This window comes from Pinus tabuliformis, chromosome 8 (genome assembly GCF_031772625.1).
Source record: "Pinus tabuliformis cultivar Carrire ecotype Pingquan chromosome 8, CPIR1, whole genome shotgun sequence".
In the NCBI taxonomy this organism is placed as follows: domain Eukaryota; kingdom Viridiplantae; phylum Streptophyta; class Pinopsida; order Pinales; family Pinaceae; genus Pinus; species Pinus tabuliformis.
The window spans coordinates 1,037,915,194-1,037,987,282 of NC_142294.1; the positions used below are offsets into that span (position 1 = coordinate 1,037,915,194).

Below are 72,089 nucleotides of genomic sequence, written 5' to 3' on the forward strand. Positions count from 1 at the left end.
GAAGTTTCTAATAAATCTCGTATAATATTCTACCAATCCCATGAATGATCAAACCTCCTCCACATTCCTTGGGCTTGACAACACCATTATGGCCTTGATCTTTTTAGGATTAATTGAGATCCCTTCCTAGAGACAATATGCCCCAAATAGTGTATCTGTGTGTTGTAGTGGCTACAACACCCTCCAAAATTTTGGCCTGCATCCAAATGTCGCAGCCTTCTTTGGTGTTTCCCCTTAATGGTCATAAACACTCGAGCTAATCCCATGAGCTCTTGTCAATTATTCACACCCTTTTGCTTGATTCACCATTGGTCATATTTTGGCATGTTGATTGCTATTTCATGCTTGCAGTATTGTTCTGGCGATTTTGAAGGTTTGTATTTGTGTGCATGAGTTGTTTTCGCTTTGTCGACATCCATCACACTCACACACAAAGGTGTAAATATTTTCATGCAAGTATCGTCAAAGTCATTCAAAGCGATATCTCAATTATCACATTGGTCTCTCTTAACCTTTGAGTTAGTCTCATTGAGTACATGTTTGTCTTGTTGGTTTGATGTGTCTTGTCTTCGAGTCGTGCTAAGTGTGTGATCACAATGTCATGAATGCACAAGTTCACTTTCTTTCACACTTAGACATTTTTCCTGAATTTTTTTTCGACCGGGCAACCCTCCTTCAATCGGACCTCGATCTCAGTGGCCTTGTACTACTGCCCAAAATTGCACAGATCTTGAGGCTATCCTTCAAGTAGCCTACACTGCACAATTATGGAAATGAGCCAGTTGACTATCTCCTACAACTGCGTAGAAGTTGTCTCAGAACCCGATCCAGACTGTGCTTCCCACAAGATCACCCATCAAGCCTCCCTTTGGTCAATTGAAAAAACTGACTTGAGTTGTGACCTATGGATGCACTGATCTCCAAAACTGTGCAGAACATGTCCAGCTTGACTGCCTTGCACTACTTGTAGAATCTATGCAAACATGTGGGATAGGCCTCTGCTGCCTGTCACTCCATTGTCCCAGGAAAGTGCGTAGACCTAACAGGTAGGCTTCCCTGGTGGCCTGCTCTATTCTCCCTCAAAAAATAGATTTTTCTGTCACCTGCCCTTCTGCCTTGCTCTACACTCAGCCCAGAAATTTCACAGTTATTTCCAAGAGCCCCACTGCCTATCCCGGACTTTCTCCAAGAATTGCACAATGTTGACTAGCAGCTCTTGGAGCCTGATCCTATCATCCTCCAGAAAATTGTGTAGATTTCCCATTGCCTCTTGCTTCCTGCGCTGTCTTCCCTGGATAAACTTTGTAGATCCTAGCTGGATGACCTGTCCAGTGCTCCCCTTGAAAATTACGCAGATTGGCCCAGCAGTTCATTGACACCCTACCTAGTCTTCCTCCCAAAAACTATACAATTCTTTCTCCTAGCTGGGATTTTACCCACAATTGTCACTATTGCCCCAGATTGAAAAAATCTACCTCGTAGTGACATATATGCAATTTTTCTTGATAATTCTTTGGAGCCTCGCATCTTGGCCTGAGATGTGCTCTGCGCAGTTTCAGCGCCTTGTCCCTCTCCCAGTCGCCTACACCGAAACATAAAACAACACATCATGTTAGACTAGGAGATTTCTAGATTTGATGTCATCTCGTCATGAGTGATTGCAAGAAAATGTACATTGATGAAACACGATAAAGAATGGGATGAATAAGAGGTGCATGCTAGAATACTTGCTTACAATCGAAAAAATGCATGAAGCACATCAAACATCAAGTGAAAGGTACACATACACATGCACCATGAAGAAAAGTCCAAGGCCATCGAAGAACCTACGCACTTTTTCATGCAGAGGTTAAGACATGTTACAATGAGAGAATACCATCACGTAGCAACACATCAGCTCGACACAGACACCACAGTCAGCCAGTACATGTCAGCAGTGTCATGTTGAGTTGTGTCATGAGTTGTCTCGGCCACATCACTAATATGGGCCATACTTTTTGTAATCAATGTAATGTAAAGTGGAAGTCCAAGAGACTCACATATGAAGTTGAAGATTTATGTAGAGTCGAAAAGTCATAGGAAGTCAAACAGTCATGAGGGAATTCAAAGCGTCACAAGGGTCAGTTATTTTCCCTTGGCTATATATACCCCCTCATTTTATGAGCAAAGGAATTTTCACCTTGGATCCTCCCACATAGCCTTGAGAGTCTGTAGTTTGTCCTTTGAGGAGCGAGGAGTGGCTCCAATGTCCCACTACTGGGACTAGTGGTGTATGGTGTACAGATGTGTCTTGGAACTTTTTCTTAATTCAGAAGCCTATCTCAGGCCAACACATTTTCACACATGTTTAATATCCATTTGTAAGACTATTCTTTAAACATTTGTACTGCATGTTTTCTTAACATGTACTAAGCTAGTTGAACTACTTCGGTTATTTTAGTACTCATACTGTTGCATATGTGTTGTATTGTTTATCATTGTTGTCATGTCGATGTGGACTACTCTGCCAGACATTATACATACCATATTTGTGTTTTCTTGGTTTTAACAATTGTCACCCTTGTGTGGACTACTCCGCTGGATGGTGTACGTGTTCTCCCTTGAACTTTGGTTTTCACAACTACAACATTTGTTGTGGACTATTCCGCTAGATGCTGGGTATACCCTTATTGTTGTTCATGTGTGTTTATTCCTAGGTTGGGACTATTCCCTCTCATCAATATGCTCACTTCACTTCCCCCTTTTGACAGTAAGAGAGCCCAAACACAGAGTTACATTACGCACTCACCAGGAATACTCACCTCGCTTTCTTGATCTCTTTCTTGCAAAACATACTATGACAACTAAACCAAATCACAATAAATCAACGTACCTTAGCATAATTTGGGAAGGATATCTCATCTACAAGATCAACCAATCAACATAATACATGTATAACATAATCATAACAACATATAGACATATAACACATAAGCATATAACCATGTAACCATCAGTCTAGCTAGAGTCCAGTCAACAATGCATGATCATACCAACTACACATACCATGACCTCATGCATGAAAAAAAAAGCACACCAATTTACAATGGCAACAAACAAGCATAACAATATGCAACTAATCATACACTCATGATGACACACTTCACAACAACAATAACGTCCTCTTCCACATGGCGACACCACTACAACCATGACCGAGACCATGCATATGAAACAAGCATATAAACCACAAGGATGATTAACATAGGTGCAACTGACATGAATGCATGACCAACACACACCACCCATCCAGTACAAGGGGTGAACCATACTCTGATACCACTCTGTAACATCCTCCTCCCACATCTACCAAAGTAACCAGCCAACTGGGGTAAACATGTGATGAGAGGCTACTATGATGGGATTCAACCTCTTATGTGACCTTAAGGAAGTGGAATACAAACCTTCCATGCCTGCATGAGGAATCCCAGGAACCATCCCAACCTTTCTGGCAATCATCCCCTGGGTCCCACTGAGTTTCTAGACCAATTAACCCCCAAACTCTGCCATGATATGGGCATGCCTACGTCCAGAGGGCTCTGGACACTCCCACAACATGGTATGCCAGCGTCCAAGGACTATATTGCTTAGTCTTGTGCCAACGCCCCCAAGATTTGAGCCATTTTTTCAAGCCCAGAGCCCAGGTCACTGCCCATAACTAAATGACACCTTCAAAACAGAAAGGTAATAAGGTAATGATGATACAAATGCAATTACTTGAATAAGGGATTGACTGGACCCCTACTAGCCATGATAGGAATTTCGTCAAATATATCACAAATATGTAATCTACCGGTGTAAACAACATATTTAAGCATAGGGATCTCATACTTATTTGAGAATATTAAGAAGCATCGTTCCCTTATATCATTAGTTGCATTATCATCTATTAGGTCATAGATACATTGTTTATTCATTTACAAATCAAAACATGAGGAGAGCCACACATCATCATTGTCATAATACATGCTTATAACTAACATAATAACAACATAAATACCAAGGATATATCAACCATAAAATCCACATCTAAACCATTACATTTATACATAAGATATCAAGGAGAGAACCTCTTATTAATGAATACAAATGCAACCTGGGATGGGACTACCATGTTCCACCTGATCATAGAATGACTGAGCCAAATATATCTTCAACCATTCACCCCCGTGCCATATTCCAAACATGAACTTGGGAACCAAACCAAAAGAACCAACCAGGGCATCCCGAGGCTAAACCACCTCACCCTTATCAATAGAAACCAGGCTTTAAGTTTATTTTAATCCATCCCAGATCATTAGGCCAAAACAAGCATGGATGCCACCAGATTTCTCCACCTACACTATGAGGAATTTTTCTATCTCCTAGTCTCTCAGGCTTTATCGCAATCCACAGTCTGATCCAGGGATCACTAGGCCCAAAAGCAAGACACCACCCTCTAATATTTATTTTATATCATGTGATTCACTGGCAAGGATTCATAGGCTTAATCAAGGGAAAACACCTCTTGAATTTACCGTATATCTCACCATTCACCGACAAGGATTCCTAGGCCCACCGAGGCAAAACAAAATCTGGCTTTATCGTAACCCACAATCCCATTCATGGGTTACTAGGCCATGTGTTCTATCATTCAGAGATCCACCTCACTCAGTTTCAAATCCATCCGACAATCCAGCTCAACCAAAACATGAGAACCCCATCACACCATGGCTATCCAAAAATGGAAAGGTTAGGCTGAAAACATTGTCACACTTGGGAAAACCCATGCCATAACAACAAAATAACCACATTAAATACCATGCATCCCAAATCCAGCAAGAAAAACACACATGAAAATCAACACTTGCAAAAAATTGATGGAAATATTGGGGGGGTGAATCAATATTTCTTTTTAATTGTTACTTTTACCAGTCATATCACTTATACTTATAACAAAAAATGAACAATAAGAATAGATGTTTTTTATTAATTTCTTCTTTACAATAAATCAAGTACAATATATGTAGGGCTCCAACCCTAGATAAGACACCGATCTTCAATATCACGAGCTCCAACCTGTATTTTCCAAGCACCGACTTGGACTTCCAAGGCTCCAACCTTATCAATTTTGAGGCATCAACCTCAAGCGCTCCAACCCTATATCTGGTTCAAGCTTTGACCTGGTTTCTTGAGGATTTCGATCCTCTAGGGCTCCAACCCTATCCTCCAAGGCATCAACCGTCTTTTCGAGGCTCCAACCTCTTGGGCTCCAACCTTTACTTTACTTCATCAATATATATTTGGTTATACTTCACAACTCCCAATGTCTTCTTCAACAAGTCTTGTCAATCTCTAGCTATGCCTTCCCTTAGTCTCCATGTCACGTCATCAATGACAACCTTGTCTTCTTAGAAGGTATCGCCACTGCTCTTCATGTCACCCAAACAAAATATCCAAGGTAGCCTCATTATGGCTTCAATGCATCATGGTATTCAATGATCTCCAAAAATCTTCAATATGCTATTTCACAAAGTTCTCCAACTCTGCCCTATTCTGTTCTTAAGAGAAGACTTCAACAAGCTTTAATTGTCCAATCCCAATAAATCAACACTTCAACTATGACAACTTCGACCATGGAAGCTTCAACCACGACAATTATGGTGGCTTCGACCACGACAACTATGACATCTTCGACCATAGAAACTTTGGCAGCTTCGACCACGACAACTACGACAACTTCGACTATGGTAGCTTCAACCAAGACAACTCCAACTATGGCAGCTACAACAACTTCGACCACGAAAACTACAGAAACTTCGACCATGGTAGCTTCAACCAGAACAACTACGACAACTTCAACTATGACAGTTGTGACCACGACAACTACAACAATTTCAACCATGACAACTATGACAACTTTGACCATGGCAACTACGGAAACTTCTCTAATCCTAGCTCGAACATGTGGGAGACTATTTAACCCAAGAACAATTCCACAAACTTGTCTTCCTTGATTTTCTAGGTTGCGACTGCTTCTCTACCTCTTGTCTTGTCTCCACCAAAAAATATGAGCTTGAATAGACGAATTTAGGTTTATATTTATAGTGCTTTTTCCATATTCTGAAGGGACACGTCTCTTTGCTAAGGGTTATGAGTCTACTCAAGCCGACTTGGACAATTTGACAATTTTTGACATATGTTGATTTCAAAATTGATTTCTCTTCAACATTAACGAATTTGGGGGTCTGTAATAGCTCGTTAGGAAGAGGAAAAAATCCTTTACACTCATATGCCAATCCCATCCTTAAATAGGGTCATTTTACCACCAATAAAATTATTTTTGTGAGACTGCCATTATTATTTTATTTATGGCAACCATTGGGATTTTAGTTTTAGGCATCCAATGTTTAGGACTCCTTATTTATATAATTAGGTCATCAAGATGATTAGGATTAGGGATTCTTTAAAGGTATCATGGGCATCAACAATATTAGGTTGCCTTTTCAATATGTATTCATGGGTATCTTCATTTAAGGCTTTATCATCAATGCTAAGGCTTTTCATGGACATTAGGACAAGGGCTTCTTCATTAGGATTAGGGATTCATACACATAGGATTCCATTCATGTATCTTAAGGGCATCATAAGTATTAGGACTTGCATCAATGTGTTAGGGCTAAGGAAACTTCTAAAGTATTATGGGCATTTAGATCATGCATCACCAATCTAGGGCATAAATGTACTTAGGGTTTTCTCATGTAGTTAGGGCAACATCATGAAAGGGTTTAAGGCATGTATCACAAGAATATTTGTCATCTACAACAATGCCATATTGACATCAATAACAACCTTGACTAACAATCTCCCCCTTTATCATTGATGGCAATATTCTTTCCCTTCCAACATTTTCTCCCCCTTTGACATCAATGGCAAACGGGGTGCCCAAGTACTCCCCCTATTAAGTTGCTTCTCTTCATCATATTTTCTTCATCAATAATAGTTCTTCATAGGTATATTACTCCCCCTGTCATGATGCTCTTCCTTCTGGAAATGAGGTCCATGATAGATGTGTCTACATGTGATGAACCAACTCCCCCTATCTGCATAAACTCCTCTACCTCAAGAAATATTACTTGCTTAGTGATCAAATGGAAGAAATCTTCAACAATAGTCCATTGGATGAGTAAGGTATCATGTTCTTCAATGGAGTTTCTCCTGAGAGATGATCTATCAAAGGATGATTGTCCATGAGTGACTCATAGGACCCTTTCTTGGATAGCTTCTGCAAGAATGATCCCAAGCTCCCCCTAACCTTATGCATGGTCTCCCATTTGGAAGAGTCTCAACATCAAACACTTGGGATATCACGTCTTAATGTCTTCATCAGATCAACAACATATGTTTTTGGCTAGAGTGTCCAAGAGACTTTCGGATCCAATTTGCTTCTTTCTCCATATTTGTATAACTTTCTTTTCTGGCTTGGTTGTCATGATTCTAGCTTGTGTAGGGACCGAATTCAAGTTACAATCATGTGCCATATGTCCAATGTTATGGAAATTGAAGCACTCCATCTTGTTCATGAATGAGTTACAAAATTGATTCTAGGAGGTTGATGAGGACCATTATATTTGACTTTGTGATATGCCCTACAATATTTTGCCATGTGCCCAAAGTCTGTACAAGAATAACAATAACTAAGAAATATACTTTGGTACCTCGGAGATGAATATTTCTTTGATGTACTTCTGAAGTCTTTTTTCCTTGGGATTATTTGATGATATTCATTGCCTTTTGTATTCTTGACGCCATCTGGAAGTCTCCTTGGAGTAGGATTTCTTCCATAGTTGTTTTGACTCTTCTCCTTGCCTTTGCTAGAACTGGGAGCATCAAAATTTATTTATGGCTTCCTCACATCCTTGTTTTTTGAAGCATTATCATTCGTGCTTGAGGATTCATCGGCATAGCCAAGACCTAATTTATCAAGGGGATACCTTTGATGACTTAGGATTTCATCTAGGGTTTGAGAACTTTTCAAGTTCTTATTCAGCAAGTCAAGTTCCTTTTTAAGAAAGACAATTTCTTCCTTCATTTTCTTGCAATCTCCATCCATATTTGATAGAATGATCTCCATTTATTCCTTCATCTTGGTTGCTTCACATGATTGGGCCTTAAGAGAAGTGATTTCTAATCTTAACTTGGTGATGTCGTCATCCTTTTCTTCTAGTTGGCACATCATGGTGTTTATCTCCTTTTCTGCTTCATCAACTTGTCCTTCTATGAATGCCAAATCTTCCATCACCTTCTCAGCTCCTAGTGCTTGATTCATTGCTTCTTCTAGTTGAGATCTAAGAGAGGATACATCTTCCTTGTATCGACCAATCTCTGCTTCAAGTTTGTTCAAGTTCTTGAGTCTTTGTTCAAGGTGGCCTAACAAAGTTTCTTCCCTTTTCTTTGCCTTATCCAATTGATTTGTCATGGATATGACTTCTTCATGATGCTTTCTTTTGTTTTGATGAAATTCCTCCTTAAGTTTGGCGAGCTCCTCATCTCTTTCTTGTACGTGAAGCTTGAAAAGTTCAACTTCCTTCCTTGTCCTGTCTTGGTCACCATCTTGCGTCTTCTTAAGTTCCTCATTTTCCTTTTTTAAACTGTTAATCTCTTCCATAAGCTATAAGTTTAGTCAGGAGATCTTCTTCAAAGTCTTCTCTTCTTTCTTCTTCTTGTAGGTATTCTTTGGCCTTGATATCATCATTCTTATTTTCAACTTCATTGATGGGTTATGGATTTACTTTTTGCTTTCCATAATCTTCTTGAATAGCGGCCATGGTAAATGTCCCTTTTGAGTGAAGGTCATGAAGTTTGTCCCATATATCTTTTGTTGAGGAACATTTTTCCAAATTGACCTTTATAGAATTTGGTAGCCCATTCAAAATTGTCTTCATTGCTCTTGTATTGTACTCCTTGGATTCATTTTCCATCGTGTTATCAGTAATTGCTAATTCCCATACTCCAACACCTTGATCCATTAAGAAATTTCTCATTCTTACCTTCCATACATCAAAGTTTTCACTGAACACTGGAGCTTTCTCAATTTGATTTTCTTCAGTTTTCATGGTTGAGGAAGAGACATCTTTAGGAGGATTCGAGGATTTCTTCCTTGGCTTTGCCATTTGTGTTCTAAGGATCAACCTTCAATTTGTTAGGCTTTGAGTGAAGGTACTCGCTCTGATACCAATTGTTGGAAATGCTGCGGGGGAGGTGAATCAGTATTTCTTTTCAATTATTACTTTTACCAACTAGATCACTTATATTTAGAACACAAAATGAACAATAAGAATAAATGTTTTTATTAATTTATTCCTTACAATAAATCAAGTACAATATATGTAGGGCTCCAACCCTAGATGAAGACACTGATCTTCAATCTCACAGGCTCCAACCTATATTTTCTAAGCACTGACTTGGATTTCCAAGGCTTCAACCTTGTCAATTTTGTGGCACCAACCTCAAGGACTCCAACCCTATATCTGGTTCAGGCTCAAACCTGGTTTCTTGAGGACTCTGATCCTCTAAGGCTCCAACCCTATCCTCCAAGGCACCAACCTTGTCTTTTCGAGGCTCTAACCTCTTGGGCTCCAACCTTTAATTTACTTCGTCAAGATGTATTTGGTTATACTTACAGCTCCCAATGTCTTCTTCAACAAGCCTTGTTAATATTCAGCTATGCCTTCCCTTAGTCTCCACGTCACACCATCAATGACAACCTTGTATTATTAGAAGGTATCACCATTGCTCTTCATGTCACCCAAATAAAATCTCCAGGGTTACCTCATTATGGCTTCAATGCATCATGGTCTTCAATGATCTCCAAAAATCTTCAATATGCTGCTTCACAAAGTTCTCCAACTCTGCCCTATTATGTTCTCGAGGGAAGACTTCAACAAGCTCTATTTGTCAAATTCCAATAAATCAACACTTCGAATATGACAACTTTAACCATGATAGCTTCAACCATGACAACTATGACAGCTTCGACCACGACAACTATGACATATTTGACCATAAACTATGGCAACTTCGACCACAACAACTATGACAACTTTGACCATGGTAGCTTCAACTATAGCAACTACGACAGCTTCAACTATGGTAGCTATGACAACTTCGACCACGACAACTACGACAACTTCGACCACGGTAGCTTCAACCACGACAAGCACGACCACGGTAGCTTCAACCACGACAACTACGACCACGAAAACTACGACAATTTTGACTATGACAACTATGAAAACTTTGACCATGACAACTACAAAAACTTCTATGCTCCTAGCTCGAACCTATAGGAGACTATTTAGCCCAAGAACAATTCCACAAACTTGTCTTCCTTGCTTTTCTAGGTTGTAGCTGCTTCTCTACCTCTTGTCTTGTATCCACCAGAAAATATAAGTTTGAATGGATGAATTTAGGTTTACATTTATAGTTCTTTTTCCATATTCTAAAGGGACACGTCTCTTTGCCAAGGGTTATGAGCCTACTCAAGTTAACTTGGACAGTTTGACAATTTTTTGACATATGCTGATTTCAAAATTGATTTCTCTTCAACGGTAATGAATTTGGGGGGTGTAATAGCTCGTTAGGAAGAGGAAAAAATCCTCTACACTCCTATGCCAATCACATCCTTAAATAGGGTCATTTTATCACCAATAAAATTATTTTTGTGAGACTGCCATTATTATTTTATTTATGGCAACCATTAAGATTTTAGTTTTAGGCATCCAATGTTTCAGGTTCCTTATTTATAGAATTAGGTCATCAAGGTGATTAGGATTAGGGCTTCTTTAAAGGTATCATGGGCATCAACAATATTAGGGTGCCTTTTCAATATGTATTCATGGGCATCTTCATTTAAGGCTTCATCATCAATGATATAAGGCTTTTCATGGACATTAGGGCAAGGGCTTATTCATTAGGATTAGGGCTTCATACACATAGGGTTCCATTCATGTATCTTAAGGGCATCATCAGTATTAGGACTTGCATCAATGTGCTAGGGCTAAGGCATCTTCTAGAGTATTATAGGCATTTAGATCATGCGTCACCAATCTAGGGCATAAATGTACTTAAGGTTTTGTCATGTAGTTAGGGCAACATCATGAAAGGGTTTAAGGCATGTATCACAAGAATATTTTCCATCTCCAACAATGCCATATTGACATCAATGACAACCTTGACCAACAAGAATCCTGTTGTAGCTACTTGATCCTACTCTTCCTTGGTTACTCCTTCCTTCGTCTTGCCTTCTTTGCCTTTTTGATCCAATGCCAAAGTGCTCCAAGAAAAATCTAAGTGTCCAAGAGTGAGATAGAGAGAGAGAGAACAATGAGAGAGCTCCAAAACTGAATTGACAAAAGGTACCAATTGATCCTCAAAATCCTTTTTATCAACTAGGCTTCTATTTTCTTCATTTTCCATTATTTTCCTTCATTTTCCTCCGCACATGCAACCTGTGACCTTTCATCTTCCTTTTCTCCCAATTTCCATTATTTTCATAAATAAATGTGCCAAAAATGTTATTTTGCCTTTCCAAAGCCTTATCCACTGCCTTTGCTAATTTCCTTAGCCATAATAAGCCAAATGAACACCCACTAGGATGTTTTGCCCAACATTTAGCTTGGAATAAGTGTCCCATCAACCGTGGTTATTATTTTTGCCTTTATTAACTCTTATTACATGGAAATTTCACCAGGGTTGTTACACTCTTATTCATATGTGGTGAATAAACCTAGATTGCATTTTCACAAATGTGGACCAATTTTTCATACATGACTATCATGATCTCATGATTTGGAGCATACCAACCCTCAAAGGGTCTCGCTATCTAGTTTTAATATGGGTAGGCTACCTCCATGCATAAGTTTGAAAAGATGACACTACATTATAAAAACCTATGATCAACGAATCATGATAAACACATAATGTGTATATGTATATGATATGTGACCTTTTAAGAAGACAACTCATTGTTTTTGTGATTCAGAGTATCTTATACACACATCTTCAATTTAAAAAAAAACAAACTTCTCTATTTCTAGTCCTATAATTCTCATCATCAACATTGCCAGATTCTAATGGTGGAAAGGTTTAGTAGGTGGTACAAAACATAGTGAATTAATGGTTAAAACATGATATCAATATGAGTTTCAACCTATAGATGAATGTTTATATTAAGTTTGCATATCAAATTTCTTTCTTTTATATGTATATACATATTTTTGTTTTTTTATCTTATATATGATGATGTAAAGTTATCCATGTAACAATGTTTTGATCATATATTTTTACTATTTTAGTTATAATGATCTACGAGTTCGACACAAAGTTCAACTTTTGTGGCATATAAAAAACATCTATTAAAGATATAGTTCTTCTATAGATTGATTTTCTTAAACATGCAACATGATTCATGAAAAAATCTTAGCACACAAATGAACTGACATTAGCATCATTGAAACCCACACTATCATTTTAGAGCTAAAACCAAAGTAGATTCATTTAAATATGGATTTATCAAGTATCTTGAGGGATGAAATTTATTAGGTGTCAATTTTAATACACTTCAGTGTCAATTTTAATACACTTCAATATTAATTTTAATTTAAAACTATTTCTATAATTTCCAATAATATTTTTACTCGTCACTGATGTGCTATTATAAATTTGTTATTTTTTGGATTATTTTTGTTCTGCATAACACTTCTTCTCATGTTATCTTCAAACTTATATAACCCAAATAGAAAGAGGCAATAAAAAATTCGATTCTTCATATATTGAATACTCTAAATGTAATTGTGTGGATATATTGATTACAATGAGAAATAATACAAAGAATAGTCGAGAGATTGGGTGCTTCAATAGTCATCTCAACTAGAAGGTTTTTCCTCATCCTTTCAGGGATGTATTGCATATGCACTTTGGACAAAACTCCATTCTTAAGAACATGTCATTGGGAGACAACGAGTCAATATTATTGCAAATTGTTGAAGTGATGACTCTCTCATGCACTTTGGACAATGAAGCTCATCTGAATAGATGATTTTGAGCTTCTAATTGAATTGTAAAGCCCATTTGAATAAATGGTTCTAAACTTCTAATTAAATTGTATTAATGACCCTTAATACATAACGATCCTCTATTTCCCCTTACCCAAAAAATCCTTCAAAACTTCTCTTATATTTTCTTGAAAACTCCAATAGAAATACAAATTAGACTTAATTTCATTATGAATGAGCATCCAAAACATACATACATATAATCCTATTAAAAAAACTTTTAAAATATTAATTTTCATTCAAATACATCCCTCGATCTTTAAACAACATAGTCACCTCCATTCACTTCCCATTCCTTATATAGGTTTCTACATTCCCATTCCTTATATACACTTCTACATTCCCATTCCCATTCCCATTCCCTTTCTTATGTGCACTAGTGACATAAAAGCTCAAAATATTAAGGTTCAAACTTAAGTATCATAAAACCTTTGGAAGTGAGCGTTCATTTAAAAAATAAAATATTAAAATGAGCAGAGGCTAAGGACGGGACAACGGTTAAATTTTTGATATCAACGTGGGACCATACAATTAGTGTCCAACGGCTCTCTGGCCTCGGTTGAGAAATGAGAAAGGGGCTGGGGCTTCTCGACGAGACAATCCACGATAGAAAGGAGATCGAGAGCTTATCTCGGCCACAAAACAAAAGAAAGAGTATTGTTTACCAAAAATAAGAAGCTGCAGCAGGACCATCCCGTCCCATAATTCCCAATTAATTCTCCGCAAATCCAATATTCTTCTGGTAGATAGATTTTTTCAGTAAAATCCTCGACTGCTCTGTTCAGCTGGGCAAATTGTGGGCTATATTTGGGTTGGACAAGAAATATATTTTCTTTTCTTGAAATGTATGGTTCGGCAAGAGTAGAGTCGTGAAATTATGGGTTTTCCTTCGGAAGTGGAATTAGATGAATACGTTGAAGAGTGCATAGGTTACACAATAGGTCTTCCTTTGTGTGGGAAAGCATTGGAAGAGAGACTAGCTCAAGCGGAGGAAGGACAGAGAGAGCTTCGAGAGAAAGTGGTGTATCTGAATCAGCGTCTCCAGCAGACGCAACAGAAACTGGACCGTGCCAGGGTATGAATAACGTTAATGATGCTTTAGGGTTTTAATTACTAGCATAAATAATATAAATTATAGTTTTTGCCCTGCAGGCGGAGGCTAATTTGAATGCACAAGCAGTGAGGAAATGCGTGTGTGACAATGAGAAAGGCGCAGAGCGGTATAGAAAGCTGCGTGACGAATGCACTCGTCTCGAGAGCGAGTGTGCTCTTTATCTTCATGACAGAGAAGTGTTCATGGAGGCTGCTGATGAGGCAGAGGAAAGAGCCAATGAGGCAGAGGAACGTGTAGTACAAGCCGAAAATAAAGTACAAGAATTAGCCTCTCAAGTTCAACATCTGAAACAGGGGATGTCACACTCTACAGTATGCTTTTTTACCATCCTCTCTTTTAATTCTCCCCTCTTCTTTCAGTTTGCAAAAACCAGATTACAGGGTTCTATCTCTTCCCGTGAAAAGGAAATGGGTTTTGCATGCAGTATTATTTTACTATTTTCTTTTTCATCATATTTTGTTTTTCCCTTTACAGATCGTCGGTTTCCCCATTCTGTTGTCTGCTTTCGTTATGTAGGATGCATTTTTATGTTTTGATCTCTAATTGTATTATTCTCTATTATTCTATTGTATTGTCTGCTTCGATGGCATGACATTTGTTTATGATTGCAGCACTTGTTTCCGAACTTTCTATGGTCGAGTTTATTTTTCAACTGAAATTCCAGTCATTTTTGTTATTGGGTTGTTGCAGGTGAGCAAGTTAAAGATGGCCGAAGAATTGAATTCACTGAGATGTAGAATTAGAGAGCTCGAGTCTGGGAATCACAGGTATTAAAGCCACTGGTTTCCTTTCAGGTGCGTTGGTGGTGTGCATTTGTAGTAGAACCCAACTAAATCCCATATGCTGGATATGTCCATTATGAATAACTGGACCTTTAGAGACACCTGCTTCTATATAGCCTACTTATTTATACAGGTGAAAGGGTGATATTTTCAACAAATGGTGAGATGGTGAATTCGCGTGGATGCATCCCATTTACACACAACAAATGCCTCCAACTCTGATATCGATCATAGATACTTTAGAACTCCAGCGCCTTCCATCCTCTTTCTGTATTACTTTATAAGCAACACATAGAAATAAAATGAAACGACCATAAAATAGCTTTTTTCTTTTCCGATTATATCAGCAGAATTTGTAATGTTGCTGGAGGGTCTATGGACCTTCTTCTATGTTGTATGAGTTTTAGGACAATGTACATGCTTTTTCACAAAATGAAACCAACATTACATTTCTTCTCCCTATCTGGATTGGTTATGTCATTGAGCTTAGAGTTTCATTCTTGTCAGTTTGGTTCAGAATCATTTTCTGGTGTCTAACCCTCACTAGAAAACAGCTTGCAGGATGTGTCAACCATGACGAAAAAAAATCAAGATGATTGTTTCACACACCATCAGATTGAGCAACTGGAAAGAGAAAATAGAGAGCTACGAGCACTTTTAGATATTGCAACGTCTGTAAGTCTTCGTTTAATAGCCTTATATGGGAGATTGACACAAAATATATGGTTTCAATTTTTCTTAAATAGGCTCAAAACCATTTTTTGAGTTTTTCTTACCATGCAGTTTTCATATGATATCTTTCTTTGACATTTGGGAATCAAGTTTTATTTTACGTTTGCTTCTTGTGCATTTATGTTCATTTCTTGAATCATTGCAATGAGAAAGGCCAAGAGATATTTTTTGACTTCTAAAAATCAAACTGATTTCCATTCATGATCTGATTTATCTATTGTAGGATCAGAAAGTCCAGCTGCGTTATCAATTTAGTTTGCAGGAAATTTTCTTGGGGCATTAAACTCTCCTTAGGCAAATTGCAGTTTGATGCATGATTTTGAGCTTTTCACTAGATTTATTATAGGATGGATTTCTCGTTTAGCCTTTACGACAGGAAGTCCTAGCCTTGACAGTGCCTTAGAAAAATGCTATCAAGAGGTCATCATGTTTAACTGATTTCCATTGGTTATCTGATTTGTCCTATAAAATATGGTTTTCTCTTTTATGATAAAAAATCCCAACTGTATTATCAATTTAGTTTGTAGGAGATTTTCTTGGGGCATTAAATTGCCTTTAGGAAATTTGCAGCTTGATGCATGATTTTGAGCTTTTCACTATATTTATTATGGGATGAATTTCTCTTTTAGCCTCTAGGATAGGAAATCCTAGCCTTGTGCCTTGGAAAACCCTATCAAGAGGTCAGCATGTTTAACTCCTTGCCTGTTAAAAATCAAACGGATTTCCAGTTCCAAAAAAAAATCTAACTGGTTTCCATTCCTTATCTGATTTGTGCTATAGGATCAGAAAGTCTAGCTGTATTATCCATTTAGTTTGTAGGAAATTTTCTTGGGGCATTGAATTGCCCTTAGACAAATTGCAGCTTGATGCATTATTTTGAGCTTTTTGTTTAACTCTTCACTAGATTTATTACGGAATGGTTTTCTCTTTTACCCTTTAGGATTGGAAATCCTAGCTGTATAATCAATTTAGCTTGCATGATGTTCTGCCTCTGCCTAGAACCAAGGCTATCAAGTTGCCTTTTAGAACATACTTTTAGTAAACACTGAATCCTGATTACCTCAGCAGCTAGTAGTGCCAGAAGTGCAGTTGTAAAGCATCGAATAGAAACTATGTGAATATTTCTTCTCCGTCTTATATAGTTCAATTGTTTGTCGATGTAAAGACTCCATTTAAGCTGAATGATTAGTTCAGTTGTTTGTCAATGTGAAGACTCTGTTTAGGCTGAATGCATAATTACCACAAGAGTCGACATAGGTATATTGACATTCAAGCTGTTGGCATGACCACCTCTTAATGCTGCAACTTTAGAACAGTATCAACTCTGTTCAGTGTTATGCAATATACTGGGTAGAACTAAAATTAAATTTTTTGCAAAGAGAATTATCTTTCTTAATAACTAAAGATATAAAAATATGAAGTTTATAAGTTATCGAAATCTAATAATAATAATAATAAGTTATTTGGTAAAAGTAAATCCACTGAATAAAGATTTTATCAACAACACTAGTCTAATATATGCATTTGTGATAGGCAGTTTTAACTAAAAATGATGATTTTGTGAATTTTTTCTCCTAGAACCGGCCAAACGTGATGACATAGTAAGGTACCATTATGATATTATTGTGAGAGCACAACCCAACCGTGAGAATTGTTGTGGGTCCCTATTTGTATATCTATAAAATTTTTCCTTGTTCTACTCATAGAAATCAACAAAACAGACATAAACTAAACACACAATCAATGGGGTGTAATATTCCTAATGGAAATATAACAAAAAATACACAAAATTTACAACACATTTAAAAACCATAAATTTCCATGAACTGCGTTGATCTGAGCCATTTTATTAATAAATAAGAGGGTATAGTGTGGTGTTGGAAAGAGTGCACCCAGACTTGCTCAAGGCAAGCTAGATAAGCCCAAATGAACAATGAGAAATCCCATCCAAATTTGCTGCTGCTTTCTCCTGTCTCTGCACTAAAACTACCCAAAAAATATGTTTGCTGGCTACAAAGAATTGCTGTTAGGGCCTCCTCGGATGCTTAGAAAATTCCGGGAAATTAACCTCGGGCTCTCCACCAAATAACCCACAAAAACCCACGAGGGAATTGGCCAAATGTTGACCTTGGAATTTCGGCCCAATTTTCCCCAAGTGAATGTTGCTGTTAGCTGGGTTGGGGCCCCTGTTTGACCCCTCAAAATTGCCCAGAAAATTCTGTGAAATTAATCTTGGCCTCTCCTCAATAAACCCAGAAAAACCTAGAAAGGGTTTGTCCTAGTTTCGATGCTCCAAAATTGACCACCAAATGCTTGGCCCCCTCCTCCACAACCATAACATGTAACCTGTAGCAAATGATGCGTTTGTTGCTCCGCAAAAATGCTGGAAAAACCTCCACAACACTTCCTCGGACTCCACCTCAAGTTTCAACCCCTATCTCCTTTCACTCCTCAAACTCCAAGCGTGCCTCCTCCAAGAACTGCACAGTCCCTATGTTGTCGCTGTCAATCCTCTCCACAAAAAACCGCACTCCCTGCTGCTGGTATGAAATTATGAATTGGTATAGGTAGGACTCCCTCGGGCTGGCACTCGAATTCCACCGAAGCAAGGTTGAGATCTCCGCTCAGAGATACTCGTGTGCTAAACAACACTATAGACTTGGTTTCTGCTCAAGCGTGCTATGTCAAAGACAATTTCTGAGCGGATGATTGAATGACCAAAATGAGTGCCTCTTGCTCTATTTATAACTAGTGGCTCCTTTCTCTCCTTGTGGTCCCCACTCTCTCTCTCCTAATTCACACTCCCTTCTCTTTCCTCTCTCTTCCAAGCGTGCTAGTTCCCTCCTTGGGTCAAATTTCTCTTCCTTGTGGTCCCCAATTTCCACTAGAACCGCAATATCTTCTTTTCCTCGTAAGTCCCAGTGCTGGAATTGCGTCCTCTCCCCAAACTCATCTCTAGTGCTGAAAATCAAAATTGAGGATATTATAGTCCTCCCCTCCAAAAATTGCTTGTCCTCAAGCAATGCTTGAACTAGCGCGTCCTCTATTTGCTGATCACCCTTATGACCATCAGTAATACGAGGTCCCAAACATGCCACCGAGTCATCCCAGGTCTCTGCATTGTCCTGACATGAAAGAATCCCTCAATATCGGGATCCCAAGCCATCTTGTCCCACCTGAAGCGCCCCTCTCTCCACTCACTATCTTGCCCGGTATAAGTACCAGAAGTCCCCTCTATACCATCAATGAGTAGGGGATCATGATAATGTGGCACTATGCCCAACTCCTCGTGAAGCTGTCCCACCACGTTAGGCCATCCCATGCACTCCAGGAGTATACTCTCGAAGATACTACCCAATCCTTGCAGAGATAGCATCTTGCTCGCGTGAGCTTCTCCTGATATCATCCTATTGGCCCACCTGCCATGCTAATGAAGTCCCCCACGCCATCGGTGACTCGCTAAAGCCCAATGGAAGATTAGCATGATCTCCCCCTATAGTAGCCAGCTCATCCCTAAAGGTTATTGAGCTGTGAAGAGCGGTGATGATAAGGGCCTTGCTAATTTTAGAGTGGTGCCTGTTATTGCTCCAGGAAACTCTCCTAGGTTGCAGCTCGGAGATACCTGGTAACATATAATCTTCAATACTGTTTTCTGAACTATTGGAATAAATAATGGTTTGGATCAAGCCAGATAACCACTTTGACTTTGTTATTATTCAAGACATGCATGGACACCCTCAGCCTACAAGGCTTTAGACCACCAATGCTCAATAGTTTGTAGATTAGGTGGATGAATGGAGAATATTAACCATACCAGCAGATACACACATAAACATATGATGGCCAGCTACATCAACGTAGAGATAAGATGACAGTTATCTGGCATTAGGCATAAAAGAAACCTAAACGGCTTGTTCAAGTGCAAGCTTAGAACATAAAAGAAATTGGGATATTCAACATATGACAACAAAAGAAGCTTGTATTACTGATGAATGAAGATGAGAAGCTTGAGTAGCAGAGTCTCTATAGTCTCCAGAAGTTGAACCCTGATTACATCTTACTTTTAGCTATTTATAGCTCTTTACAATGCCTTCGAGCTTTTTAGGGCTTCCAGGTGTCTTAATCTATTCCTACTTTCTTTAATTGCCTGATTGCGTACAAGGACCCAAATTTCCTTCCATCACGAAAACGGTAATTAATTCTGGTACAATGCTGCCCTGTTAGGTGACTAGCTTGGTTGTGCTAGTGAGGCTCCACGACTGTTTAATTTTGTTTGCTTGTATCGTGCTGCGTCCTTCCTCTTTCGGCCATACTTTCTGTTAATTCAGTTCAACGGCCTGACTGTCATGATATTGACAGAGTCAACCACCTTCCTCCTCGGGTAACTGATAGGAAGTAGAGTATGAGGTGCATGGGCGGCTGGATGTGCTAATTAGGAAGAACAAAGTAATGGCAGGGTGGCGGAGGACAAGTGGGTAGTTGTTGGATGAATTAAATTAGACGGACATAGTAATGGCAGGGTGGCGAAGGACAAGCGGGAGCAGTCGTGGACGAGGGCCGCTGGATTGGGAGAAATGGATGGAGGAGATCGATTGCATGAGGCTTGCGGTCTTGGGCAAGAACGAAGAAGGTTCGAGCCGTTGGATCTCGGGTGGACAGATCGGGTGGCTATTGGGCGGAGGAGGTGCTCGGACGATAATGCCCGGGGGGGGTTTGGTTTGGGTGGTTATGGTTTTTATTGGGCGCTCATCGGGCGGTAAGCGGTAAAGGGTGGAGTCTGCCTGATGCCACTCATCGCACGCCATGTAGCGGAGGAGGAGAGAGAGAAATCGCCTTTATCGGGCGGGTAGTCCTCTTGCTAGTTGTCCACGCGATAAGAGTGACAACCATTAGATCTAGGGGGAGTGATCTAACGACGGAGATTGATCTCTCGATCGGGTGAAACGTGGGCCGTCAGATTGGCGGGAGAGATCGACGGTGGAGGGACACGGGGGTACAGGCGGTCCTCGAGAAATGTGTGGAGGTGCGTATGGATGGAGAGGTAAGGTTTTTTCGGCGGTTTGGGTTAATTTATTTAAGACTAAGGCAAAAGAGGGTTTCGTTATGAAGTGAGGGTCGGGTTAAGGTATGAGCGAAATAAAATGTAAGTGGAAGAGTGGGGAAAAGTGGAGTGATGGCCCGTGTGGGGCCCCTTCCAGGACAGCAAGGCAGACCATCTTCTTCCTTCAGACTTCAAACTAGCAACGCTATATCTCAGGGCTAACACTGGCTCCTTCTGGGGATGAAAGCCTCTCTGTGAGGTTTCAATAGCTGTAGACCACTGCTTTTCCAGTAAAACCGAAATCAAATCTTCCTCTTACTGTTCCATTAGGCATGGAGTCAATTTTGCATAAAAATAGAAACTGAAACAAAAACATATTTACAATGCTAAGGCCTTTACAACCTTAAACGAAATAAAGCTTGAGAAATCACCCATTAACTGGGCCATCGAAAACACTTTCTCCCTCCAAATTGTGAGGGACGAAGGTGTTGTTTGTGTGAGCTTGAGTAATGACAAAAGGTCCCGTCCACAAGGTGTCAAATTTGCCATGATTACCCTTCTTCTCCTTGAACGCATCCCACTTGAGGACCCAGTCACCAACCTGAAAATTGTCCAACTTTGCCTTTTTATCAAAGACTTCCTTGATCTTCTTTTGATGGATTGCTGACTTCTCAATTAGTTGTTCCCTCATCTGTTGGATTTCAACCAAGTCACTCATCCTCCTTGCCATGTCATCTCCTTCATCCAGCTCCTCTTGCAAGAACTTGGCCACAGGAAGGGTCAATTGGATGGGAAAAACAACATCCGTACCATACACCAGCTTGAATGGAGAGTTTCCTATAGATTTCTTGGTGGTAACTTTGTCGGCCCACAGTGCAAACTTCAGCTTGGAATCCCAACTCCTTTTGTTGTCTTCCAACAACTTTTTGATTATTCTTACCAGGCTCTTATTGGATGATTTTGCCAAGCCATTACCTCGAGGATAGTATGAGGTTGAATGCATTAACTGAATGCCCATTGATTCACACATGTCCACCAATTCCTTCGCTTTGAAAGCTGCTGCATTATCAGTGACTAGCTTGGTTGGGCAACCAAATCTAGTGAAAATATTCTCGGTTAGGAACTTCATGACAACCTGGTGATCAACCTTCTTAGTGGGTATAACTTCAATCCATTTGGTAAAATAGTCAGTGGCTACTAAAATCCACCTGTGCTGGCCACTGGAATGTGGATTGATCTCCCCTATGAAATCTAAACCCCACTGTTGGAAGGGACCATTAGTGTGTATTGGCTTCAAGGGCAGCGATTTCAGCTGTTGTCTTCCTGTAAACCTCTGGCATTTGTCACAAGATTTCACAAATGAAAACACATCAGAGAACAGAGCAGGCCAATAATACCTAGCCCTTAGGATCTTGTGGGCAGTGGTTTTCCAATAATGATGCCCTCCACAGACGCTAGAATGAAACTGGTGCATGAATTCCACTGATTGGTCTTTGTCTAGACATCTCAAGAGACTTCTAGAGGGGTCCTTCCAATATTAATACAAAACTTAGCTGATCTGAGCTTAATGGTCTTGGCCTGACCCGAGCTAAGCCTTGGAGGGACTTCTAGCTTTAATAAGAAATGAACTATACTGGAAGACCACTCACAAGTGGCCAAATTCTCAGCCAAAGTCTGGTTTTGTTCGTGCTTTCTTGTTGCTTCCTCTGTTTGTTCTCCATCTGAATTTAAGCCCATGCAATTTATGTCCAGCAGACTGCAATTTTCCTCGGCCATAAGCTTGGCCAAACCTTGGCCTTTGACAAGCTTGGTGGGCTTCACTTCTATATTGAATTCTATGAGTTTTGCAATTCATTTGGCTCTTCTTCCATCGACATTTGGGTGGGTTAGGACATCCTTTATTGAAGCTGAAGGCACGTAGGCAACCACCTTGGAGTGTAGAATGTAAATTCGGAATGCCTTTAAGGACTTTATAAGAGCATATGCCTACTTTTCCATAATAAGGTCATACCTTAATTCAGCATCCCTCAATGTTTTGCTGAAGAAGGCCATTAGGTGCTCTACATCTTCACCGTTTTTCTGCAACAAGACTGCTGCAAGTGTATCATAAGAGGCAAAGGAGAAGATATAAAACTCCTTCGTGTAGTCTGGGTTGATTAAAGTGGGAGCTTCCACGATAGCTCTTTTGATGGCTTCGAAAGATCTTCTTGCATCCTCTGCCCATTTCATCTTTGACCCCTTTTTTAGCATGGAAGTGATGTGCTTGACCAACTCTGCAAAGTTGGGAATAAACCTCCTTACAAAGTTAATTTTAGACATAAAGGATTGAATGTCCCTTTTTGACATTGGGATGGACAATGTCTGTATTGCTTGGACTCTTTCTGGATCAATTTTGACACCTGCAGCAAAAACAATATGCCCTAAAAGCTTGCCTTCTCCCAGAGCAAATTGTAACTTCTTTGGGTTTACTGAAATTCCAAACCTTCTACACTTTAGGAACACCTTCCTCAAATGCTGTAAATGATCCTCGTGACTACTGGAGAAAACTGTTATGTCATCAAGATAAATAAGGACAAATTTGTCCTTTTCTCCCACGAAGGCTATGTCCATGGCCCTCTGAAAAGTAGCCCCAACATTCATCAGTCCAAAAGGCATCTTAGAGTACATGAAAGTGCCCCAAGGAGTAGTGAATGCAGTCTTTTCTTGGTCTTCTGGGTGTACAACAATCTGATTGTAGCCTGAAAATCCATCCAAGAAAGACATGACTCTAGCCCCTGAAATTTTTTGCAACAAATGTTCCATCTTGGGTAGGGGGGTATTTGTCTTTCTTAGAGCACTTGTTCAGATTCCTGAAATCAACACAAAGCCTGATTTCTCCATTCTTCTTCCTCACTATCACAAGGTTAGCTATCCACTTCAAGTACCTTAGGGGAACTATGATCTCTTTTTCAATCAAAGGTAACAAGAGAGGGTTGATCGACCTCAATTTTTGCTTGAAGGGGATGGTGTTCTTCTCCAGTGGAATCTTATGTTGAATAATGCTGGTGTCATAGGTTTTAAGGTTGCTGTATTCCCAAGCGAGGACATTGGCAAATTGTTTCATCAAGGTGCAATACTTAGAGCCTTAGACAGAGGACAAGTGAGTGGACAAATTGACATATTTTGGATGGGCTGGACTCCCTATATTATGTTCATGAATTGCATACTCACTTTCCTTTTTGGCAGGTTTATAAGGTACATCATTATGGTCAAACAACCTCTCTAAGGACACCAAACCTTTGGGTATATGATTACTAGGAAATTGCATAATACTATTCTGGTCAATTTTGTCTCTCAGCTGGGTCTGGTTACATTCCTCAATGGCTTCATTCTCTTGGCCAATTTGCGTTTCAGAGAATTCATCAATGACTTGTAGAAACCTATTGACTTCATCATCGTCTTCAAAAACTTTCCAGTACTTGACATTGTCAGGCAAAGATGGTCTATATTTCACTTGGACTTCATAAAGTCAACTTAGGAGGTAAAAAGGAGGGAATAAAGTGCTGGCAGACATAGTAAGGTAATTAACAAGCTGATTCTTAGCTCTAGGGATATACAAAATACTAAAGCTATTGAAAGAATCCTTGAGCTTCCATACCTCATCTCTGTATGCCTTCAGCCTGGGGTGCTTTGCTTATAATGTCTTGTTCACCTTGTTGAATAATAAGGTCTGCGTCTCCAAACACTTTCAGATATTTGATGCCCATCTCTTAGCAGCGTTTAAGCCTAACATCAAGGCTTCGTATTCTGCTATGTTATTGGTGACTTGAAAAGTTAGCTTGAAAGGCAAATGTATGTATTCTTGTGTGGGAGACACAAGAACTATACACCGGCTCCTGCAGCTTCTTTAGAGCAAGCTCCATCAAAGAACATTTTCCAGAACTATACACCGGCTCCTGCAGCTTCTTTAGAGCAAGCTCCATCAAAGAACATTTTCCAGATTTGTGGGCCTTCCTCCTCTTTGCTATGGCAAACCAGCATTCTAAGCTGCATGGGGGCCAATTGTGATTTTCTACTTGAAGAATACAAGACCCAAAATCAGTATCCACAGCATAGATGGGATGATTAGTAGGATTCCTTTCATCGCTGATGATATAAGCTAACTAAGCCTCTCTGTATAATATCCTGCTTTCACCTCCAAAGACTGGGATGGTGGCATAAGACAGGTCATTCTGCAATGTCCCACCTAATCTTAGGGGGGGACATCGGCTACCACAATATCCATCATCATGCTCTTCATGGGTAGTTGAGACAAGGTGATGGCTAGATCTTTGATTAACCCCAAACATTTCACCTTTCTAGAGTCAAAAGAAAACAAGTCATGAGACGACTTAGTGATGTCCAAGCCCAACTCTTCCATGACAGTCTTGGGCATTAGATTATGGCGGGCACCTGTGTCCAGCAGACAATTGTGAAGGGTTTTGTCATGAATGATCAAGCAGACATAGAATGATGGGGAATTGTCATCAGAATGTTCGGTCATTGGGCTGAGGACAACAATTGGTTTGTCATCTTGCAAATTCACATAGACATGGGATGCTTGTGTGGCTTTAAGCTCAAGGGCCTCGAGGATGGGCCTCTTAAAGGATTCATTCTTCACTAGTTCTATCAGAGGTATAGATATTTTTAGCTTTTGGATTTCTGATTCAAAACTGAAGGCAGAAGGGAACTTGTCAGGACCTCTTACCTCTTGAGCTGGAGCTTTGAGGATGATGGGATCAGTTACTGGTCGTTTTTGCTTGTTAGTTTGCTGCATGGTAGGGACGTTGGCCCTCTGAACAGGGGTTTGCTGGGTAGTATTCACCTTGGACCTTAGATTGTATCTGTGTTGGTCATCAGTTTGCAGAACAACTCCACCATCCCACTCTTTGCTGTTTTGGTCCTCGGATAGTGACTCTTCATATGCAGCCATGGTCAAAAAAGAGGCACTGCCCTTGTCTTCCAGACAATGGATCTCATCGTCTTCCTCATACTGATCTTCATCCATGACTACATTTTGCAAGGGGGTCTTCATCCTTTGGTCTTCATTTACATCTTTGTTTCTTTGAGGAACCTGCAACTGCTCATTAGTTCTTTTGTATGGGTTTGGATTTCTAAAAGCAAAGGCATTAGGAGGAGCCCTTCCTTTCCCAGATTGCTGTTCCATTTTTAGCTTAGAGACTTCAGAGGCTAATGACTCTATTATCTTGGTCATCTTATCTAACTTGGGATCTGAAGATGATGAAGATTCACCCCTCTGTCTCCTTCGATCAACATGCCCCTTGAGTTTCTCTACAGCCATGATGTTGGATTCTATCTCCAAGGTTGCATCCTGCATCTCAGCCAGAGTGGCACATCTTCTTTCTCTCAATAGCAGACAGAAGTCAAAATCAAAAGCATTGGCATAGGTGAGTTTAGCAGAGGTAGGGTGGGTTTCACTTCGGCTGGTATCTTGCTGTACATGCGGTTAAACCTTTTATTGAAATCAGACAGTGACTCACCATTTTCCCTTTTTAGGTTCCCAAACTCAGTATGGTAGTAGAGAAGATCTTTATTATCCCCCTAGTGCTTTAAAAATACATCATCTAATGCTTCAGTATCTGTTATAGAACTCGGGGTCAATTCTCATAACCATTTCCTAGCCTACCCATCTAGGCTCTGAACAAATACTCTCATCCATACATCATCTTCACTAATGTCTAGATTATCAACATAGCTATAGAATGATTCAAGATGTTCTTCAGCTGTAACCCCTTTTGTCCCAGTGAACTTAGGCATGTATTTTTGATATTCTCTAGCGGGCATAACATTCAAAGGAGCGGGCAGTACTAGAGGTCCATACCTAGTAGCTATAACTCTCTCCATTTTTGTGGGTGCTTGTGGACCTGCCATAGCTATGGTGGCTCTAAGGGTGCTGGGAGTCTGAATGACAGAGGGTTGAGGAGTGATTGATAAGACTAAAGGGATATGATGGATAGGAGGTGGGGTTCCCTTTGGGCTTACAACCAAAGTAGAACCTAAAGAATCGGGAGCTTTATGTATCTCTAAGATTTGTCCTTCACTGCTAGTATTAGATACTATACTCTCAAAATGTATCTGTTCTATTGCTTGATTTTCTTGAAGATCTATAGAACATCGTTTAGGTTTACCTGAACCTGTTGCTCCCTTCCGCAATGACTTTCTTTCTTTGATGATCTTCTTAGGGTTAGGTACTGGGTCAGCTTGTGACTTCTGAGGATTTCTCCGAGTATGCCTTCCAAACTGAGCCAGAATTATGGAGTGGAGTCGCCAAAAGGTTCATCCTCCAGTAGAGTCGCCAGATAGATGATTACAACCAGAATAGTGCCCAGACTTTGTCTATCATCAAAGCTGGATCTGTGTCATCTCCCAGGGAAGCTAAGCTTCAATCTTCTCTCCCCGACAATGGCGCCAATTATGTTGTCGCTCCAGGAAACCCTCCTAGGTTGCAGCTCGGAGATGCCTGGAGATGCAGAGGGCACGTATGGACAGAGAGGTAAGAACTTTTTGGGGGTTTGGGTTAATTTATGAGCAAAATAAAATGTAAGTGGAAGAGTGGGGAAAGTGGAGTGAAGGCCCGTGTGGGGTCCCTTTCAGGATAGCAAGGCAGTCCATCTTCTTCCTTCAGACTTCAAACTTAGCAGCGCTGTATCTCAGGGCTAACAGTGCCACCATTTGAAGCTGCGCTACTTTGATTATGACATACTCCCCACCGTGTGCGGACTGTATCCTCCTCTCATGAGGCCTAGTGGGGAAAGATCTGTGAGAGGCAAGCTCATCTTGCCTGGCATCCCCATGATGTCAATATCTACCCTTCCATTGCCAATCTCAACCTTGCGCCATAATAAGATAAGTCTGCTTTGCCATGCCGTGGAGGTCTCAGTGATTCCCCATGTCAAACCCAAAGTGAATTGGATCACCCTCTGCCATGACCTTGCTCATCACAAAGGGGAGTGATCCACCCACCTACCAGGTCCCTGGATTGCCTAAGCATACAGAGAGCTCATAACTCTCTCTCCTCATAGGAATCTGCTTAGTGCTGCTATCTGCTAGAACCCATCTGGCCCTCATCTCTGACCCCTGTATGTATCTTGTGGGTGGATCCCAAGTATCAGGAGTATGTTCCAAGCATGGGAACCTACCCTGCTCCTGCCAGACCACGTAGTGAAATCCGCTATCCCGACTCCTGACGATACACCTAGACACTGTTCGGAGTCTTGATACCCTCCTGAAGACGAAGTCTACCATCCACCGTCCCTCAAGTATTGAGCTTAGGGGTGGAGCATATGTTATCTTGGCTATCACACACGTTATCCCTAAGCCTGTATTTGACAGCTTGTGCACCTACCAAGGGTCTCAACTCGAGGTCTCCTCTTGGCTCATGACACGCGATGTCCCATCCAACTGTCTAGGGTGAGCCTCCCATGTCTTGCTGCCTGAATGGAGAGTGTCAAGGGGAAACAACCAAACACTCTGTGACTGTAAGCAACACTGGATGACGATGGGCAGGTATGTCCCAAAGGGTATGATCAAAAGTCTGTCGGAATGCTCAAGAGTGATCCTATGGACGATGCTCTCTCCGCCTCGGATCTGCTAATAATTCCCTGGAAGCCCCATCTCAGCTAAACATGGTGTTCCTAGATGCTCAACAATGTCCTCATTGATCCTGGGTGAGCTGCATCCAGTGGTCCATAAGTCTCCTTAGAGGCAACGCTCCAAGAGTCCGCTGCACTGCATCATGTGTCACTGCATGCCACCAAGTATTGCTGTACTCCTCGACATGCCACTGTAAGCTGCAACCTGTCCCTGTACACCACTAGATACCTCCGGCTAAGGCTATACCATCCTGTACCGTCCCGCGTCCTATTTGCGTCAAGGTAGCAATCACTCCTACTCCACAACGCGAACCAATACACTACGGTACAACAACATGCATCTTTATGTCCACCTGTAGTCCACTGCTCAACACTAGATGCTCCCACATATTCTTGGATGTAATGGCCTAGAGCTGTGTCTCTACGTGTCAGCCCACACCTGATCGGTATCATCACCTCCACCATCGAATCACTATACTCGTTGATGAATGGATCTTCACTCCAGATCCCCTTGAGGGATCCGAGAAGTGAATCTCCCTATGTGTCAGCAGTGATGCTACAACTGCACTGCTCCTCTGCATCCTTTGTGCCCCACACAAAAGTGAAGAGTCCCCAACTCTAAACAAGGAACTGTTCGGTGGCTTGCCAATGCCACCTCCTCTGATAAAATCCTTCCAGAGTATGCTGATCACCCTGTGATCTCGTGTATAGGTGTCATACCAAGACAACCAAAGGAGCATGTCCATAAACTGGTTGGCCACTGGTGCTGACCGAGACTCCCCTAGTGAATGTGCACGCTCAATTGCTAGGTCAAGTGTACCATCCAGGTTGTAGCCAATCGTCCTACTTGGGAAATGATAGGTAGTCCCACCTGGAATCCAATGCCAGTCTGCACTTCCGGTATCCCCAATGCCTGGAAGCTCTTGTTGAGCTACACCCAGGTCCACCACCATCTACATAGCCCACTCCACAAGGTACCAACTCAGAATCTCTCACCATCTAACCCTCAGAGGGGGATCGAATGCACAAACTCCCGCACATAGAACAACCCCGACATGCGGATGTTGCACCTTGTGCAACTCTGATTGTCTCATCCTGCTATCCAGGTCAACACATGAGATCTGACTAGGTAGCTCCGTCTCTCTCAATCCAATGCGTAGGGGTGGGCTACTAATGCTGTAGATCCTGTCAATGCACTTCTGAAGTGAACTGTGCTGGAAATCCAACGTGTGGTCTCTATGCTGCCCCTCATCGATGCCTAGCGGAAAGGATGGCTGCACATCCTCCTCCATCATGGGCTCGACATGAGCCTCCAACTGCTCCTCCATAGACAACCCAACATGCAAGACATGTTCATCAGTCAGCTGTAGGTGGTTGCCGTTCTGAAGCTCTGTCATAGACCGGGATGCCTCTTTTCCTCCTAAGTCCTGGTGCCAGAATTGCATCCTCTCTCCAAACTCACACAACAAAAAAAGGTCCTCAAGAAATACAATGAAACTTATGTCAAAAGATGTTGAAGTTAGAGAAGTTGCAACTACACTTGAACTTGTGTCTTCCACTTGATTGTAGTAGTTAGAGTGCCTAGCTACACAAATTGTCCCCTAGCTTCATTGCATTGGCCAAAGGCTAAAAACACTTGAGATCAATGAAGGAAATACTAACACTTGAGGGGTAAACATATTCATGCAACAACCGACTAGTCACCCAGGTGTATAGCTCAAGTGATGATGTCAAAATATGTTGAAGCTAGAGAAGTCACAACTACACTTGAACTTGTGTTGTTCCACTTGATTGTAGTAGCTAGAGTCCCTAATTACACAAATTGTGCCCTGGATTTATTGCATTGGCCAAAGGATAAAAACACTTGAGGTCAATGAAGGAAATACTAACACTTGAGGGCTAAAGGAATGGAGACTGACTTGTAATTAGCCAATAGATTCATGCAACATCCAACGAGCGACCAGGGTGTATAGATCACATGATTACCACGATTCTCAGTCACCTCCAATCCTCTTAATAGTTTTATCTCTTTGTCCATCCCTAAATCTATATATCAAGTGATTGTTGCAATTTCAATTAGTCCCAAGCTTCTCAATATGAGTTGTCTCCAATGCTCACCATTTGTGGCATGTGCATGGAATCTATTGTTGATTGACGCAAGTAGAAATGAATGTAGCCCAATCTTTAGCAAGGTGCAAAATTAATGTAGTCCACTTAACCCAAAACTATTAAGCAAAAATTTGTAGTAGCTGGAGTGCCTAGTTACGCCCATCACATTGTGGTTTCATTGCACCAACTAAAGACTACACTTGATATCACTTTATATCACTGAAGGAAACACAAACCCATTCTTGGTCACTTAGGTTCGGGCCCCTACACTATGGGAACTCAATCCTAATTTGCATAATGATTACCACGATTCTCAGTCACCTCCAATCCTCTCAATAGTTTTATCTCTTTGTCCATCCCTAAATCTATATATCAAGTGATTGTTGCAATTTCAATTAGTCCCAAGCTTCTCAATATGAGTTGTCTCCAATGCTCACCATTTGTGGCATGTGCATGGAATCTATTGTTGATTGACGCAAGTAGAAATGAATGTAGCCCAATCTTTAGCAAGGTGCAAAATTAATGTAGTCCACTTAACCCAAAACTATTAAGCAAAAATTTGTAGTAGCTGGAGTGCCTAGCTACGCCCATCACATTGTGGTTTCATTGCACCAACTAAAGACTACACTTGATATCACTTTATATCACTGAAGGAAACACAAACCCATTCTTGGTCACTTAGGTTCGTTCGGGCCCCTACACTATGGGAACTCAATCCTAATTTGCATATCGATCTACACATCAACTGGATAGCTGCCAAGGTGTATGAGTCAATTGACTACAACAATCTCAATCAGTTCCAATCCTCTAAATAGTGTGGTCTCCAGGTCTCACATTGTGTAGGCTTATGGATCAAGTGACTGTTGCAATCTTTATTACTCCCAACTCTTAATATGGTTGTCTCTCTCTAATACTCACCCATTGTGGTGTGTAGGTGGGATTTGACTAGCTTGACCAAGTAGAAATAAATGCCATCCTCAGTAGATAGATAAGATAAGATTAGATAATTTTACTAATTTCCAACAAATGACCACTGAAGTAGGTTAATGGGATTGTCGATTACAAAGGTGTCAATACGAAATGAGCAAGATGTCGAAATTAAAGTGCTAATCCAAGTTAATTGGTAATGCCTGAGACCAAATTTTGAAACTGGAAAGAAGATCTGGGAGAAAGATGTATAATGGGAATGGATTTAGAATCTTGAGTACAAATAGTGAAAGTGAATTAGGGTTTGATAAAGCTAGCTCTCTCTTAACATCTAAGGCCGAGTGGAGAAAACCTAGAATAAAGACTATTTGGAGGAATTAGAGGAAGGTTTGGATTATTCGTGGTATTGTTTCCTAGAAGAGGTTTCCCTCCATTAGGGATTAGGTGATCTTGTCTAACCACTGGTATGGGATCTAGACCAGCAATGCCACAGAGACCTCTAACATAGGTTAATGCGATTGTTGAGTAAAAGGGTGTCAATACAAAGTGGGGAAGATGCAGAAAGTAAATTATTGTGTGATGTTATTATATACATTACTTAATACCCTATATGCTCTATAATACCCTACTTGTGGGGATTTAGAATAAAAATCATCATGCATTAGGTGTTTGATTAATATACTCACTAACTTTTTGTGGTCATTTGTTAGACATTAACATATTTATCTTATCTCATCTTGCCTAATAAATATACAAACAATATGTTATTTGTATATTATTATACCACCCCTTGGTTGTCATGATGGATGCATATTATTCGTATAAAAAATATATATGTTAAGAATTTTGAGATCATGCATTGTGATTTGAGCAAGTTGGAAACAAATGATATGTAGCAATAGTTAAAATAGGGATATGTCAATAATGGCTTGCGGGTTAATGAAAGTGGGGTGATGTTAAAGCTCCCACTAGAGTTCAAGGCTGACTTAGGACACATTTGTGCTTGTACTTGTGTTTGTTGTACACTAGTACTTGTGAAAATGGTTGGGGCTAGATCAAGGTTGCACGAAGCGAAAGTGTTTTTGAGAAGCAAAGTGTCAGGTTAGTGAAAGTGGGTTGAATTAAAGCTCCCACTTTTGGGAATTCAGTAGGGCAGTGAATATGTTGATTCTCTTTAACTTGATAACAGTTTGTGTTACCTTTTTCCTTAGTAGCTTTGTTCCTTATTATTATAGTGACACAGTATATAGGCTGTAAGCCAGGGCCAAAACCCCCCCTCTTGAGGGAAAAACCCTTAAATCTCTTCTATTCTTATTGATCCTTCAATTGCCGAATACCATGACCTAATGACTCAGACAAATACCTTCCAAGATCAAGATCAACTTGGCTTCCTGTTGCAAGAACTTTGACCTCCTACTGCAGATCTGAAATTCTGTCTTCCGGCAACTGTTGCTACTCCTCTAGAAGACTTCGATCTTCTTCGTATGGTCTTCTCTTCCCTTCGCTTGTCTTTCCTTGCGAGTTAGAGCTAGTGAGACACCCTAAGTGACCTTCGCTTGACTTCCTTTTTTTCGCTTTTCTCCAAGATCGAACCAAAGACAACTCCAGTGCATAAACCCTAGCTTCGACTTTCACGTGGGAGAGAGAGAACTAGCCCAAGCACTTTGACTTCCTTCAACTTCTTTGTCCTTCTTCTTCGACCTTTCTTAGTCCTCTTCTTCGCATAGAATGAGTGTGAGTGAGTGTGTCTAATGGAGGATGAGTTCCTCTCTCTATATAGGCTTCTTCAATGGTAGACGTGGCTCTTCATCTAGGCCGACTTGACAACTTCTACGGTGACTTGATCTTGGAGGTATTTTGACACTTTAAAGACAAAACAAATTTTTCTTTACAAGATACAATGTGCCCATAGGGTCTTCAATATATGACAATGACTCTTAAACCTAGGACAAACCCTAGAAGCACTTAATGGGTGCTTGACCTATAAAATAAAAGAACTTGAGCATGGTACATGGTCATTCTCAATCTGAAGGGATCTCATAAAAAGAGGTCGGATTGGTAACTCATCTGTCTGGCATCATATTTATCTAGCATTGTAACATAGCAAGGCCTTGACTAACAATGATGGCGAGACCAATGACTTATAGACACCATAATCATTGTCTCTCAAGGTACATACTCCACCTAGGTGTTCAACGAGTATGACCTTTGCTAGACTATTCTTATCTTGGGTAGCTAATCCTCAAAGAATATTGGTCCATGACTACCATACTCCACCCGGGTGTTCAACGAGTATGACCTTCGCTGGACGATTCTTATCTTGGGTAGCTAATCCTCAAAGAATATCGGTCCACGACTACTCTTATTTTAAATGCTCTACCTCATTATCAAATAGTATTGAATGCCAGATGGTTACCCAATCCTCCATTCTTTCTTCTCAAGTGAGGACAAGAACACAGTGTCTATCTCTCCCTCTCAATTAGGGACAATACATCAACCAACCAAAGCTTGTCTCTCAAGTATGCAAGCTTCTTGTTGGGAAGTGACTTTGTCAGTATATCAGCTACTTGCTTATCAGTGGAGATATATTGTAGCCGCAACACACCATTTTGCACTAGCTCTTGTATGTAGTGATACTTGTTGTTATATGCTTTGTCTTTCCATGAAACATTGGATCCTCAGACAAACGTATACAACTGGGGTTATCACAAAGTATCACTTTAGGGTTCATCGGTCCTTCAAACAGGTCGGATAGCAGCTTCCTCAACCATACTGCTTCTCTGCTTACTTCACATGTTGCAACATATTCAGCCTTAGTACTACTCAAGGCAATTGTGTCTTGCTTTCTGCTCATCCATGAGACCATGGAGGATCCTAAACTGAAACATCCTCCCATAGTGCTTCTTCCATCTTGTTCAATACCTCCCCATTCGGAATCTGTATATCCAATCAGTATATCTTGTTCATACTTCAGGCAGTAGTGGATGGTTCCTCGCAGATATCTTAGAATATGATTTGTTGCTACGCAATGATCATGCTTCAGCTCCACTTGGAATTGACTGAGAACATTTACTACAAAGCATATGTCAGGTCGAGTATTCACCAAGTACATCAATGAGCCAATAAGTTGTCTATACTTGGAAGGATCCACAGGGTTAGATTAAGAACTCCTTAGTCTCTTCAAGTTTGTGATCATCGGAGTAGTCATAGGTTTGCAATCCATCATGTCAAACCTTTTCAGCATCTTGATCACATACTTTCCTTGACCCAAATAGACTTCATCAGATTCTTGCAAGACTTCCAATCCCAAATAGTAATGCATCAGCCCAAGATCCTTCATATCTAATTCTGCTGCTAGTTGCTTCCTACATTCTTCAATTCGACCTTCTACACCCATCAAGAGAAGATCATCTACATATAGAAGAATGATTACAGGTTCTCCATCTACAACCTTAATATAAAGGTTCAGATCAACAAAACTTTTTGTGAAGCCTATTCTTTGTAGGTATGCATCCATTCTAGCATACCATGCCCTTGGTGCTTGCTTGAGGCCATATAATTCTTTCTTCAATCTGCAAACATATGCCTTCCTATCTTTAACTTTGAATCCCAAGGGTTGTTCTATATAGACTTCTTCATCTATTGTGCCATTCAGAAACACAACCTTGACATCCATTTGGTGGATGTTCCATCCCATTGATGTTGCCAGAGAGACTAATGATCAAATCATTGTATATCTTGCTGTTGGAGCAAATGTCTCTTCATAGTCGATGCCTTCAAGTTGAGAGAAGCCTCTAGCCACAAATCTTGCTTTATACTTATCTATACTTCCATCTGCTGCATGTTTGATCTTATAGATCCACTTGGAAGTAACCACAGATTTGTCTTTGGGCCTAGGTACGATCTCCCAGACTCCATTCTTCATTATAGATTGATATTCTTCATTCATGGCATCCTTCCATTCTTGATTGTTTACAACCTCTTCAAAAGTGGATGGTTCTGCTTCTATTAGTTTTGTCATGTATGCAACATACCCATAATATCTTTTGGGTTTCTTGCTTTCTCTGAATGATCCTTTCACTGCTTCATGACCTTCTGCATCAAGTAGAGTAGATTTTAACCAATTAGGTATTTTTCTTGTTTCAGGAATAACCACAGGTTGAACGGGCTCACTAGGACCTTCTTCTTCATGGTGTGATTCTTCTTCTCCCTTATCCACTTCCTCTTCAAATACGGGAAGTTCTTCATCATCAGAGTCTATGGAAAGTTCCTTTGATTTCTTGAAAGCTATGCTTTCGTCAAATATGACATCACAACTGACTTCTATGTGATGTCCATCTTTCATGTAGATCCTATAAGCTTTTGATGAGTTGCTATACCCAACAAATGTTCCCTTCATTCCTGAAGGATCCAACTTCTTTCTTTTATCCTTGGGTATGTGGATATATACAGGACACCCAAAGATCCAAAGATGATCTACATATGGCTTCTTTCCAGTGAACACTTCTTCTAGAGTTTTGTTGTCTAGAGATCTGTGGGGACTTCGATTTTGAATGTAGACAATGGTCTTCGTGGCTTCTCCCCACAGGAACTTAGGAAGATCTTGATCGTGTAACATTGCTTTTACACTTTCTTCAATGGATCTATTCTTCCGTTCTACAACTCCATTTTTCTCGGGATTGTATGAGACTATTAGCTCCCTCTTAATCCCAGACCCCGTACAAAATGCCATAATTTCTTTGGATGTATATTCTCCTCCATTATCAGATCTTAATATCTTGATTCTTTTTCCTATAAGGTTTTCCACTTCAGCTTTGAATTCTTGAAATTTTGGAAATACTTCGTCCTTGGTTTTCATTAAGTAAACCCGGGTTTTTCTTGAATGATCATCGATGAATGTGACATAATATAGATGACCTCCAAGAGATTTAGGAGTCATAGGGCCACATACATCGGAGTGAATGAGATCCAAGATTTATTTTGACCGTGAAGCACTGCTTCCAAATGGTCTCTTGGTATTTTTGCCTAATGCACATCCCTTACAAACTCCTTCATGATCTTCCTTAAGATTCGAAATTCCATCCGCTATGGAACTTAGAGTGGGAAGGATTTTGAAATGTAGATGATCAAATCTTCTATGCCAAAGATTACATGGATTAATTTCAATGTGAACTAGGCCTTGGGCCACAGGAGACATTAGTCTATAAAGTCTTCCTTCTCGAATGCCAATGACTTTAGCTTGATCTATACTTGAGTCTTTACTCCATACAATGACCTTACCATCAGTGAAAACAACTGTATCACCCTTTTCTTCTAGACTTGAAATGGAAAGTAAATTCTTGTGCAAACCTGGGACAAATATAATGTTGTTGAGGTGAATGTTGTTTCCATCTTCCAACTTTATGGAGGTTGATCCAATACCATTCACGGGATAACTCTTGTTATCTCCAAGTTCCACTAAATAAGCGAATTTTCCTTTTGATAAGGTCTTCAATTGATTGGAGTGGCTAGTCATGTGCCTTGATGCACCACTATCAATTACCCAAATGTCTTTATCTTGAAACGTGCCAGAGAGAGCCTAGAAGAGACCTTCATCCTTTTCTTCGATTGATAACTTCTTTGTAAAGAATAGGAAACTCCATGCTTCCTTGATACCTTTCTTGAGATGTTTGCAATCTTCTTGATGAACTTCTTCATTCTAGAGGAGATTTTCATGATGCCCTTAGAGGACCTTAGCTCTAATACCATGTTGAGAATTTAGTAGGGCAGTGAATATGTTAATTCTCTTTAACTTGATAACTGTTTGTGTTACCTTTTCCCTTACCATCTTTGTTCCTTATTATTATAGGGTGATATACATCAAACAACTACCAAAACAATAAGAATAGTGACACAGTATATAGGCTGCAAGCCAGGACCAAAACCCCTCCTCTTGAGGGGAAAACCCTTAAATTTCCTCTTCTTATTGATCCTTCAATTGACGAATACCGTGATCTGATGACTCAGACAAATACCTTCCAAGATCGAGATCAACTCAGCTTCTTGCTGCAAAAACTTCGACCTCCTATTGCAGATCCGAAATTCTGTATTTTGCCAGCTGCTACAACTTCTTTCTTTTATCCTTGGGTATGTGGATATATACAAGACACCCAAAGATCTAGAGATGATTTACAGATGGCTTCTTTCCAGTGAACACTTCTTCTGGAGTTTTGTTGTCTAGAGATATGTGGGGACTTCGATTCTGAATGTAGACAACGATCTTCGTGGCTTCTCCCTACAAGAACTTAGGAAGATCTTGATCGTGTACATTGCTTTACACTTTCTGCAATGGATCTATTCTTCTATTCTGCAACTCCATTTTGCTTGGGATTGTATGGGACTATTAGCTCCCTCTTAATTCGAAACTTTGTACAAAATGCTATAATATCTTTGGATGTATATTCTCCTCGGTTATCAAATCTTACTATCTAGATTCTTTTTCCTGTAAGGTTTTCCACTCCAGCGTTGAACTCTTGAAATTTTGGAAATACTTTGTCCTTGGTTTTCATTAAGTAAACCCAAGTTTTTCTTGAATGATCATTGATGAATGTTACATAATATAGACGGACCTCCAAAAGATTTAGGAGTCATGGAGCCACATACATCGGAGTGAATGAGATCCAAGATTTCTTTTGACTGTGAATCATTGCTTCCAAATGGTCTCTTGGTATTTTTGCCTAATGCACATCCCTTACAAACTCCTTCATGATCTTCCTTAAGATTCAGATTTCCATCTGCTATGGAACTTAGAGTTGGAAGGATTTTGAAATGTAGATGACCAAATCTTCTATGCCAAAGTTCACATGGACTAATTTCAATGTGAACTAGGGCTTGTGCCACAGGAGACATTAGTCTGTAACATCTTCCTTCTCGAATGCCAGTGACTTTAGCTTGATCTATACTTGATTTTTTACTCCATACAACAATCTTACCATCAATGAAATGGAAGTAAATTCTTGTGCAAACCTGGGACAAATAGAATGTTGTTGAGGTGAATGTTGCTTCCATCTTCCAACGTTATGGATGTTGATCCAATACCTTTCACGGGATAACTCTTGTTATCTCCAAGTTCCGCTTATTTTGATAAGGTCTTCAATTGATTGGAGTGTCCAGTCATGTGCCTTGATGCACCAATATCAATTACCCAAATGTCTTTATCTTGGAATGTGCCAGAGAGAGCCTAGAAAAGAGACCTTCATCCTTTTCTTTGATTAATACCTTCTTTGTAAAGAATAGGAAACTCCATGCTTCCTTGATACCTTTATTGAAATGATTTGTAATCTTCTTGATGAACTTCTTCACTGTAGAGGAGATCTTCATGATGCCCTTAGAGGACCTTAACCTTAGCTCCAATACCATGTTGAGAATTCAGTAAGGCAGTGAATATGTTGATTCTCTTTAACTTGATAACTGTTTGTGTTACCTTTTTCCTTAGAATCTTTGTTCCTTATTATTATAGGGTGATATACATCAAACAACTACCATAACAATAAGAATAGTGACATTATAGGTTGCAAGCCAGGGCCAAAACCCCTCCGCTTGAGGGGAAAACCCTTAAATCTCCTCTTCTTATTGATCCTTCAATAGACAAATACCATGATCTAATGACTCAGACAAATACCCTCCAAGATCAAGGTCAACTCGGCCTCCTGCTGCAAGAACTTCGACCTCCTACTGCAAATCCAAAATTCTGTCTTCCGGCAACTGCTACAACTTCTTTCTTTTATCCTTGGGTATGTGGGTATATACAGGACTCCCAAAGGTCCAAAGATGATCTATGGATGGCTTCTTTCTAGTGAACACTTCTTCTGAAGTTTTGTTGTCCAGAGATCTGTCGGGACTTCAATTTTGAATGTAGACAATGGTCTTCGTGGCTTCTCCCCGCAGGAACTTAGGAAGATCTTGATCGTGTAACATCGCTTTTACACTTTCTTCAATGGATCTATTCTTCCATTCTGCAACTCCATTTTTCTCGGGATTGTATGGGACTATTAGCTCCCTCTTAATCCCAGACTCCATACAAAATGATATAATTGCTTCGAAAGTATATTCTCCTCCATTATCAGATCTTAATATCTTGATTCTTTTTCCTGTAAGGTTTTCCACTTCAGCATTGAACTCATGAAATTTTGGAAATACTTCGTCCTTGGTTTTCATTAAGTAAACCCAAGTTTTTCTTGAATGATCAATGGTGAATGTTACATAATATAAATGACCTCCAAAAGATTTAGGATTCATAGGGCCACATACATCAGAGTGAATGAGATCCAAGATTTCTTTTGACCGTGAAGCACGACTTCCAAATGGTCTCTTGGTATTTTTGCCTAATGCGCATCCCTTACAAACTCCTTCATGATCTTCCTTAAGATTCGAAATTCCATCTGCCATGGAACTTAGAGTTGGAAGGATTTTGAAATGTAGATGACCAAATCTTCTATGCCAGAGTTCACATGGACTAATTTCAATGTGAACTAGGGCTTGGGCCACAAGAGACATTAGTCTATAAAGTCTTCCTTCTTGAATGCCAATGACTTTAGCTTGATCTATACTTGAGTCTTTACTCCATACAACGACCTTACCATCAATGAAAGCTACTCTATCACCCTTTTCTTCTAGACTTGAAATGGAAAGTAAATTCTTGTGCAAACCTGGGACAAATATAATGTTGTTGAGGTGAATGTTGCTTCCATCTTCCAACTTTATGGAGGTTGATCCAATACCTTTCACGAGATAACTCTTGTTATCTCCAAGTTCCACTGAATAAGTGAATTTTCCTTTTGATAAGGTCTTCAATTGATTGGAGTGGCCAGTCATGTGCCTTGATGCACCACTATCAATTACCCAAATGTCTTCATCTTGGAATGTGCCAAAGAGAGCCGAGAAGAGACCTTCATCCTTTTCTTTGATTGATACCTTCTTTGTAGAGAATAGGAAACTCCATGCTTCCTTGATACCTTTCTTGAGATGGTTTGCAATCTTCTTGATGAACTTCTTCATTGTAGAGGAGATTTTCATGATGCCCTTAGATGACCTTAGCTCTGATACCATGTTGAGAATTCAGTAGGGCAGTGAATATGTTAATTCTCTTTAACTTGATAACTGTTTGTGTTACCTTTTTCCTTAGCATCTTTGTTCCTTAGTATTATAGGGTGATATACATCAAACAACTACCAAAACAATAAGAATAGTGACACAGGATATAGGTTGCAAGCCAGGACCAAAACCCCTCCTCTTGAGGGGAAAACCCTTAAATCTCCTCTTCTTATTAATCCTTCAATTGACGAATACCGTGATCTAATGATGCAGACAAATACCTTCCAAGATCAAGATCAACTCGACTTCCTGCTGCAAGAACTTTGACCTCCTACTGCAGATCTGAAATTCTGTCTTCCGGCAACTGCTACAACTTCTTTCTTTTATCCTTGGGTATGTGGATATATACAAGACACCCTAGATCTAGAGATGATCTACAGATGGCTTCCTTCCAGTGAACACTTCTTCTGGAGCTTTGTTGTCTAGAGATCTGTGGGGACTTCGATTCTGAATGTAGACAACAGTCTTCGTGGCTTCTCCCTACATGAACTTAGGAAGATCTTGATCATGTACATTGCTTTTAGACTTTCTTCAATGGATCTATTCTTCCATTCTGCAACTCCATTTTGCTCGGGATTGTATGGGACTGTTAGCTCCCTCTTAATTCGAAACTTCATACAAAATGCTATAATTTCTTTGGATGTATATTCTCCTCAATTATCAGATCTTAGTATCTCGATTCGTTTTCCTGTAAGGTTTTCTACTCCAGCTTTGAACTCTTGAAATTTTGGAAATACTTTGTCCTTGGTTTTCATTAAGTAAACCCAAGTTTTTCTTGAATGATCATTGATGAATGTTACATAATATAGATGGACCTCCAAAATATTTAGGAGTCATAGGGCCACATACATTGGAGTGAATGAGATCCAAGATTTCTTTTGACTATGAAGCACTGCTTCCAAATGGTCTCTTGGTATTTGTTCCTAATGCACATCAACTCCTTCATGATCTTCCTTAAGATTCAGAATTCCATCTGCTATGGAACTTAGAGTTTGAAGGATTTTGAAATGTAGATGACCAAATCTTCTATGCCAACGTTCACATGGACCAATTTCAATGTGAGCTAGGGCTTGTGCCACAGGAGACATTAGTCTATAACATCTTCCTTCTTGAATGCCAATGACTTTAGCTTGATATATACTTGAGCCTTTACTCCATACAACGACCTTACCATCAATGAAATGGAAGTAAATTCTTGTGAAACCTGGGACAAATAGAATGTTGTTGAGGTGAATGTTGCTTCCATCTTCCAACTTTATGGAGGTTGATCCAATACCTTTCACGGGATAACTCTTGTTATCTACAAGTTCCACTGAATAAGCAGATTTTCCTTTTGATAAGGTCTTCAATTGATTGGAGTGGCCAGTCATGTGCCTTGATGCACCACTATCAATTACCCAAATGTCTTTATCTTGTAATGTGCCAGAGAGAGCCTAGAAGAGACCTTCATCCTTTTCTCTGATTAGTACCTTCTTTGCAGAGAATAGGAAACTCCATGCTTCCTTGATACCTTTCTTGAGATGGTTTACAATCTTCTTGATGAGCTTCTTCACTATAGAGGAGATCTTCATGATGCCCTTAGATGACCTTAGCTCTGATACCATGTTGAGAATTCAGTAGGGCGGCGAATATGTTAATTCTCTTTAACTTGATCACTATTTGTGTTACCTTTTTCCTTAGTATCTTTGTTCCTTATTATTATAGGGTGATATACTTCAAACAACTACAAAACGATAAGAATAGTGACACAGTATATAGGCTGCAAGCCAGGGCCAAAACCCTTCCTCTTGAGGGTAAAACCCTTAAATATCATGTTCATATTGATACTTCAATTGACGAATACCATGGTCTAATGACTCAGACAAATACTTTCCAAGATCAAGATCAACTCGGCGTTTTGCTGCAAGAACTTCGACCTCCTACTGCAGATCCGAAATTTTGTCTTCTGACAACTGCTACAACTGCTGTTGCTCCTCTAGAAGACTTAGATATTCTTTGTATGGCCTTCTCTTCCCTTTGCTTGCCTTCCCTTGTGACTTAGGTCTAGTGAGACACCCTAAGTAACCTTCGCTTGACTTCCTTTTTTTTCTCTTTTTTCCAAGATCGAACCAAAGACAACCCTAATGCAAAAACCCTAGCTTTGACTTTCACGTGGGAGAGAGAGAACTAGCCCAAGCACTTCGACTTCCTTCGTCCTTTCTTAGTCCTCTTCTTCCAATAGATTGAGTGTGAGTGAGTGTGTCTAATGGAGGACGAGTTCCTCTCTCTATATAGGTTTCTTCAAGGGTAGACGTGGCTCTTCATGTAAGCCAACTTGACAACTTCTAGGCCGACTTGATCTTGGAGGTATTTTGACACTTTAAAGACAAAACAAAATTTTCTTTACAAGATACAATGTGCCCATAGGGTCTTCAATATATGACAATGACTCTTAAACCTAGGACAAACCCTAGAAGCACTCAATGGGTGCTTGACCTATAAAATAAAAGAACTTGAGCATGAAACCCATGCTCCAATAATAATAATTTCTTTTCATTTTATAATTTACAAGAATACATTTCATACTTATGAAGACCGAACCTAGTTACACATTTTTCAACACCCACTAGAGTTCAAGGCCGACTTAGGACACATTTGTGCATGTACTTGTGTTTGTTTTACACTAGTACTTGTGAAAAGGGTTGGGGCTAGATCAAGGTTGCACGAAGCGAAAGTGTTTTTGAGAAGCAAAGTGTTAGGGGTGTCATTTTCCAAAAATCCTCGGAATGAAAGCATCCCATAAGCATGTGTGTGTGTGTGTATGTGAAAAGAAACATCGAAAATGCCAAATTAATTGCAGAATCTATGAAAACATGCATATTTGTACTCAAGATAGAAATGGCATCCATAGAACATTAATGATTAATTATTTGACATCAACCATCTAGAATCTAAATTCTATCAATTACAAACAAACATACAAATTTTAAGTCTATAATAGAAAGTAGACCATTTACTTATGGAATGAAATAGGTTATCTAGCAACTATCAACAGTAACATGACCAAATAGTTATGTTTACAAAAGAGGCCATTTACGCACTGGAATTTGAAAACTAAAAGGTCCAAACAATAAATTGAGCTAGTTGCCAAACTAAATAAGAGGTGTTCAAATTTCAGCAATTGTGAAAGCACCCATATTGCCAAATGTTGTAGCTCTACGGGGTAGCTTGCCATGCATGTTCCACCACTCGTTGACAAAAAATGTTCCGCCATCGCTTATATCAGGATCTTCATCATTAGTGTCATCCTTCATTCTTTTCCCTATTGTCTAAGCCTTTGTCTCTATCTCGATTCTCTAGGGACATTAGTTGACATTGCCCAATTTTGATCAGATTTCCTAATCCAAGCTTAACATGTCTGATCAATAATTTTGGTTTGAGTGAAGGGTACCTTTTTGCTAAGGCCATGACAAAGGAGTTTGACAATCAACACCACCAACAATGGGGTACATGGATTGGTGATTTTGATTAAATGCCAATCACATGCCCTCATACGTGATAGAATCCAATGAATTTCCACAATCCCATTGATCCTAACATCCTAAAAACTGTTAAAGTCTATTGAATTTTGAATGGGATATGAAATTTTATTTTCTCTGTATGAAGTCCAATGAGGGTTGGAGTCACTCTCAAACACTTTGGAACAATTAATGGTAAGGTTAAAAATTCAAGTTAAAGGATAACTTTTAATTTAAGAATTTAACATTACCATTAGGGATGTCTAGGAAGCATCGAGCGAGGGTCCAAGGACTGCTTAGGGAGTGCTCAGAAAGCATGCAATGGAGTGTGGTAGTTCCAAATTTCCAGGAAGTGTGCAAATCAAGGCCGGAGCATGGTTCCATTTTTTGGGGCCGCACTTTGAGGGGCGCTCCTATAGTGTTGTTCCTTAGAGCGTGGTTTGTCTGAAGTTTGGGGGCATTTTCCTGCAACTATGGGCTAGGTGCAAGTCCTAGGTGAATTTGGTGCAGGTTAGTGAAAGGGTTGCTTTTCGTATGTCTGAATTTGGTGGAATAGATACCCTCCAGTTGTGGCAGCTTAGCGAAAAGGTTTTCTTTCTTGCTTGCTTGCTCATGTCCACATGCTCGTGTGCTCATGTTGACTGGAAACATGTTATCAAAAAAGAACTAGGGCTGTGATAGTTTGCTGAACTTCAAAGACTGTTGGTAAAACTATAGATTGAAGCCTGTTTCAAGCTTATAACTAGTAAGGATCTTGTTGTCTTTCTCTGTGTCAAGGTTTTTACATTTGCCTTGGACATTTGGTTTTGGTGTTGCTTCAAAGCCAGTTGTCTCATAAATATGTTAGCTTGTTGCTTGAGCAGTCAGTCATAATGTGTTTGTTCCAACTGAGTATGGATACAAGTTTTCATAGGCTTCAGAAACTATCATTACAAACACAGGGTTATTCAATTTTCAAATCCACTTCAAATTCTACATGGTTTATAGATTATTGTTTGGAAAATATACATCAAGTCTCCAGAAATTCATTGCCACTGATTGGTTGTTTGGTTATTCAATGACAACCTAGGGCATGTTGTCAATAGTGAATTAGAGCAAGGGACTGTGTATCCAGACAAAAAGCAAGTAGTACAGATTCCAGAAGCAGCAAGCAACCAAATTTCCCTTGTTTTTTAGGAACCTTAATACAATCTATAACTTGATTACTATTATGTTAGAATTAATGCCCTACCCACCATATTCAAGACATTATCTTGTGATATGTGGTTTGTGAACCTGCTTCTGCATTCTTTCAGCTACCATAGGGCGTTATTTTCAATCATAGACAACCATATGCAGTCCTTTTTGTTTGTGCCTTGATCATCTCTCAGATCTTTATTATTGAAAATAATTTAGTCTGTTCTAACTTTTATCTGTCTTCATGTTTCTATGCCTCTGCCTATGTTTGAGACTTGAGTCAGTTGTCTCATAAACATTTAGTTGAGCAGTCAGTCGTAAATTAATTTTTCCAGCCTGGTATGGATACAAGTTTTCGAAGGCTTCAGAATATATCATTACAAATGCATAATTATTTAATTTTCAAATCCATTGCAAAATGTACATGATTTTTAGATTAGTCTTGAAAATATACATTAAATTCCAAAATTTCCTTGCCGCTGTTTAGTTGTTTTCATATTGCATGTTTATGCAAATTTTATTCAATGACAAGCTAGGACATGCTAGCAATAGTGATTTAGAGCAAGGAAGCATGTGTCCAGACAATATACGAATAATACAGATGCAGTAAAAAATTAAAATTCTCTTGTTTATTTAAGCACCTTGATGCAATCTATGAACTTGATGATTAGTATGTTAGAATTACTGTCATACCTGCCTTATTCAACATGCTATATTTCGATATGTGGTTAGAGAATCTGCTCCTGTATTCTTTCAGCTACCATAGAAGTTAGAACCTTATATCATAGTGAGCTATATGCAATTCTTTTTCATTTTGTGCCTTGATCATCACTCAGATCCTTATGCTTGAAAATAACGTTTAGTCTGTTTTAACTTTTAACTTCTATCTGTCTTCATGTTTCCATGCTTTTGCCTATTTTTGCGTCAGTTGTCTCATAAACATTTTACCTTGTTAATTGAGCAGTGAGTTGTAATTCATCTATTCCAGTTTAGTATGGACTACAAGTTTTCAAGGCCCCAGAAATATCATTACAAATGCAGAATTATTCAATTTTCCAATCCATTATAAGACGTATATGGTTTATAGATTATTTTCTTGAAAATATACATTAGATCTCAAGAAATTCATTGTCTGTTATTAGTTTTTTTGGTATTGCATGTTCACACAAATTTTATTCAATGACAACGCTAGGGCATGTTGGCAATAGTGAATTGGAGCACGGAAGCATGTGTCCAGACAGGAAGCAAATGATACTGATACAGCAAGCAACCAAATTTCTCTTGTTCATTGAAGCACCTTGATGCATGCAATCTATGAACTTGATCACTATTACGTTAGAATTACTGTTAGAACAGACTAAACATTATCATTTGATACTTTAGATCTCAAGAAATTCATTGCATGTTATTAGTTGTTTTGGTATTGCATGTTCACACAAATTTTATTCAATGGCAACACGAGGGTGTTGGCAATAGTGAATTGGAGCACGGAAGCATGTGTCCGGACAGTATGCAAATAATACTGACACAGCAAGCAACCAAATTTCTCTTGTTCATTGAAGCACCTTGATGCATGCAAACTATGAACTTGATCATTATTATGTTTGAATTACTGTTAGAACAAACTAAACGTTATCATTTGATATGTGGTTAGAGAAGATGCTCCTGTATCCTTTCAGATATCATAGAACCTTAAGACTTATTTTCAATCATAGTCAACCATATGTGGTTCTTTTTTATTTTGTGCCTTGATCTTTATAATTCAAAATAATGTTTAGTCTGTTCTAACTTCTACCTGTCTTTATATTTTCATGCTTCTGTCTAAGAGAATGATGCCGATAACTTTTTACTATGAGTTCCCCTTGAGAATAGTTTCATATGAATAAAAAGATGATTTAATGTTTGTATGTATGATTCAATGTATTTAGTGCTCATTGCTGCAGAGAAGTGAGGAACAGTTAAAGGAATGCCTAAATTCTAAGCAAAATGCTAAAGAAGACTCTTGGAGGGACCGGATGCTTGTTAATTCCCTTGTATCCTCAGCTGTTGCCAAAGGGTTATGCAAAGCCACAGAGCAAGAAAAGAAAGAAGCAATAGGCAGGATATATTCGAATCTTGAAGCTTTCGTCAAGGAAATGGGATCAGAGTTGCATGGAAGGTGGGTAAGGTCTGTTTGCATCAGGTATATTCTTTTATTTATCAGTGAGATAAATATTCTCAAGTCTGGCCAAAAATAAAGACTTGGAGTTCGAATTTCTGTCTCAAAAAAATTGGTTAACAAATTTTACTGTCAACATGAGAAGAAGTTGGTTTGTTATTTAGGTTCTATTGATCATTCTTTCTGACCTAATATTTTATTGTCTCATCATGGCCAAACTCAATACTAGGTAACACCCTAGTTCCTCTGGCACATGTAGAAGGTTGCATCAATTTCTTGGGGACCTATACCTTATCATATTTTTTCATTTTTTTTTGTCAGGCTAGAGGTGTCTGAGAAGAAAGCTCAATTATTGAACATAGAGGTACAGTCCCTGAGGCAAGAGAAAAACAGTATCAAGAGCAATCTTGAGAAGGCAGAGATTGAGGTGAGTGGACGACAATGATGGAAATATCTGTGATGAATTCTCCTACAGATGAAAATATTCTATTTTGAAAAGCTCTTCGAAATTCTTTTTTTTAAAAAAGCTTAGAACTGATCTGATGCAATGATTCTACAGATATTTTAACCGACGGCAATTTGAAGACCTTACTTTCTGCACAAATTTGAAATGCTAACAATTTGAAAACTGCACATTCTGTACATATTTGAAATACCAACAATATAAAAACCTTCACTTTCTGCACTTATTTGAAATGTTGACAATTTGAAAAACTTCAATTTCTGTACATATTTGAAATTCCAACAATTTAAAAAACTTCACTTTCTGCACATATTGTAAATGGCAACAATTTGAAAACATTCACTTTCAGACACTATTACTAGCTTGTTAACAGCTTTTAAGGTGTGTCAGGTGCAATTATTGGATGAGGAAAATAAGGAGCTAAGACTACTACTACGTGGGAAATATCAGGGGTCAGATGGATGTGTTATATCTCCTCTACAAACAAAAGTAAGTAAAGCACCATTTCTGGCCAAACTTATGACTCTGAGTACTACTCAAGTTGAGAACTGAGAATATGGTTGCCCATAATACAAGAGCTGTGATTTCCTTCTGAAAAATTTCTTTTTACCATTTTACTAAAGGGTTTAATTTCAAATCAACAGTTTCCTCTGTTAGAAGAAGAGCCACAGGTCCTCACAAAAAGCAACAACGATTCTTCACTTTCAAACAACTTCATTCCAGAGAATGTTTCAATGTTATGGGTTACAAGCCTTGCTGTCAGTGCTCAGCTATTGACAGACCAGCAATAACTTTTCCATTATATTTGATCTTGGTCTGGCCAAAAGAATGCAAAATTATTATTATATTAGATATCATTTTGGGATTCAACTGCGTTAAGTAAGATCATTCACGTATGACCATTTCCATGAGAGGTAGTCGTAACTGACTAATTTCTCATGATTTTTGAATAGTTCACTTAGCACTCATTGCATCGGGTGATGCTCACAGGGGTGAAGAAGTGGGATTGAAACTAGTGAAATGTGGAAAACGAATCACATAGCATCAATCATCACTTCCGGGGCTTGCACCCGGTAACCAGGACTTCCCAGGAGGTCACCCATCCCAGAACTCCTCTGGCTCAAGCGCGCTTAACTGTGGAGTTTTTCCCCACAATCAAGCCCACTTAGCTTGCTACCCCATTTGCAAAACCTTAGCAAGTATTGTGCCTCATGAACCATTCAAGTAGAGATCCCTTGACTCGTTTTTGGCTGAAATGTTCTTTCACCAAATTTTATGACAGCCAATGTAGAAATTGTGGACCATTTGCCTTAGATATATTTTGTTCCCAAATCTTATATTTGAAAATGTTTGACAGCTTTTGATATATTTGAATGTCGCTGCATTACTTCTAGTGGCCATGTTAGCCACTCCTAACATAGGTTTAGTTCCATCCTCCATGGATTAATTCCTCTTTAATGGATTGCACCAAGTCTCTAGGTTGGTTATCAATATAACAAAATGAATTAAAGCAGTACCATTTCCGGCCAAACTTATAACTCTGAGGATTATCCAAAATGAGAACTGAGAATATGGTTCTCAATAATTCAGAAGTGTTGGCCATTTGCCTTAGATATATTTTGTTCCCAAATCTTATATTTGAAAAGATTTTGCCAGCATTTGATATATTTGATTGTCACTGCTTAAGTTCTAGTGGCCATGTTAGCCACTCCTAACATAGGTTTAGTTCCATCGTCCACGAATTCATTCCTCAGAAATGGATTTTATCAAGTCTCTGGATTGGTTATCAATATAACAAAATGAAGCAAAGCAGTACCATTTCTGGCCAAACTAATAACTCTGAGGATTATCCAATTTGAGAACTGAGAATATGGTTTTCTATAATTCATAATCGTTGACCATTTGCCTTGGATATGTTTTGTTCCCAAATTATATATTTGCAAAGGTTTGCCTGCGTTTGATATATTTGATTGTCACTGCATAAGTTCTAGGGGCCAAGTTAGCCACTCCTAACATAGGTTTAGTTCCATCCTCCACGGATTCATTCCTCAGAAATTGATTTTACCAAGCCTCTGGATTGGTTATCAATATAACAAAATGAAGCAAAGCAGTACCATTTCTGGCTAAACTTATAACTCTGTGAGGATTATCCAATTTGAGAACTGAGAATATGGTTCTCTATAATTCATAATCGTTGATCATTTGCCTTGGATATGTTTTGTTCCCAAATCTTATATTTGCAAAGGTTTGCCTGCTTTTGATATATTTGATTGTCACTGCATATGTTCTAGTGGCCATGTTAGCTGCTCGTAACATAGGTTTAGTTCCATCTTCCATGGATCCATTCCTCTGAGATGGATTTTATCAGGTCCCTAGATTGATTATAAATAATTTAAAAGGTGTGAAGCTTTCAGTTTCTTCTGAAAGGTCACTTTACCATATTACCAGAGGTTTATTTTGAAAAATCAACAGTTTCAACTCAGGTAGGAGAAGAGCTAAGATACAAGTCTTCAAAGTAAAAGCAACAATGCTTGTTCTCTTTCAAATAGCTCAATTCCAGAGTGTTTTAATTTTATGGGTTACAAGCCTTTCTGTCAATTGACAGACCAACCATAACTTTTCCATTATATTTGATCAGAACAGCCACTATAGAAACATTCATAATTGTGGTCCATTTGATATTTTGTTCCCAAATCGTATATTTGAAAATGTTTATCAGGTTTTTTTAATATATTTGAATGTCACTGCGTAAATTCTAGTGGCCATGTTAGCTAACGTTGGTTTAGTTCCATCCTTCATGGATCCATTGTTCTGCATTCCTCTGAGATAGATTGCACAAGGTCCCTAGATTGGTTATCAATATAACATTTTATGTATTTTATGAAATTGTGATTTTTGGAAGAATTTATCTGATTTTGTTGGGCTTGATGAAGCTTGCGAATTGGGTTAATTTTCAGGTTAAAGTCTCCTGTCACCAGAAGTCACAGTTAAAGTCTACAGAAAACATTTGTGACATGAAGGGAAATGACATATTGCGGCAACCTCTTACACTTCTTGCGAAAAATGCTGCCGAATCAAGGGTGCACCAACCTCTTACAGCTCTTGCACAAAATGCTGCTGAATCAAGGGTGCAACATAGGTAGCAGGTGCCACATTAGTTAATGGTTGAAATATATATGGAGTTTTCGTCAAAGCTTGTGTTGTGTTCACTAATATTCATTGTCAAGGAGCATCTGTCCCTAGTTTATAACAGGCTACGTAAAGTTATGCCTGTTGAGGGGAAATAGCCTTGAAAATTTGAATAAGATAAAATTTATGGTTTATTGTGTTTTGCATATTGAAAAATTCATGTGCACAGAAGAATATAAACATTTTCCCCCTTTCCCTGGCCCCCTCTTTTTTGGTTATGAAGTTCTGTTGTTGCAAGCAGTTTGTTACTGATGTAAGGTTCTTATTGCTCATCACATGCAACATGTCAGCTACATCATCTTCACTTTTGATTTTGGGATTTGTTAGAGACCATTCCGTTCTGTTGTTTCCCATTACAGAGTTCTCTTTTTGCAAGCAGTAATCCACTCTTTTAGTTTGTTATTCACGTAAGGTTATTATTGCTCATCACATGCAACTTACGAGCTACATCATTGCCTTCACTTTTAATTTTGGGATTTGTTAGAGACAATTCTGTTCTGTCACAAGTATAAAGGTGTGTCATGTTTTGATAATCTCTAGTTTTTGTGTGTTTTGAACCATACTAAATGCTGACAACAGGTCAGCATGTTTCATTGGAGGTTTACATCTTCCTTTTAAAATCAAACTCAGCCATTCATTTTCTGATTTATGATATAAAATATGGATTTCTCTTTTAGAAAGCCCATGCGTGTTATCAATTTAGTTTCAAGGAAATTTTTTCGTAGAACCAAGGTTATCTATCTTTGAGCATTTATTTTATTTAGTTTTTTCTTGGTGCATCCAAATGACACCAGGCAAATTGCAACTTGATATTTTGCTTGGAGCCTAGAACCATGCTGTCACTTTAAGCATGCTTTACGTAAATACTGAATTTTAATTATTTCAGTGGTTAGTAAGTAGTCTGAGATCCATCTACCAGTACGGATTAAAATAAAATATCTCAAAAATTGTGCTGATCTGTATTTGATGTCGCTAGGTACTAGAAGAGATGAAAGCTGGAAAGTGGAATTCAATGTTTTACGTACCACTACAAAACCTCTTTGGGCATGCGTCGAGGAAAATACTAGTAGTGCAAATTTGTACTACCTAATCACAAACTTCCAAGGAAATTTAATCTATACAGAATGTGCTTAGCTTAGGTCATGCACACAAATCAATTCTTTGAATAATTTTAATTATCACCATAGCTAGTAGTGCCAATATGCATGTATTAACAGACAGTGAAATGAAATATCATGGAACTGGTGTTGATAGGGATTCGATGTAACTTTGTGTAGTAATAGAGAAGAAAGATGTAAAGTGGGATCCAATTTTTGTAGACAAACATGAGTTGCATACTGATATTGTGTAGGGCTTCAAAATATTTATGGTAAATTTTTCTTTAGAAGTTGAATGCATAATTGCTACAAAAGCTGACATCCTGTAAATTAAAATGTTATGAAACTCATTTATGTATTTAATGTAACTTTGGAGTAGTAAAAAAGGCCCTTTCTCCCTTATCAATGTGATAAGGCTTCATTAAGTGTTGAATGCATAATTGCTCCAGACTGTGACATGCAGTAAGATAAGTTGTCATGAAAACCGTGTTGATATGTATTTGATGTCACGTTGTAATAGTTCTAGAGATGAAAGTTGTATAGTGGAATCCAATGGCTATAGACAAATTCAAGTTGCAGACTTATACGATCTTGTGTAAAGAGCATCAAATAGAATGGTAAATATTTCTTTAGAGGTAAGTGAGGCTCCGTGGGTTGGTTGTATGAGCGTGATGCTCCATTAAGGTTCAATCAGAGTTGACAGTGACTGTAGGTATATTATTGACATTCAAGCAATTGGGATGATCTCCTTTTAGTGCTGCAAATTGATAAGAGTATCAGCTTTGTTAGATGTTTGTTACAACTTAGCAATGCAGATAAGAGAAATGTCTGTAAATCACCTTATTACATCTTAGTTTTGATAAGTGAAATTTTAGGAAGGTTAATATTGTAATAAATATTTTGAAATTGTGACTTAATGTGAAAGTATGATATTCAGTTTCTAATTTTCAACCCTTTTAGTCTCATAAAGACAACAAATTCTTCTCACCAACTATATTTTATGAATTGTCCAACACCTTATTATACCTGCTGCTGCAGGTATAACGCATTGGATATTGCATTGACCATCAATTAACCTGTAGTTTGACCAAAAAATGAATAAACATTAAGAAACATAAATATATATTTTTTTAATTTAAAATTCTATTGGTTGGTTTCGTTTTCCTCTTATTCTGCAATGACTATGGATGTACAACCATCGTCAGTTGTGCATGCGGGATACGATACTAAATTTACAAATGTGTCACGGCTTTGAATTCACGCATTAAATTTGAAAGACACCTCATGCCATCCCAACTTTGGAATAGGTATTTTATTTTATTTTTATTCATTTTTTAATCTATCTGTATGTTGCGAATACATACGATAGATGGACACACTTATCATGGGTGGCGCGTCGTGCTGCTCCAATGAATTAAAATCCTCCTATCACATCAAATTGAAATTATATCTGATTTGTCCATCATAGGAATGCCAATTTTAATTTCCCGCCAGCTCTATGTTTTTTTAAATTAAATTCCGAAATTCCATTTTTTACTCATCAAACGAATTTTGTTTTGTCCATTTTAAAAAAATAAAATGGAATAATATCTAATATGTCCAGGAACAAAATATTAATTTTCACTCCCAAACACGCCATTTGATTTGTTTTTCGAAAATAAAATAAGATCAGATCTAATATGTCCAACAAAGAAGTTTAGTGCTTTCTCAACATTTTGAAACAATGGAATATATTTTCATTTAGTGTATATATTTTGTCTTGCATTTGTTTCTCTAAAATAAAATAAAATAAGATCTAATGTGTCTAACAAAGAAATTGGGTTTGAATTTTTTTTGTAAGTAAGCACCCACAGGGATTTGAACCAAGGAGCTATTGCAAGGAGTGTCTTAACAATCCAAAGCCCCTTGGACTAGTATGCATTCTCAACATTTAGAAACAACAGAATATATTTTCATTTAGTATATATATTTTGTCTTGTCCTAAATTTTATATTCAAGATTTTTATTTATAAAAATATTTTTTAAATTTAATAATATAAATTATTATTTTTATATTTAATAATTTTAATTAATTCAAATTAAATTTAAATATAAAATAATTATAGTTTAAATGCATATTAACCATATATGTTTTATAAAATTAAAAATTATTTCATTTTACATTTATCCAATCAATGTTCAAAAAATCATTATCTATCTATCAAATTGCAACGTTACTATATTTAAAATAAGCGACAGGTAACACTTGTTTGATTATAGAGCTAGTAAGAGTTTGTCTTATTTTGTCAATGTTGATTTTTTTTTATCAACTCAAATTCTTTGTAGTTTCATGTTTGTTACAACTAAGCGGTCTATGGGGGTAGAACTAAAATGATTGCAATTAAGTGTTAAGAAACATTGTTTAAATTCCAAGATAAATTATTTGCTCAATCAAATTGTTAGGTCTTTATAATACTAGTGATTACCTCATTACTATTGTAGTTGTATCCCTTATTAATATTGTTGTGCTCTTATTGTCCCCATATTGTTATTATTGTGTCCCATAGAATCTTTCTATTGTTATTTTTGTGGCTTTATATTATTATTGTTAGGTCGGCTGGGTTATATTGTGACTCCTTAGACTCCTATATAAAAATGAGGTTTTGTCATTTGAATCATCCAAGAATTGTTCATTTATGTAATGTAAAGGAGGTTGCCCCCTCGAAGAGGCTGAATTCTAAGGTGTTGATATATCTTTTCTATTTTTTTGTGAGCTGGTTTCATAACATTTGGTATCAGAGCTTTGGATTATAGGGTTTCGCTGTTCCAAATAGGTCATCGTGGGATTTTCGCTATAACTTTTTTTTTGCGACGTTTCAGAAGCTGAAAAAAACCCATTTGAGAATAAATCGCACTGAATCTCGGGTCCGAATTTTAGAGCTTTTCGAACTATATTTGCGGAGATATGATCTGAGGAAGTTGGTATTTTTGCAGACTCCTAAATTACATTCCCAACAGGTGACCTAAGGAAAATTGTTATAACTTTCTCTCTGAGCATCGGATTGAAATTTCGTAAGAAGGTACAGAAAGAGGGCAGACTGTAGTTTCTTGTATATATTTTTTTAGAACTAAAGGTCGAAACAATGACTTGTGGCACGTCGTACAAGTTCGCTCTACTGAACTAATCTATAATCAGGTCATTGTGGGATGCTTGGCATAACTCTTCTCTGGAGAATTTAATTTGGATCAGACTGGTGGCATTGGAAAGAGGACGCAAAGGGCTACTGCAGGTCGCAATTTCAGAATTGGATGATCCGAAATTACAAAGATACATCTGATTTAATATCAAGCTCCTACAAAGTGAAAAATGTGTGTAGTTTTTTTTAAATTTTTGCATAAGTTTGGTTTGAAAAATTAGTTTGAAGGAATTCAAAGGGCATATTAAAGCATTATTATCGGTAATTGATGCCTCGAGGAAAGAAAATGCAAATACTTAGTAAGCAACCTGAAAGTTCTAGCATGACTCATGAAGAAGAGGAAGAAATGCAACATGATATATCAAAATTACGAGACCAAGTGTAACAAGTGTCACTTGCACAAAAAGTAACAAAATCTAAGATGGATGGTTTAAAGAAAGATGTAGAAGCTAAGATGGATGGTTTAAAGAAAGACATAGAAACTAAGATGAATTGTTTAAAGAAAGACGTAGAAGCTAAGATGAATGACGTGGAAGCTAAGATGAACGATTTGAAAATAGATTTGAAGACATGCATGGGAGATTTGAAGACAGATTTGACAAAGTTTATACAAGAAATGCTTACTAATGGTGAAAGGGTAGTAAATTCATGATGAGAACAAAAGAAATATTAATCATGATTTCATAGAATCTAATGTTGGACCGAAGACCCACCATATTCTAGAAATCAATATGAGAAAGTTTGATGGCAAGGATCTCGCAACATGGATATTATATAGGAGCAATTTTTCGATCTCAATAATATGCAAAACACACAAAAGGTATGTATTGCAACTTTATATTTGGAACCAAATCAGTTTGTATGGTATCAATGACTTTGCTCTAATAAGCAAATTATCACTTGGGCAATTTTTATGGAAGAATTGACAGCACATTATGAGGATACAAAAAGCAACACTTTTTTTTAGTTAATTGATAAGTCTCAAACCAAAGGGTTCAATAATGGAGCACATTGAGGAGTTCCAAAAATTGAACATAAGGTAAAAAATATTCTAGAGGAGCATAGGATTGATGTGTTCATAGGGACTTTAAAGGATAATATCCAACATGATGTTCATCTTTGGGAACCTGATTCATTAGAGAAGGCATTCAGGTTAGCAAGAAAAATGGAAAGCAAAATTATAGCAACCAGGAAGCATGCCACTCACAACTATAAAGATGGAAGTGTTGTTGCCCCTAGTCTTCCACAACTTATAAGGTTGACACCACAACAATTGGAAGAAAAAAGATCAAAAGGGCTTTGTTACAGTTGTGATAGCAAATACACTAAAGGTCATAAGTGTGCTGAGAAGAAATTATTCTACATAGATTGTGAAGAGGAAGAAGAAAAGGAGCAAGAAAAGTCACAAGAAGAGGATATATTTCAGGAACAAAGCCTAGATAAAAAAAAAATGAATTCGACCATATCTTGTAATGCATTGGCTGGAATTATCACTCCTCAAACCATCAAGATAGAAGGACAAATCAAAAAGAAAAATGTAATAGTGTTGATTGATTCAGGAAGTACCCACAATTTTATTCATTGTAAGATAACAAAAGAATTGAATTGCTTCCTATATCCAGCACCAGAGTGTCGAGTGATGGTTGCAAATGGAGGAACGATAAATTGCTCTGGAAAGTGCCATAATATCAAGCTATACATGGGAGAATATGTATTGACTAGCCCAATGATTTTCATTACAATGGGAGGTGCTGATGTTGTACTAAGAGTCCAATGGCTACAATCCTTGGGTACAATAGCTTTTAATTTTCAAGAATTTTCATAAAATTTTCTGCAGAAGGAAAGGAAGTTGAATTAAGGGGTATTGCAGGGAAACCGGGAAAGATAATCAGCTCTAACGATATGAAAAAGCTTCTAAAAAAGGAACAAAGAGGTGTAATTGCACAATTATGTTCGCTAGATGTTTCCACATCGGAATCATCTATTTCTCTAGATCTCCAAAAAGTTTTGGACAATCATTCCAAGGTATTTGAGACCCCCAAAGGTCTCCCACCGATTCGTGATCATGATCATGCTATTCATCTGATTCCAGGAAGTGTTCCTCCAAACATCAAGCCGTACAGAGATCCCTATGCCCAAAAGAGTGAATTACTGGATGAATTGCATGGATCAATTTATTTCACCAAGTTGGATCTTCGTTCAGGATATCATCAAATCAGATTGAATATTGAAGACATTCCGAAAACAACATTTAGAACTCATGAGGATCATTATGAATTTTTGGTCATGCCTTTTGGCCTTACCAATGCACCTTTTACATTTCAAGGTTTGATGAATTCCATTTTCAAACCATTCCTTAGAAAATTTGTGTTAGTATTTTTTGATGATATACTAATCTACAACAAGTCTTGGAAGGATCATGTTGAACATGTTGATAGGGTGCTACAACTATTGGAGGAGAAACAATTATATGCAAAAAGATCCAAATGTTTCTTTGGAGTAGAAGAGGTGGAATATCTGGTTCATATTGTATCTCATGAAGGAGTTAAAGTAGACCCTAGCAAAATTAAAGCCATTAAGGAATGGAAAATCCCCACATCCATAAAGCATCTGCGAGGATTTCTCTGGTTGACAGGGTATTATCGCAAGTTTGTTAAGAATTATGGGAGAATAGTAGCACCTTTAACAACATTATTGAAGAAAGATGCATTTTCATGGACTTCAAAAGCAACAAAGGCCTTCGAACATCTTAAAGAGACAATGTGCCAAGCACCGGTCTTAGCTACACTGGACTTCACAAAAACCTTTATTGTGGAATGTGATGCTTCAATAAATGGAATTGGTGCTGTTTTAATGCAAGATGAAAGACCCATTGCTTTTGAAAGTCGTCCAATCAAGGGAAAGTTTTTACACAAAGCTATTTATGAGAAGGAAATGTTGGCAATACTACATGCACTTAAGAAATGGCAACCCTGCCTAATGGGAAGACACTTTAAGGTAAAAACGGATTATGATAGCCTTAAATACTTTTTAGAACAAAGATTATTCTCTGAAGAGCAACAAAAGTGGGTCACAAAGTTGTTGGGTTATGACTTTGAAATCATCTACAAAAAAGGGAAGCAAAATGTGGTGGCAGATGCACTTTCAAGAAAGGATGAGGATGTGGAAGCATTGTTGTGCGCCATTTCTATTATCCAACCAGATTGGATAAATGAAGCAAGGGAGGAATGGAAGAATGATGAAGAAGTTTGGACACTTATTCGAAAGTTACAGCAAGATTCCATTACATCTGATACATTTAGCTAGAAAACTGATTCGTTATGGTACAAAGATCGCTTATACCTCTATAAGAATTCCCAACTCAAACAAAAGATTCTTATGGAATTGCACACTTCTCCCTTAGGAGGGCACTCAAGATTTTTAAAAACTTACCACAGGGTTAAGAAGGAATTTTTTCGGGATGGTCTTAAATCGGATATTCAAAAGTTTGTGGCAGAATGGTTGGTTTGCCAACAAAATAAAGTTGAAACAATTAAGACCCTGGATCTATTACAACCTTTATCCATTCCAAGCTAACGTTGAGAGGAGGTTTCAATGGATTTTATCACAGGTTTACCCAAGTCTGAGGGAAATAGTGCTATCATGGTAGTTGACAAACTTACCAAGTATGCACACTTTTGTGCATTATCACATCCATTTAAAGCCAGTACAGTTTCTACTGCATTTATGGAAACAATTCAAAAGCTACATGGAAATCCAAAGATTATTGTAAGTGACAGAGATCCCATTTTCACTGGAAGTTTTTGGACATAATTATTTTCTTGTCTTGGTACTCAGTTAGCTCATAGCTCATCTTATCATCCTCAATCTGATGGGAAAACTGAGATAGTAAACAAATGTTTGAAAGGATATCTTCGTTGCTTTGTATCTGATAAACAAACACAATGGGTCAAATGGTTGCCTTTGGCTGAATGGTGGTATAACACTTCTTTCCATACAGCAACAAAAATGACCCCATTTATGGCACTTTAGGGATATCAACCACCATCCATCACATCATATTTAAGAGAAAATTCTAAGGTTCAAGCAGTGGAACATCACATCAAACATCAACAACAAGTCCTCCAACTCTTAAAGGATAACCTCATGTTGGCACATAATAAAATGAAACAATAGGCAGATCAACATCGCAATGAAAGAAGTTTTGATGTAGGTGATTGAGTATTCCTACGGCTACAACCATATAAACAAATGTCTCTCAATCAAGCTAAAAAGGATAATAAATTATCACCAAAGTATTATGGTCCGTACAAGGTGTTGCAAAAGAATGGTAATATGGCATACAAATTGGAGCTTCCTACAGCTTCTTGAGTGCACCCAATTTTCCATGTTTCATGTTTAAAGAAGGTTATAGGCGACAAGCTCCCAGTTCAAACAATATTGCCAGAACTTGACGAGGAAAGAAAAATTATATTGGAACCGGAAGCAGTCACAGAAACAAGAACTCGACAACTACAAAATCGATCAATTTTGGAGTATCTCATCAAGTGGAAGAACTTCTCCACTGAAGATTCCACATGGGAGGATGAGAATTTTATACAGAAGCATCCAGAACTACTCAAGCGTTGAGGACAACACTTTTTTAAAGGAGAGGGGCATGTTAGGTCTCTATAATACTAATGATTACCCCATTAGTATTGTAGTTGTATCCCTTATTAATATTGTTGTGCCCCTATTATCCCCATATTGTTATTATTGTGCCCCATAGAATCCCTCTTTTGTTATTTTTGTGGCTTTATATTATTATTGTTAAGTCGACTGTGTTATATTATGACTCCTTAGACTCCTATATATAGAAAGGAGGTTTTGTCATTTGAATCATCCAAGAATTGATCATTTATGTAATATAAAGGAGGTTGCCCCTTCGAAGAGGCTAAATTCTAAGGCGTTGATTTATCTTTTCTATTTTTTTGTGAGCTGGTTTCATAACATAAACTTAAACAAAAGTTTAGTTTTTGTGACTTTAATAATTATGTAGCATAGAAGCCTATCCCCACCCTTGTGGGACTTGTCCATGGGGTTCTTTAATAAGGTATTTGGGGATGGACAAAGAACACTTTTTTGTTGGGATCACATGGGGACATTAGGCATGTAACCAATGCTTGAGGGGGGATCCCATATGGGAATCAATGATTTGTGGGCATCCCCTAGTTTTTTTGACCCCCCAAAAATCCTATAACGTGGTTGTTATAGGTATAATCTTTTATATTTTATTTTGCAAATGAAGAGGAGAAAAAATAGCAAAAAGAAAAATAATCTTGACCCAAGCACAATATAAAAATGTCCTTCCTCATCATTTTTTCAGCCACTTGACATGTTTTTAGTGGTAAGCACCCAAACAAAACAAGAAATGATCTTCACTCATATTGTAATCAAATTTTTTTTGGCATCCCCTAGCTTGTGCGACCTGAAAAAAACCCCTATAATAGGCTTGTTTTGATGGCCACTTAGTAAAGGTTATGTTACCACCCAAATTAACATCCTTATGAAAGTCCTAACCATAGTGTTACAAAGGTAAACACACTTGGGAAATGCATCATTGTCACCCTAATATGTTTTTCCCTTCACTTTGGCTGAGTCCAATAAGGAGCAAGGAACAAGGGCATAATTGTCCAGGTCAATATTGGTGGCCACCTTCCTTAATTGTAGCACAATTTACTATTTTTGGCAGCTTTTCGGGTCTTGAACTTCTTAGCTATTTTGAGGCCCTAAATGACGTTTTTTTGGAAAACGAGCAAAACCATTACTTATGACATGGGTTTGCAATGGAAGGTTGTGGTCCTTAGATAGATCTTTCTAACGAGGTATCATATGCGTCAAATATAGATCATATGCCAAAATTATGACTTCAGAAAGTTGATGTATCAACTAACCCTAATGGGGCCCACAAACTTTTAGCGCATCATCTCTCAGGGTCAGGGTTTTGCATGTTTAGTGTTTTTCCTTGTTTCTCAATAATAAAAAGGCTTTGGAGCCTCATTGCAACACAAATAAACTACCATTTCCCAAGATAGTTTATTTTCTTTTTGCATGTATACAGTTTCAAAGTTTTGTTATTAATGAATTGAAGTTCAATTTTGTTGTAGCTCTATGTTTCTATTCAAATTTGTATTTTATTTTGCCCCTGCATAAATATGGATCAGAGGTATCAGAGCAGTCTGCTCTTTCTTTGTTTTTCTGTGCATGTCCCCAACGAGGTCGGGGTGCAAGGAGTTAGAACTTGAACTGATTGAACCCTTGCAAGACCGACCTTGTCGACCCCAACGACCTCCCATGGCGGAAGAGAAGAAACACAAGGAAGCATGAGATCCTTTGAAGATGTTGCTCGAAAAATCCCTCGAGCGACAAAGGAACAAGATGATGGATAACTTTTCTCAGATCCTTCGTTGGGTACCAATGAGCAAAACATCTTCATCTAATAGTCACCTCGGGGGTGCCACCCCCTTCAAGATACAAGTTAACTTTGAAATTCCTATATTTGAAGGCTAGATAGATGTAGATGTCGTAGATAAATGGTTGAATCTGTTGGAAGGATATTTTTCAGTCCATAATTTTTCCAATAGGGAAAAGATTACTTTTGCACTCCTCAATGCTGCCCCCCATATCATGGATTGGTGGGAAACTTACTGTGAGCAAAAGGACGAGAGGTAGCCCTCATTATTTTCAGCGAAACCCACTTGGAATTATTTCTGAGACATCGTTAAGGAACAATATTAACCTGTCGAGAGCTATGAAGATAAGTACATAAAATGGATCACACTGTGGCAGGGAAGAGACCAAGACGTGACAGAGTTCACAAATATTTTTCATACCCTACACATGAAGTTGGGTATCAAAGATTTCGAGTAGCATCTGGTACTCAAGTACCGCAACTGTTTACACAAATACATCTAGGACGAGATGGAGTTCTTAGACATCTCCTCGCTTGGAATCGCATATCAATATGCTGTGAAGATCAAATAGAAGAAGCGAGATTTTGGATTTGCAAATCCGAAGCAAGAAAAATGTGCCCCCCCAACTGCAGAACAAAGGACAAAACCAAGGTGGGGTGACCCAAGAAAACCCATTGAAGCCGCAAGCAAATAACAACACCACGAAGCTAAAGAAAGACACAAGAAACACATGAAAGTGGTGTGAGTTCCACAAGAGCCCCACTCACAACACAAGTGAGTGTTGCACTAAGAAGTCATTGGTGGTCGAGTTGAAGGCTTCAAAGTCAGATTCATGCTTTCACTCCGAGTTAGAATCCGACAAGGGGAATGATAAAGGGAAGCAGATTATCGATGTAGATTTCAATGCCACCGTTGCTGCCACGAAGGTCCAAAAGGTTGAGTCAGAAGATCTAGAGGAAGGTGTGTCTCTTCCACTTGCAGATGTGGGTGAAAGGGTCTCCACTGCAGTGCATTGTCGACAACAGGAGCCAACAGAACCTCATCTCAACAAAGGTCGTTAAGTGGTTGGGCCTGTCGACCACACCACACCTGCAACCATACACCATTGAGTGGCTCCATCAAGGATGAGATCTCCGTGTCGACCAACAATGTCGCCTTCCCTACAAGATCAAGCCCTTCATAGATGAGGTACTGTATGATGTTGGTTCTCTTGAAATCTGTGATGTGTTATTAGGCCAATCATACTTATGGAAGCGACATGTTGTGTATGAGTCTAGGCCTCCCACTGTTATTATTACTTTAGGAAATAAGTTATATAAAATACTGGAGATATCCTTGCCTATTGTCATATCTTTAATCTTTGCTAAGCAATGCAGTGAGATCATTTCTGAGTCTTAGATTTTTTTTTGCCTGATTTGCGCTCAAAGTAAGGGGAAGATCATGGTCACAACTATGGCCTCCGAGAAGGGTTTCACCACATATTAGAAGCAGGTGGATAAGGTTGTGGAAGAATATAGTGACATCTTCTCCTCAGGTAGATCCAGGAGTTGCTGCAAAAATGGCACATCCGACCAAGTTCCTCACCTTGTGGAAGATCGATTGTACTTGTACAAAAGAAGGATGAGACCTGGAGATTGCATTGATTATCGAGCACTAAATAAAATCACTTTCAGGAACAAGTATCCAATCCCATAGATTGATGACCTTGACCAACTTAAGGGGTCAAAGGAGGGCCTTTTTGAGTCATTGGTCATGCCTTTTGCGTTCATAAATGCCCCTGCAACTTTTATGAGGCTGATGGATGACATCTTGCAACCATTTACCAACTTGTTCGTGGTTGTATACCTAGACGACATCCTCATCTTCAATAAGAATTGGGAAGAGCACTTGCAGTACATTCGGTAGGTCCTTCAAATCCTGCGTTAGCATACGCTATGTGCTAACTTGGAGAAATGCATATTTAGCATGAGCCAAGTCCAATATATTTGTTACATCATTGATGAGCAAGGCGTGCATGTGGATCTTGCTAAGATCCGAGTCATTCAGGATTGGCCAACCTCCACCACTGTAATAGAGCTTCATAATTTTTTGGACCTTGCTAATTTTTATCGAAGGTTCGTTTTGGGATTCTCTCATATCACTTGGTCTCCAAGTCAAGTTACCAAGGGTGGAGCGAAAGTAATGTTTTTCTAGTCTAAATCCATAAAAAAGCATTCGTTGAGCTGAAGCACCGCCTTTGCTCTGCACCGATACTCATATTGCCAGGCCAGCAACAACCATTTGAAATTGAGATGGACGTCTCTTACTATGCTATTGTTGCGGTTCTCACCCAACAAGGGCATTCAATGGCCTATCATAGTGAGACACTTTTTGATACAATTCAGAAATTCCCCACCTATGATAAATATATGTATTCCACTGTGCAGGCTTGCCAACAATGGAAACACTACATTCTGGAGAAGGAGATAGTCATCCACATAGATCACCGACCTCTTTAGGTTATATGAACACAAGGGAAGTTGCTGAATGATCGCCATGAAAAGTGGTCCGCATCTCTGCAACAATTCCATTTGAACATTGAATACAAGAAGGACGACACCAATCATGTTGCAGATTGTCTCAATCAGCTCCCGATTGCAGCACTGACCACTGTTCTCAGCACTTATGGCCACGAGACCTCTGGATGGTCACAATTATACAAAAATGATCCATAGTTCGTTACTATATACCAAATGCTAGTGGATGGAAAACAAGTTCCTAACTTCCACTTCTAGGACACATTATTGTGCTAATTAGGGCACCTTTGTGTTCTTTCAACCGAGCGTGCCAAGCTGATTTGGGAAGCACACTATAGTCGGGTTGGAAGGCACTTTGACGTGGGGAAAAATGTGGCGTATTATAGAAGTATTTTTATTGGCCAAAGCTCCAACAAGATGTTGGAAAATATATCAGATCCTGCACTGCTTGTGCCATTTCCAAGCCAATCATTAAAAAACAAGGCTTGTACACCCCTCTTCCTTACTCCTAGCCAGCGTTGTGAATCCATCTCCATGGATTATCTGTCTGGCCTCCCTTATACCAAGCATCGTAGTGATTGTGTATTTGTGGTCGTGGACAAATTTTCTAAGATAGTGTTGACTGTGCTAGATACCGCCAACATATAGGGGGTCTCCTTAATGTGAAGTCCCAATTAGACCTCACACTATTTGGAGTAGGAGCCCCATCCGGAGTATCGACCTGACCACCACAACTTATGGTCCACCTTTGTTTCAATGGATAACATAAGAGATTATACACATAACCTTTGAACAAGCAAGTTGACATTGTGAAACACCAATTGCAATGTGTAAAAAGAGGCCTTAACGAGGGGAGACAAGAGTGAGCCTCTAGAAGGAAAGTAGTAGTACTATCCTAAGGGAGGCACATTAGAGCAAGGAAAGATTCACTTAATATAGCAAAGTAGTTCACATAGACACAATGATCATTTAGTAGATACAACACACACCTTCAACAGGATAAGTACGAAAACCAATGAAGTAGTTCAATTTCCTTGGTACATATGAACATAACATATACTGTAAACATCTAAAGAATAGTCTCAAAACATTCACGATACATGTATGAAAATGTGTTGGCTCATTGAACTTCAATTATTAATTGATAGATACACGTACATAGTTACAATGATGATATGTTCCAATAGTAAAACATTAAGTCACTTTTTATTTCTCCAAGGAATTATCTTCTCTGCTATGACAAGCGCTCTCCAAAAGCCTAAGCCTCCAAAATCCCTTTGTGTGAGTTATGAGGTTGCTTTTATAACAAGAGGAATGATCTCTCATATCCCCATGACTCTTGAACTACCCTCATGACTCTCAGACTTCCAATGTGACCTTTGAACTTCTATAAGACTTTTGGATTTTTCCTAATGACTCTTGAACTTCCATTTGATTCATTTGTACACATATGACTCTTAGACTAACACACATTAAATTTGCATATTTTCCTGTAGATTCACAACTCATGTAATTTCCTAAAACATATGACAAGAATCTACTCTACTCTTTACAATGGAAGCCCATAAAGATCAATGAAAACAATAATCGACAAGAGGGAGGTAATCAATGGAACATAACATAATATGTATTCGGGGAAAGCCACAGTGCAAAATCCCTACTATCTATATTACATTAATCAGAAATCCAAGATGAGATACAATGCTTGTTCTCACAAAGACAATCCTGCACAAGTATAATCAACTCTCACCTCACAAGCTAGCTCAATCCAAACTCTAGGTCTATTCTGTAGCTCTCCAAGCCCCTATTTCCTTGCACACTTGGTCAAAGAATTTTGATGAATACAATATCCTCTGCTCAACCTTGAGGTCAACATGCACAAGTATTTTCATTCCTCTGCCTCACTAACTTCCTTCGGCCAATACTTAGCCAAATTTTCAAGCCCCCAAGCTTCTAATTCTTTGCACAATTCCTCAGAGAATTAGCCCGTATTTAAAGGGAAATTCTCACTCTATAACTACACAATCCAAACATAGGTCCTCAACTAATTGTATGCAGTATTTGTATGACTTGGAAAATTATACAACTGATAGTACACTGTCCCTTCACTCTAGTCTCAACTGGGTCTTGCTTTGAACTTACACACGAGTTTCTCTTAAGTGAATCTCCAATTAGCTGGAGTAGCACCAAGATGCAATAGTGCACCAACTCACTACTAGACCTCTACTAGTTCCTCCAACAGTTGGAACTAGTTTAACTGACTATAACTCAGTTGGACTGAGTTATCTAATTACAACTCCAATAAACTCAATTTGGGCCCCTAAAACTTAGGGATCACACTTACATGACTCTAGATAGACTTCCAACTCAAAATTCCTAAGTCAATTAAGTCAATTTAACGTAATTAGCTATTACAAGTTGCTATGAGAAAACAATTACAATTTAATTCAAGGACAAATTAAATTGGAATTTCTAGATGTTATTTTTAACATTTCTTATTGCTATTTTTGACACTCCCTCTCAATAAGAAAGGAATTAAACTCTATCTTGATCCTAAACCTTTGGAATGTTTTGCATGTAACACTTCTATCTAGTGTTGTTGCTACAACAAGTCTTGAAACTAAAAAAAAAACATTCAACATGAATCAGTATGATGTGCCTGTCATCAAAGTCTCTGACTGCTATTGCCTCTGTCAACTGAAAACTTTGCGCTTCTGCTGACTTTGACTTTCTGCACTATTGTCAACCCTTCTCTACGCTCTTCAATATATGACTCCTCTAGCCTCTGTCACTCTGATCTCTGTCTGCTTCTGTCTGCTTCAATCACCACTGGTTCCTCTTGCTACTATGTACTTTGGGCTCTCGTAGAAATGTACGATCCATGAGACAAAACCTCTCAATGTATCCTGTCCAATTTCAGCCCTCTTGGGATTATCACTTCACATCACCGCGTTGAAGAATCTAGGGCAATCCTAAATTAGAGCAATTCTTGATAACAATTTGTAAAGTATTTATACAATTTAATATTAGCTTGATCTTCCACTCATTATTAGTGTGTGTGTGTGTACTTCATCAAATTTCTATAAAAAACAAAAGAGACAAGAACACAAATATTTGGCTTTCTGCCAGGGCCAAAACCTCTCCCTCTTGGAGAGGAAAACCGACGCAAAATTCTTCTTATAGAGATTCAATTGACGAATACAAAGACCATGGCTATTGATACACTCTACCTCTCCAAGACCAAGACATAAATCCTTTACACTGTCATTGTTGATATCATTATCTTCGCTGCACCCACTGTATCATTGAGATCTTCATTACTGTTGACATCATTGCCGCACCATGATGTCCCTTGAGATTGCCACAGAGGCGATCTCTACATATTCATCATCCTTTTCATAACTTTTTCCATTATGCCGATAATGTAACTATCACTGTCGTTATTACAACAGTACTTGACACTGCTTGAAAATCTTGTCGCTGCTCCTCTATATGCCTAGACTTTGAAATTATTTTCAACATGATTATATATAACATACATATGTCGAGACTGAGATAACATCTCTAAGATCATTGTGATATCTATAGTGAGGATATACATATACCTTGACCACTGTGAGGTAGATCCATCGGGATTGTTCTCACCAGAATTGTGACTATGTCGAGAATCTATTGCGTCCTTATCCAAAGTTTATTATTCTTCATCCATCCAAGATAGGTATGCAGAGAATGAGACAAAGATATCACTTCATCATTTAAATGCCGAGACTGTTCGAATTACTGCTTCTTCTTTAGACTGTGATCTTAATTGAGATTGTAGCCATTTATGACAGAGGTACCTTGCTGTGCCTATCCAGGATTTCAGACCTCCGAGAAAGAAATCAAAGTCTTGTCTGCCTACACCCATATGAAATACTAAGCCTGCACTCATACAAAATACCTTATCACCGAGATCTTGTATCCATCCGAAATCAGTATCACGCCTTCTTGTAGTGCAAATCTTTGCTCTCATACCCATCCAAATTTCCTTCTGCTTCATTCAATCGAGAACTAACTTGACAGTACCTTAAACCCATCCGAGGTGCAGTTAATACCTTCACCAAAAATGCTTGCGGCTCTGCTCCTCTATATATGCGAAATTTCAGAAGAAAAATGAAAAATATTCTTGTATATTTTGCACTGACCCTAAGCGGGTATTTATAGTGGTTCATTCTCTACAAATGAGACGACGTGATTCCATGAATCCACATGTCTATTGTCCCAGCCAAAATGACTTGTAATTACGTATTTAATTCATTTTAATTCTATTTTTTAAGCCGACATGGTGATCTCTTCGTTGTTTTTCTTGTAGACTTCGGTGTGATTGCTTTTGGAGGATTTCCCTTGGCCTTGGAGGGATGTTACACACTATTGAAGACTTGTATACATTTACTTGAACTCATGAAGAGTTTCTTTTTATATGATATGACTCTTTGAAATATAAATAAAATGCTAAAGACATCAAGAAGAAGTCTTTTACCTAGTGACACTTCTTGCTCATGAAACCCATGTAGAAAGGCATATAAAAATAATTTATTACATCATTTACAAATATCATGTCATTATGAAGGCCGAACCTAGTTACACTTTCTTCAACACTCCCTCTTAACTAGGGAGGCATTCGTAATAGTACTTGGTCATTCTCAATTTGAAGAATTTCTCATAAAAAGAATCAGATTTGCGATCCATTTGTTATAGCATCATTTCAACCAACATTGTTTCATATAGCAAGGCCTTGAATAACAACTTCATCTCTCTCTTAGATCAGAGCATAATGTTGGCGAGACCAATGACTGATAGACACACATCATCATTGTCTCTCTTAGGGTCATACATACCTGACTGTTCTCCAAGTATGCCCTACTATGACTATTCTAATCTTGGGTTCCCAACCCTTAAGAATATCGGTCCTCTTCCCCACTCTTGTCTTGGATGCCCTACCACATCCTCAAAGAATGTCGGATTCCAGATGATTACAAAATCCTCCATTCTTTCTTCCAAACTGAAGACAAGAATGTCATGTCTAACTCTCCCTCTCACCTAGGGATGAATTATAGGTTTCTCTTCACTAAAAACTTACTCATGTTCCTTTACTCACAGGAACCTCCCAGAGCTCCCTCTTACCCAGGGACTTTATCATTAGTACTTTATAGGGTCTTCTAGTTGACTAATGATCCACGACTTCGATGTCATCAATTTCTTCAAATGTAGGGTTCAACCATCCATTACTTTCCTTCGTCATGTCATTTCTTCTTTCCTGGAAAGTATCCTCCTTGGTTTTACATCTAGGGATTCCTTCATCGGGTCATCTATCTTCAACGGTGATCCACAAGGTACATTGTTGTGACATCCTTCACAACTCTCCTTACCTTGGCCCTACACACATACCCAAACTTTTCCAAGAGGTAAGACACCAAAAACAAATCACATATTACCTTTTGGTGATGGCCTTTTATCAGTGACATCGTCTTGTAGATATCAACATCCTGCATACATGTTGACACATCTCCCAACGATATATTTTTTGAAGGGTCTTCATCTTTTCAGACTTCCATCATAGTCTTCACATCTTTCCGGGAGATGTCCTAGTCAAGTCTTCCTGATCCTCTGGATGTTGATTTCCTTCATCATGGTTGCATGTTTCACGATCTCTTCCATCCTCTCTTCTTCCTTTCCTAGGAGATTTCAATAAGATTTCATCAATTGTAGTCAACCACCTCATACTTCATATGAGGACATATTATGTTGATTTCATCTAATGTGACTTATGTCTTTCTGCATCTTTTCAGAGGATGAGATCCTTCTCCTTTTGATCATGTTTGATCCATGCTACCTGCAACCATATGACATGACATTTCAATATTAAACAAATACAAGCATACATACCTCATTTTACCTTTGTTACTTCCAACAGCTTCCTTGATTGAAAATATCTTCAATCCCTTGATCTTCTTTCTCATGTCATCAGTCCTTCATCTCACGAATTCCATGAGTTGGAACTCCTGATGAAACATTTGCTGCCTTCCTAGACTAGGGGATCCTCCGGAGAGACTCTTAAGGATCTTGTATATTCGCATATGGAAAATGCTTCCTTTGTCCTGGATGACTTCTTGCTTTCCTTTAATGTCCAATGAGATTCCCAAGAGCTTATGTCCTTCACAATTCCCATACGAGCTCTTACTTCCACAATGCCACGATGCATCTTCTTAATATGATCATATCTACAAGGACTTCTAATAGGATCCTTTCGAGAGGGATGCCATCTCACTCATACTGGAGATCTATTACTCCCTCTTTCCTTTAGCTTGCTCTATCCTTTATATGATATGAACCCTTTTCAATAATCTTTTCATAGTGTTGTTCTGTCTTGTTAACCTTTCCTTTGCACATAGTTGAGTCCTTTCAAATTACCTTTCTCTACTTGGAATAAAGACCACAAACTATTGATTGAGGTGACCTTCTTGTTCATATAAATTTGTCACATTTCTTATCATAGATGATTATCTATTCATCATTTTCCCATATCTCTCAATTGAGATCTCATGAAGATATCTATTCATTCTTTGGCATCTTCTGCAATGCATGTGAGAGAGTATATCCTCTAGCATTTCATGTATCCTTCTTATGTATCCTTTCTTACTTTATAGAACCTTAAGAGTTCTCATGAATTCAAAGGAGACATTGATGTACTGACCTCTCTAAGGATAATGCCAATCCTTCTCATTCCATGCAATACCCTTGATGACCCATCCAATATATAGGTCTTCTTACAATCATGAAGTCATAAAAACAAACTTGATTATAAAATGAAAAAGGCACTTACTTAATTGTGAAGATGAAATATTCACCTTGATCAAGTTGGCAGAGTTAGAGTAGACATATTGGTGCTTCCTTTGACTGAGATCTATGATATGCAGATTGCCTCCTTTTCCTTCGAGCTATCTTGTTTTATATATCAACAAACTGCTGATATAATTGGGTAGTATGCAGCATTGATTTGTGATTGCTTGCCATGATATAGAGACCCATCAATTAGTGAACACCTTCATTCTATATCGAGTACTGTCCATACAAATTTGAACACTATGCTGTAGATGATCTGATTTTGTTCCTTTGTGAAATGATTGAACTCACTGTGGTATGACCTAGATCAAAACTGTGGGAGTCGTCAAAGGGGTTGCCATGAATCTTAAGATCTGACTGCTTCATCTTTTGACTGTCATCCTTCAGAACCCTTGTTGTTGTAGACTGTTGTTGGAGGCTGCTTCTTAGATCTAGGCCTTGTAGATCCTGTTCCCTTCAACTAATTTGACGCTTTGTAGAAAAATTGACTTCTGAATGTCTCTTTTCCGCCACTTTCTTTGATTGCTGAACCAACCTTCTAATATCATGTTGAAGAATCTAGGGCAATCATAAATTCGAGTGATTATTTTTTTCATGATAAAAATTTGTGAAGCATTTATACAATTTAATATTAGATTGATTTTCCATCCATTATTAGTGTGTGTGTGTACTTCATCAAACTGCTATGAAAAACAAAAGAGGCAAGAACACAAATATATGGCTTTCTTAAAGGCCTAAACCTCTCCCTCTTGGAGAGGAAAATCCATGCAAAATTCTTCTTATAGAGATTCAATTTACGAATACCAAGACCATGATCCCTGACACATCTACCTCTCCAAGACCAAGACATCAATCCTTTACATTGTCATTGCTGAGATCATT

General features: G+C 38.5%; 1 protein-coding gene across 4 annotated transcripts; it reads left to right on the forward strand.

The window, feature by feature from the left end:
• Positions 1–13,696: 13,696 nt before the first annotated feature.
• LOC149238906 (uncharacterized) lies at positions 13,697–52,561 on the forward strand. Of its 4 annotated transcripts, none has more exons than XM_089373222.1 (9): positions 13,697–14,208; positions 14,286–14,558; positions 14,938–15,014; positions 15,584–15,704; positions 47,218–47,456; positions 47,754–47,859; positions 48,286–48,384; positions 50,853–51,034; positions 52,061–52,561. In XM_089373222.1, exons 1-9 carry the CDS (start codon positions 14,011–14,013, stop codon positions 52,065–52,067), a joined length of 1,302 nt encoding a protein of 433 aa, XP_089229348.1. In that variant the 5' UTR covers positions 13,697–14,010; the 3' UTR covers positions 52,068–52,561. The 4 variants fall into 4 exon arrangements, with proteins under 4 accessions (XP_089229348.1, XP_089229350.1, XP_089229349.1 ...); XM_089373224.1 differs by having other exon boundaries at positions 47,218–47,441; XM_089373223.1 differs by having other exon boundaries at positions 13,698–14,208; positions 50,853–51,041; positions 52,061–52,560.
• The last annotated feature ends 19,528 nt before the right edge of the window (positions 52,562–72,089 follow it).

Excerpts from the sequence above, each read along its gene's own strand:
- LOC149238906 (XM_089373222.1), top strand. The coding sequence starts at position 14,011 with ATGGGTTTTCCTTCGGAAGTGGAATTAGATGAATACGTTGAAGAGTGC. Across the intron at positions 14,559-14,937 it reads AGGGGATGTCACACTCTACA|GTGAGCAAGTTAAAGATGGC; the intron begins GTATGCTTTTTT and ends GGGTTGTTGCAG. Across the intron at positions 47,457-47,753 it reads GTAAGGTCTGTTTGCATCAG|GCTAGAGGTGTCTGAGAAGA; the intron begins GTATATTCTTTT and ends TTTTTTTGTCAG.